Genomic DNA, 60,948 nt, shown 5'->3' on the forward strand with positions numbered 1-60,948 from the left:
GATATAAGTACAATGAATATGAGGTAAGAGGCATGATATGATATATACAGCCGCGGAAAAAATTAAGAGACCACTTCAAAATTATCAGTTTCTCTGGTTTTACTATTTATTGGTTTGTGTTAAAGTAAAATGTACATTTTAGTTTTATTCTATAACCTACTGGCAACATTCCTACCAAATTTCAAATAAAAATATTGTCATTTAGATCATTTATTTGCAGAAAAATGACAATTGGTCAAAATAGCAAAAAAGATGCAGTGTCTTCAGATCTCGAATAATGCAAAGAAAACAAGCTCATATTCATTTTTAAACTACACAATACTAATGCTTTAACTTAGGAAGAGTTCAGAAATCAATATTTGGTGGAATAACCTTATATTAAAATCACAACTTTCATGTGTCTTGGCATGCTCTCCACCAGTCTTTCACATTGCCGTTGGGTGACTTTATGCTACTCCTGGTGCAAGAATTCAAGCAGCTCGGCTTCTTTTCATGGCTTGTGACCATCCATCTTCCTCTTGATCACATTTCAGAGTTTTTTTTATGGGATTCTGGTCTCGAAATTGGGCTGGCCATGACAGGGTCCTGATCTGGTGATACTCCATCCACACCTTTACTGGCCTGGCTGTGTGGCATGGAGCATTGCCCTGCTGGAAAAAACACTTCTCAGAGTTGGGGAACATTGTCAGAGCAAAAGGAAGCAAGTTTTTCTTCCGGGACAACGTTGTACTTTGCCTGGCTGAGGTTTGTAAAAGACCATAAGGATTGAACCAAAGCCGACTGGAGGGTCTCCTAGTACGTCTTCTCTGATGAGTCCAATTTCACAGTAGGTGCAAGACTCTGTGGCTTGTAGGCCTCTCCAGGTCTCCGTCTAACCATCAGACGACCATGTGTTGGGCAAAGCTGAAAATTGGACTCATCAGAGAAGACGAACTAGGAGACCCTCCAGTCCGCTTTGGTTCAATCCTTATGGTCTTTTACAAACCTCAGCCAGGCAAAGTACAACGTTGTCCCGGAAGAAAAACTTGCTTCCTTTTGCTCTGACAATGTTCCCCAACTCTGAGAAGTGTTTTTTTCCAGCAGGGTAATGCTCCATGCCACACAGCCAGGCCAGTAAAGGTGTGGATGGAGTATCACCAGATCAGGACCCGGTCATGGCCAGCCCAATTTCGAGACCTGAATCCCATAAAAAAAACTCTGAAATGTGATCAAGAGGAAGATGGATGGTCACAAGCCATGAAAAGAAGCCGAGCTGCTTGAATTCTTGCGCCAGGAGTAGCATAAAGTCACCCAACGGCAATGTGAAAGACTGGTGGAGAGCATGCCAAGACACATGAAAGTTGTGATTTTAATATAAGGTTATTCCACCAAATATTGATTCCTGAACTCTTCCTAAGTTAAAGCATTAGTATTGTGTAGTTTAAAAATGAATATGAGCTTGTTTTCTTTGCATTATTCGAGATCTGAAGACACTGCATCTTTTTTGCTATTTTGACCAATTGTCATTTTTCTGCAAATAAATGATCTAAATGACAATATTTTTATTTGAAATTTGGTAGGAATGTTGCCAGTAGGTTATAGAATAAAACTAAAATGTACATTTTACTTTAACACATACCAATAAATAGTAAAACCAGAGAAACTGATAATTTTGAAGTGGTCTCTTAATTTTTTCCGCGGCTGTATATATATACAATGAATATGAGGTAGGTCATTAGTGCAGATATGATATAGGTATATGCAAAGTGCTGATGCAGGAGTACATGTGAAGGTAGCAATAGAAGTTATGAATGAGGAAAGAGGTATAATAAGATATAAGTACAATGAATATGAGGTAAGAGGCATAATAAGATATATATATACAATGAATATGAGGTAAGAGGCATGATATGATACAATGAATATGAGGTAAGAGGCATGATAAGATATATGAATATGAGGTAAGAGGCATAATATGATATACAATGAATATGAGGTAAGAGGCATGGTATGATATGAATACAATGAACAGGGACAACAATTTTAAATAAGCAGATATAGATATGAATACACTAGAACAACTCAGCAATAATACAATGGCAGTAAAAGGAAGTGTTTTATTAAAATGAATGAATGAATACTCTGGTCTAGAACACCTCAGCCATAATACAATGGCGGTAAAAAGAATGTAGCCTATTAAAAAGTGTTTTATTAAAATTAAATCTAAAGACACTAAAATTGAATCTTGTTTTAGAGGTGCTCAGACTTTGAACAAAAACACATTGTACATATTTTGGAAGTTTTCTTTTTTACTCTGAACCTTGTAAACAGAGGTGTTGGTCCACATAGGTGAGTTAGCATTCAGAAACGGTTTGTTGTTTCTATACTAATAATAAGTCACATAGAAAGTGACACTATTCTTCACCTAGAGCACTATGCATATTGATGAGAGAGGTGTAAACACATTGGGGCACCTCAGTCAAAGGTGTAAAGACAATGGCCAGACAATGGCCAGGGACAAACCTCAAAGACAATGGACAGGGTGATTTACACGTCTTCGCGTGTTTTTGTGAGTGTGTATTTTCTATTTCTATCAATAACTTTTAAGAAATAAATTACATTGCTTGACCGTGTAGCTATTTGTCTGTTTTGTTACCGACTCTGTTTTGTTACCGACTTTCAACCACGAGAATGAGTAAGAGCTTTAATAAGAGTCTCAACCACGTTTATAGTAGGCTATGTGCTCCGTCTCAACCAAGTTTATAGTATAGGCTATGCGCCTCGAGCGACTCGCTTCGTGCGCTACGCCTCAGATTGCATGCAATGTGCGTCTCATTCACCAGGTGAGGAGACTCGCATCGCGCGCTACTCCTCTTATTGAATACTGGATCTTAGCTCCTGTGGCCCCTCAAACCTGTCAGCTATTATGAGCTCAGCTCAATGTGTTTTGTGAGATAAGGACATAAAAGAAAAGCCACAGTAACTAAAAACACTGCAGGCCTCATCTGTATTTGACCACTGAGTTTGTATGTGTGTGTGTGGGGTGGGGTGTTTTATGTTGGTTAGAGGCCACATCAAGAATGTGTTACTTTTCAAGAGGTCAAAAGTGTAACACATACACTTTCATGTGAGAACAAAAACATATGGTCATAAAATTGTGTGATTGTGTGTGTGTGTGTGTGTGTGTGTGTGTGTGTGTGTGTGTGTGTGTCTGTGTGTGTGTGTGTGTGTGTTTGTGTAGGATGTGGCTTTAATTTCCAGCAAACTAGCAGCAATGCAGGGCAGCCTGACAATGCTGGTGGACACGCCCGACTACAGTGATAAGTGTGTCCAGCTGGAGGCTCTGAAGAACCGTCTGGAGGCACTGGCGAGCCCTCAGATTGTGGCCACTTTCAATTCTCTGTCCATAGGTAAGAGGGCACTACTGTCTTCTCCAGTGTTTTTCATCAGTGTGACACAGAGTTATGGGTGTAGTACTGTGTGCTTATTTGCATATTTCTGTGCCCACACAGACCAAGCCAAACTGTTTGTGAAAGTCTTCAGTGAGATGGACAGAATGCCACAGCTGCTGGCATATTACTACAAGTGTCATAAGGTAAGACACATGCATGCACACACATGCACACACGCACACGCACACGCACACACATACACACACACACGCACACGCACACGCACACGCACACGCACACGCACCCGCGCACACGCACACACACACGCACACGCACACGCACACGCACACCCACACACACGCGCAGACAATTTATGTTCATGTTTTTTTTAGCACTGTTAAAATGAATACGTTCATTTTTGCAATGAATTTGAAATTGAAAAAAGAATGCAACTAATCGAGCACTTCAACTTACAACTAACACAACGTTCCAACTAGCACCCAGCTGACAACAGAAGGATGTGCATAGTGCTCAGATTGTAACGTGTCTTTAATGGGTGTGTGTGTATGTCTTTCAGGTGCAGTTGTTGTCAGTGTGGGAGAGACTGTGTCAGAGTGATGCCCGTCTGAAGCAGCAGCTCTCAGAGTTCTATGATACACTGCTGTCTACATGGCACTCTCAGCTGCAGTGGAGCAGTCAGGTACACACACACACACACACACACACACACACTCTCACTCCTGCTGGCATAGCCTTACTGCTGCTGCCAGGTATGCACATACAGAAGGGTCACTCATGGATACACACACACTCTCACTCTAACCTTGCATGACAACAACAACAACAATATTGTCATCATCACCATCCATTATAGTGGCAGTGAACACAGTGCACAGTAAAGGGACTGAATTTATACAGCATGTTTCTACTCAAAGAGCACTCCAAGCACTTTCAGAGATTCATGCTTCAGACATCTACCCATTCACACACTGATGGCAGAGGCTACTATTTAAGGTTGGGGGTTCAGTGTCTTGCTCAAGGACACTCTGACACCTGGTTAGGGGGAGTCGGGAACAAACTAGCAACCTTCTGATTGCTGAACGATCTCCCGATAGTGGTATACAAACATGTATACACATTGACATACATTTATACACTTTCCATGGAATGAAATGCACAGTGCTAGTACTTGCAGACTTTTGAAATAATACATTGTGTGTATGTGTGAAGGTCTTCAGAAATCCATATGAGGTTGTGACCGTACTGATGATCCAAACTCTCAGCGCTATGGTGCCATCCATCCCAGAGTGCATAGCAGTGGAGCTTAAGGGTTGCCCAGGAGAAGATCGCCTGGACACCCTGTTAGAGCTCCACCAAACCGCAGCGAACTTCAGCCGTAGCCTGGAGACAGCCATGTTGCCTCATCTGGGTAAACACGTGTTGTTGATGTCCTGTGTGTGTGTGTGTGTGTGTGCCTGTGTGTCCTGTGCCTTATCTATGAAGTGTGTTGTTTCCTTTCAAGATGTTATCATCTAACCCATTATCAGATATGTTCACATTTGTGCGTGTGAGGGGGGAGAAATAAATCGGTTGGAATGCAGCCAGCTGGACCACATATTTTATCTGATGGTTGTGTGTGCTTGCATGTTTGTGTGTCATTTTTAGCGGAGTGTAACTTACTGAAGGTGGGGGAGCTGGTGTCTTGTGTGTATGCGCCATACAAAGCCTACCAGCTGCAGTATGGAGAGCTGGAAGAGACTAATCTACTCATTCAGCTCAGTGCTGTACCACTGGTGAGTAACACACACACACACACACATACACACACACACACATTGTGTATATACATACACACACATACATATATAATATTATATATATATATATAGAAATATATATCTATATTCCCAAATGTATTTATGAATAGTACATTAAACTCTGTGTATGTGCGTCCTGTGTGTGTTCACAGGAGAGGGGTGAGGTGCTGGACTGTGTTCTGGAGCTCACACACTCCGTGCAGAAAGTGTTTGGTTTGGCTGCGGCCGCTGCTGACCGCTGTGTGAAGTTCACAGATGGCCTGGGTGTGTGTGGTCTCATTCGGGCCCTGCGAGCGCTTTTTAGCAAGTAAGAACCACATGAAACACACAGGAACCTTGTCCTCCTTCCCTGTCTTCATACTAGGCGCAAGGATTCCATGTTCACAAGTTTTCTCAATGTTTTCTATCCATCCATCCATCCATCCATCTATCTATCTATCTATATATCTATTTATCTTCCCTCTTTCTCTTTTTTCTTTAGGTATGTGTCTGATTTTTCAGTCACTCTGCAGTCAATCAGAAAGAAGTACAAGTTGGAGGACCAACCCACCTCAGAAGTGTTCACTGAAGACTGGACAGCCTTCCAGAACTCTGTCAGGTGTGTATGGCTAGAAACAGCCTCCACACCATAATGTGCATATGCACACACACACACACACACACAAACACAAACACAAACACATATACAGTGTGGTGATTCTACATGTTTATTTGTGGTTTGTTTACTGATGTGTGTTGTGATTTCTATACAGAATTATAGCCACATGTGGAGACCTGTTGAGACAGTGTGGAGCCTTTGAACAGCAACTTTCCAATAAGTAAGAACACACACACACACACACACACACACACACACACACACACATACACCAATGAGCCAAAGCCTTATGGTCACCTGTTGAGCCTTTACATGCTGCTTAAACAGTTCTAACCTGCCAATGCATGGAGTCAACAAGACATCTGAGGGTGTCATGTGGTATCTGGAGCTGGTGGAGTTGCCAAGAAAGAAAGAATAAACGTTAATAATAAACCTTGATTAGATGATTAGGCCTACTGAAGCAAATGTGTTTCTTGATCACTAACTAATTAATGATGATTATTAATAATGATGCGCACCAACAGTAACCTAACCTTGGTTTAACACAAGAATGAAACTCAGCCTACCTTACAGTGCATCAAACTCCCTCAAAACTCTCTACATATCGATTTCAGTCTTTATGAATACTCACTCAAGCCAATCTTGTTATTAGAGCTAACCTCTGTCATACTGTTCCTCAGGTAGGCTATGTCTTAACATCTCAAGAAGCTGAAAGACCTTTCTGCCATCTTCAGTAGAACTTCAATTATATTGTGAATGTTTAGGGTCTCTCTTAGGATGGTGCACAGATCAGAATCAGTTCCCTGCTGCATCGCCGTGTTGCGTCAGCTCGAGTTCTATCGTGACATTTACACCACAGATACTGTTACCAGAATTTACCATGCATTTGCATGTACCACTTTCACTATTAAAATTCAAAATAGTTCCGTACTGACTTTCCTCTGCGACATATCTGACTGATAATGAAGCCCACTTCCATTAGTTAGTGTCCCGAAGTATCGGTTTTTGTGACACCCCTATTGCCAGACCATAGTTTGTCTCTCCTCAGACCACTGCTGATAGTACTATTGACCACGAGCATTCCACAAACCAGCTCATTTGGAGATGATTCAACCCAGTGAACCCAACTACGAAAAAATAGATTGTTCGCTACTGTGTCCCAGACCTTCATGACAGTTGATAAAACTGAATCAGTGTTGTTTGCTTTGTCTCTTAGCGGTCATAATGTTTTTACTTATCTGTGTATACATTCACACACACTCATGCATATATACACAAACACACACACAATTTTATTTATTTTTTAAACTCGTACTCAAAATACTCCTAGCACATACATCAGTTTGGTCTGTGCTCACCATTAACCCAGGGCATTTGCATACTCTTACAGAATCATATCATATGGTCCGTAAAAAGCCTTCTGGGTGAATTTTAGGCTCTGTGAAGCTGAGAGTTGCTTTTAGGCTTAAATTTTTTATTTGTTTTCAGAGAATTATTTTAAGACCTCAGTTACTTTCACACTCTAATGCTGGTCATGTAGGTCGGAACGAAAAAAGTTGGATGCATAATTGAGCAGTTGTGATTATCTCATGCTTTTCCACATTTTTTTTTCAAGACATTCATGCAATACTAGAGGTGTGGACATTATGTGTGGTCCTCATGAGTGTCAAATCAACAGAAGGACTTTCTGTCACATCACCATAACATCTGTCCAGGGGCTCATTCTGAGTGATGTCAGGTTAATCGGGGTTAAACTGGATGTGTTAGAAATCACTGAATGATTTAAAACATGGCAGACATGAAATAAATTGCCCCATCAAGTAAAAGCTGTCACGTAACTGAACAGTGACATTCCCTGCCAATGCACCCCGTTTCAATTATTCACTACGAAGTACAGTGGGGAAATTGGGTCACCCTCATTCAGAAACGCCAGGTCATCAAAAGTGGCAGTATGGCGCCGCCTTCCACCTTGCCATGTGCTCTGAGCTGTGCGAGACAACAGCTGCTTACAGACTTGCTGGAAGATTTTTCAGGGTTTATTTAACATGGCGCCCGGACATTTAGTGGTTCTGCTATGTAACCCCTCCTTTACCTGAGTGTGATTGGTTGTGGTGATGGGTTCTTTTTCATCCGATTGGCAGGATCCTGGCAAGGGCTGGGCACTTCCTGTGGGAGGGGTACAGCCCGCGCAGCCTGACTGGACTGCAGGAGGGCGTGACAGAGAGGAGGGGCCAGAAGAATCCCTGGCAGGAGTTCAACTACCTGCAGCAGAGCAACATGGCTGAGTACAACAACCTGCTGGAGACGCTGTTCTCTCTGAAGGTAAACACACAGTCTGTCCTCTCTGAAGGTAATCACACAGTCTGTCCTCTCTGAAGGTAAACACACAGTCTGTTCTCTCTGATGGTAAACACACAGTCTGTTCTCTCTGATGGTAAACACACAGTCTGTTCTCTCTGATGGTAATCACACAGTCTGTTCTCTCTGAAGGTAAATACACAGTCTGTTCTCTCTGAAGGTAAATACACAGTCCACACTCACTGAGGAGACATTAATGGTTGATGTGATTTGAGAGGCGTCAGTCAGACAACTTTCTAACATCAGTACGTTAGCCTACGCAGAGATGGGCAAAAATACATCAAAATGTATTTTGATACAAAATACAAAATACCCCTCAAATAAATGTATCAAAATAAAATACTAAATACTGTTGCCAGAAAATGTAACAAAATACAATACATGTATTTTGTATTTTTAAAATACAGGAAATACTTTTTTTCTGAATTTTCAGTTTTCTCACAATTTGGTATAGCAGAACATTCAGGTTTGGGCTATTCAGTGGCGTAACGTAGTAACCACCGGGCCAGGTGCAGGCTATTATGACGGGCCCATGTCAGTGGTTCCGTATCCTTTTTTTCATGTTTGTAACCACCGCCACAGGGCTCTCATTGCAATCTCTATGGCTTCCGAGAGGGCTATCCCCACCGTGCTTTCATCATACGTAAATGCCAGGTAAGGACTAGGACGCAATCTGGCACTCCGCGTCCGGGCGAGACGCTCCACTTTGTGAATGAGGTGTGCCTCACCTAGGACGCGATCTGGCACTCCGCGCCGATGAGACTCTTTTTTTAAATCTTAGCATACTATAAACGTTGTTGAGACTCTTACTAAAGATCTTACTCATCGTCACACAGACAAAACAATAAACGTAGCCTACTATAAACATTGTTGAGACTCTTACTAAAGATCTTACTCATTGTCACAGAGACAAAACAATAAACGTAGCCTACTATAAACGTTGTTGAGATTTGTATTAAGTTGAAAGTCGGTAACAAAACAGAGACAAACAGCTACATGTCAAGCAATGTCATTTATTTCCTAAAATACGTTTTACGAATCCAACTTACATTACCACTGCACACTCACAACCTAACAGATAACGTATAGAAGTTGTACTAGCATTTGTATTCAAAGTTAACACTTTAATCTACCAAAGTACTCACCGTTTAACAATACAACTTCCACAAGTTACAGATTATCTTTGACAACATTGGCGCCCACATGTGATTGACAACACTGGCGCGCACATGTGACATCAAACAGATAAATGACCGTGTAGCTATTTGTTTTGTCTCTGTGAGAATGAGTAAGATCTTTAGAAAGAGTCTCAACAACGTTTATAGTAGGCTAAGATCTTTATTTAAGAGTCTCATGTGCGCCCGGGACCCTGCCTCTATGCAATGCGGCGCGGAGTGCCAGATCGCGTCCTAGGTGAGGCGCGCCTCATTCACAAAGTGGAGCGTCTCGCCCAGGCGCGGAGTGCCAGATCGCGTCCCGGACATCACACGGCTTTCATCAAGTCACCTTGTGTCACGATGGCTAACGTGCAACAACTCAATTCGCTCTTTGAAAGAACCTCCTTTAAGTCGGTGTACTAATGAAGATAAATTGACAAGGATCAAGACAGCTTTCTAAGTTTTCGAACACAACCCTTTTTTGTGAAAAAAATAATAATTTAACATGAGAGTCAATGAGAGAGATCTGGGGTGATTTCCTTTTCGCCCCAAAATGGGGCGGGCCATAAGAAGCAACACTTTTGGCAAATTGACTGATTCAACAATGACATTCACAGGCAGATCAGATGGTCTTGTGGTAGAATCCGACAGAAAAAAAATCTCCTTCTGCCTAAACACTGGAGAAAGTAATTTGAGTATTTTAAATACAAAATTACTCCACTCTAAAGTATTTTGTTACAAATTACATTTGATTTTTTATTGGCCCTATCAAATACAAATTACAAAATACTCAAAAGCAAATTAACTAGTATTTCAAATACAAGTAATTGAAATACTGCCCATCTCTGAGCCTACGTAAGTTAGCTACGTAAGCTACGTAAGTAACCTACGTTCTTTCAGCATACTAATGACATAAAAGAACGTTCGTAAACAACGTTTTTTTGAATAATCTCACCCTTAAAAATGACCTCGTGCAAGACAGCTGTCTGACAGCTGTCTGGATTAGACACCAAAGGTTGTAAGACAGCTCTCTTACATTTAAGACTATTCAGACGCAGCCACAGTCTGTTCTCTCTGAAGGTAAACACACAGTCTGTTCTCTCTGAAGGTAAACACACAGTCTGTTCTCTCTGAAGGTAAACACACAGTCTGTTCTCTCTGAAGGTAAACACACAGTCTGTTCTCTCTGAAGGTAAACACACAGTCCACACTCACTGAGGAGACATTATTCGGTTAGATTGGGACATAACCTCTCACACACTCGCAAAAAAATAAATATCAACATGAAAATATTATCCAGATGTCCAGAGGAGTTTCTCCAATAGTTCGTAAATCGCTGATTGTATCCATAATCCGGTGCCTACAGGCAACATTCAGATTTCCAACACAGGTTCACAAGTTTAGTAGAGGTGAAGCAAACTTTGAAACCATGTGTAAATGTTTTGCTGTCCTCCTGTACGGTCAGTGCTTTAGGTGTAGTTCCCGGTAAGACACTAAAGAAAAAAGTCATAACACTCTGATTCCCTTCCTGCTCAAGTGATTGAGGTGGTCAGAAAGAAGATATTTTATCTATAGTGGATCTCTTGACTCACTTATCATGTTTCACTTAGTGCAAAAGGGAGGCTGACTCAGAAACGTAACATGGATACTCTGACAGCAATTCTAATTTCAATCCTCATCCTCAGGCAAATTTTTCTTAAAGTATGTTTAACATTTGAGAAATAGTTTAATACAAGAATGTTATCACAGCTTTACAAGTTCTTGGCATGTTGGGGTGCTGTTGCTTTCATCTTTAGCATTTGTGTACTCTCATCTTAGCAAGTGTACTGTGCCTTGCAGAAATATTCAACCCTCATGAATGTCATCACCATTTTCACAGTTTAAAAACATACTTACACATATTTTCCCACTCAGTATTTTCATTGTGAAGACTTATTCTGCAGTATATTTGTAAAGGTTTAAATATTTATTTGTCTACTAAAATAAAATTTAAAAAAATAAATGACAAACTAATATACTCGGCTTGCGGGATAATCATCCCCTATACATTAATACATGGCAGAGAACCCCTTTGCTGCAATAACAGCCTGAACGTTTTCTGTGGGACAGTACCAGCTTTGCACACTGTTCTGCAGTGTTTCCCCCCCATTTTTCTTCGTATAATATATATATCGATCATCTAGGTTGATGTGGTGGCGGTCCTGGATTGCACTGCCACAGATTCTCAGTAGGAATTTGGAATCAGCGCTTCTGGAATTCACTTTTTGTTTTTTTAGCCACTCCAAGTGTTTCTATAGCCTAGTGCCTTTGGTAATTGTCCTACTGGTTAAGTAATCTGTCTCCCCAAACCTTGGTTTTACAACAGACTGTGACAGGGTTTCTTGTCATATTGTGTAGAATTTATTTCCATTCATTCTCCAATTGTAAAATGTTTCCCAGTTCCTGCAGAGGGGAAATATCCCCACAGCAGCATGATGTTCCCACTGCCATGTTTCACTTTGAGAGCGTTTTCCTGAGGCATTGGCAGCGTGACATTTAAGCCCCTATGTAGCACTTTGAGTGTTGGTCAAAAGCTCTATTTCGGTCTCATATGACTATACAAATCTTTACCCATACCATTAGCAACCTCCATACATGCTTTAATGTGGCTCTTCTAAAAAAAAATGGCTTATTTTTGCGACCCTCCAAAAGAATCTAGTTTTATGAATGTCTTAAATTTGTGGACTTCTACACCTGCACCTGGGGGTGGTTGCTGGACGATGGTGGCCTTTCTTACCAGTTAATATGTTCCTTTGATACTTAGCTTGTGGCAAAGACTTTTCTACAAAGCATCTTGGTGATGTGAGGCAACTTCCGCTTTCCTCTTATGGTTCCAATGGTGCTCAATTGCACATCAAGACACTTTCAGTGTTTACCACTTTTCCACTTAAGAATTTGAAATCTTCATTATGCTGTTATTTCACAACCTGGCTTGATGACTGCTAGACAGAATTATCTCACAGATGGCACTTTATTATGACCAGTTATGGTAACTAGATGGAATCATTTGTGAATAATTTGGCATCTTGTTTTAATCTGGAACTCAAAAGCATGGGAATGCTTATGTAAGCAGTATATTTCATTTTTAAAGATGTTTTTAATGTTAGCAGACATAAGTTAAAAGGCCTTTCTAAATATAGTAGAGAATGGATGAATTTAAAATGTATGTAAGTGTCTTTTGTAAGTGTGAAAATTGTGATGATTTACATGTGTATCTTATTTATAACCTTGTTTAATTGATCTATGTATTACTTTGACATGCTTTTATTTATTTCATTATCTTTATCTTTCTCATTGGTCTCATGCTGTAGTGATCTTTTCCTCTTTGAGTTGTGATTTCTCTGTGTCAGGTGCTCTATAAATGGGCATTGATTTGATCTTATTTAATGTGTGTGTGTGTGTGTGTGTGTGTGTGTGTGTGTGTGTGTGTGTGTGTGTGTGTGTGTGTGTGTCTGTGTGTGTGTGTGTGTGTGTGTGTCTGTGTCTGTGTGTGTAGGAGAAAGGCACTGGTAACTCTAGCCTGCTGGCTGAGACACGCGCATCTCTTACACGCTTGAACCAGCAGGCCAATCAGCTTGCCTTCGACTCTGTCTTCTTACAGATCAAACAGCAGCTCTTCCTCGCCAACAAACCCGAGGTAAGTGTGTCTGTGGCTGAGTGTGTGTGTGTGTGTGTGTGTGTGTGTGTCTGTGGCTGAGTGTGTGTGTGTGTGTCTGTGTGTCTGTGTGTGTCTGTGTGTTGCTGTCTTGTGGTAAACAATGCCGGCTAAATTCCAAAACCACTTGGGAGGATCCAGATTATGAATGCCACTCAGTAAGCACATTAAAGGCTCAAAAATGTCTAGGACGGTGTTTGTACATCTTTAATCGACCATCATTAATCATTCATTAATGTGTTGCCATTTGGGCCGTATAAATACTACTCACCAACAGGAAATTAAAATTACTATAATAATCTATTGTAAAGTGTGTGTGTGCGCGTGCGGCGTGTGTGTGTGTGTTTGTGTGTATGTGTGTGTGTGTGATCGGCACACACCACGCACATTTCACATTCAGAAATCTCTCTGCTCCTTTCCACCTGGTGATGTACATTATCTGTTGTTTGAGTGACTCAAAGACATGTAGGCCATCCAGCTGGCCACAAGAACCCTCTCAGGAGCAGCTTCACCGTATGCATGACCGCACAGGGGATTAAGTGTCTAAACGGAGGCATGTTTAGTGTAGCGACTTCACTTGTGTATTTTAGCCTGATGTCGGTTACACTGTTTCAATGCACATTTCCAGCTCATGTTACAGCAACCCCCCCCCCCCCCGCATCCTCTTAACATTATCGCAAGGAAATTATCATCTTGAGCAGCTAATGTTGCAGATACCTAAGACTTGGCTCTGCGACAGGGGAGAGTGGATATCCTGTGTAGTCATGCATCAGTTGTAAATGATGTTTTATGGGAAATGGAATAATTACTTCAGCTGTTGCAATAACGGTAAACTCCACAGGAAACGGAGATGGCTGACATGATGGAAGGGTCCTTTGGAATGATCCGGGCTGCGAGGGTGCACCCTTTTGCTTGTGATCTTTAAACTTGTGTGTGTGTGTGTGTGTGTGTGTGTGTGTTTCAGGGTAAAGGTTCCAGCTGTTTGGGGGAGTCTCTCTCTGATGACCTCCCCACTTTTAGTCTGTCTCCACAGGAATACATCACCAATGTAAGATCCACACACAAACCTGCTCCTTTTATGTTCCCACCAATTAAGGATGTGTATAAGTATGTCCTACTATGAATTGATCATTGTGTGTGTGTGTGTGTGTGTGTGTGTGTGTGTGTGTGTGTGTGTGTGTGTGTGTGTGTGTGTGTGTGTGTGTGTGTGTGTGTGTGTGTGTGTGTGTGTGTGTGTGTGTGTGTGTGTGTGTGTGTGTGTGTGTGTAGATTGGCCAGTACATTATGTCTCTGCCATTACACCTGGAGCCATTTGTGACTCAAGAGGACCCAGCCCTGGAGCTTGCATTGCACACAGGAAAACTCCCTTATCCACCTGAGCAGGGTAAGACACGCGTAGACAAGCATCTACACACACACACACACACACACACACATACATAAAGGGATGTTTATTTCCACTCTTACTGTCCTGTGTTTGGATGTGCCCTAGGCGATGACGTCCCAGAGCTGGAGAATACAGCTGATTACTGGCTGGGCTCCATTGCCAGGGCAACCATGCAAACTTACTGTGATGTCATTGTTCAAATTCCGGAGCTCACTCCTCATGCCACCAAACAGCTGGCCACAGACATTGGTACAGTAGACATAGCCACCCTAACAGTCAAAATACACACAATTTTTACATTCCTAGCATTAGCATCTTGTAAACAAAATTGTTGTGAATTTGAGCGTTCAATTAGGGTGCTGCGCTGAGCTCATGTATGTATGTGTTTTTTGGCATCACCAGATTACCTTAGCAATGTGATGGATGCGCTGGGCCTGCAAACGTCTAGAAATCTCCAGAACATTGTGAATCTCCTACGAGCCAAGCCAGACCAGTTCCGTCAGATGGCCAAACCCCTCCCCCGCAGGCTGACCTCCACCATCGCGGCCATGAGAGGAATCGAGTGAGGACGAAATTGGAGGAATACGGGCAACCATAGAGGGATCAAAGGAGGAATGGCATGCAGACCACAGGCCGCTATCTCCTCAGTCCAGTCACTCCACGAGACGCATCCCTGTCTAAACGTCTGGTCAACACTACAGAAACTGTACAGGGTTTTCATGCTTCGGTCACCTGGTGTTTCCAGCCTGTGATAATCATGTCTAACTAGATGTCTCTTCATTTGTTTCATGACTCCTATTCCTATTATATCTGTGGTTAAACAAGTTTAATTCTGTGAAAAGAACTGGGATTTTAACCTTCCTTTGCTTGTATGTTTTAAAAAATGAATAAATGTGTCCCCTTCCCTGACTTATTGATGGATCTTCATTCCTCTTCCTGGTGGTTAACTGGTAGAGCAAGGGGCCCATTACCCCAAGGTCACGGGATTGATTCCTAGGGTGTAAATCCACAGTAAATCCATTTGGCCAGTAAAAATGAATACATGTAAAATATACTCAATAATTATTAGTTAAAGAGTAACCTATAAAAAATAAAAAGAAATGGTACACCTTCAGCAGAAAACATGTTGTTCACATGTGGTCAGAGAGAGTGGTTGAATCGTATTTATAAAAGCACTGCATTCATAAGCACCACCCTTTTCTCTCCATGTGGGGCAGTGCTGTCTTACTTTACTGGATTCATGCATGAGTCAAAGAGATAATCCACTGGAACCTTGGACCTTCTTGCTATGGCTGGCTATTTACATCCATTATCCACCCAAACGACCTGCTATTTTACCTGAAGCATGCCTAAGAACCTTTACTTTAAGAACCGTTACTTTAAACATTCCAACAAACATAAGAACATTGAGACTGTTCCCCTCATAATGCCTCTTTGTCAGAAACATGACAAATGAAAACTGGACACTCATGTTTAAAAATATGACATAAATGTATTATTTTATTGGTTCTTAAAAACATTTTACATTTAATCCATTTTAACATATCCATGTTTTTGTATTTTCCGTTGTTCCATGTCTTTTAAAAAGCATTGAGTGATCTGAGTAATGAATACTGTCTTGCTGCTGGGTGCCCCCCCCCCCCCCCCCCTCCCAAGAACCTCAAGTTCAAATCCATTTCAGTTTCAGTACATAACCGCTGTTTTAAGTCTCATTATTCTGAAGGTGACACATCTTAAACTTGATTGATATGTTTTTTTCTCTCTCCTAACCTTTTTTTTGGAAAATATAAAAAGATAAAAACAAACATTACATTGAAATGCACACTTCGCGGTGATTCATGGTTGTGTCTTTAACAACATTTCCAAAATAAAACTCCAGCATCCATCGTATCCCCCATGACCCCTGTCACCTCCGTGAGATGACCTTTCTTCCACCTCAACAGCTCTCTACTGTGCAGGCGTGCCGTGGGGATTGTCTGATCAGGGTTCTGAACAATGGCAGCGATACATCACCGACTCTGTGTGTAATGACATATTGATTATTCTTATTCCGCCTCAGCTAGTCAGTTATTGGTCATACACAACTGGGGTTGCAAGGGCTTTTATTCTGTAAGGTGCAAGAATCCTGCACTGTGTGTCTGTCATACTTGTGTTGCGTTCTATTCTCCATCATCATCATCATCATGATAATCCCTCATTTTGCTTCTCACTGTACTGGGGTCTGTGACTTGGGTCTGACTGATCAGATGGAATAAAGTGTTCCATGCCTGTGTGTGTCTGACCTTCACTAAGCACTTACACATGCATGCTTATTCTACAAACACACACACGCACACACAGTAGGTGCAGTGGACGTACTATAAGGGCACAGGGGGTTTTAAATGGTAATCCATAATCAGAATAATCATATATATATATATAAGCATCACAATTATAGATCATGTCTGTACATGGAATCATAAAGTCTTTCTGTATTTGTGGCAGTGGTCATAGTGGTACAGATTGCATATTCTTAATTCAAGTACATAACTAACAAAAAATAACCTAAGGAACATAAACAAAAAGAACAGCAGGCACATGAATACCACAAAAAAGTGAAACCAAAGCACAGTCACGGACCATTCCCACTCATCAAAATCTAAATGGTATCAGAGCCAGAGAAAGGACTATGCACTGAAGGGAAGGGATGGGGAGAGGGACTTCAACCTTCTTACTACTAACAAGTCGTGAGGTGGTTTTCAGTGGATCTCGTGATGCACAGAAAAAAAGACTCAACATGGTTTACAGGGGAAGCTTTCTCCCAAAGTATTCTTTGTGGGAAATTTCCTTTGAAATATTTATAATACCTCAATTTCATGAACCCTGACTGGGAGGCATAATGTCTTCTAAAATAAGACATGAAATCTTTTCTATTAAAGAGACCGTGGTTGATCATGGAAACCTTCAACATTTATTTTGGTGATTGAACAATTTAATGGAACTTGTGCAAAATTATGAAGTAATATCTTGATATAAAAACAATACAAAATAGAATCAAAAATGACAGACAAATGCACTTGAAAACAGTATCAAATGAATGAGGTGTGTATGGCAAAAAATAATGCATTGTTACTGGCCAGTAAGAGACTCTGGAATCACTGACATATTTCTGCTCCGTGGCAAAACCACAGCACACATCTGCGTTTCTTTTTGTGAGCCTCAATGACAGACAGCTGCTCACATTCCTTTCTATAACAAACAACAGCGATGTGAAGGCTACCTTAGATCACCCGACCTCATTCCTTCTGTTTCACACCACTGACACACCAGCAGCACTCCCTGTGAGATCCCTGTTATATTTGTGCCTTTCCAGAACCACTTGACTAAACTGGACTAGCCTCTCTCTCACTTTCTCTTCTCTCTCTCATTTTCTCTGCTCTCAGTACTAAGGGGAGTTATCATCTGTGGACTGTGCTACAATGGAAGACAGGGGCAGTTCAATGCAAGGAAGGCTAATTCCACTGCAGTCCAGCTAGCTGAAACAATAACAGCAGTACACAAGCTATGTCAGCAGAACCAATTAGGCATTGCTCACATTAGAAAAACAACAACACTAGCTTTAAGGAACATAAAGGCTACTGTGTGTTGGGTGCTTGGGGTCCCTCCACGTGGGCCTCACCAAACCAGATATGAGGTGAGAAGAGAAGAGGAGCCTTAATTCTTTCGAGAAAAACTTCCAGCAACAAAATGTACCATAGTCTCAATCATGCAGTGCAGAGCTGTGACCACTATGTCCGAGGGAAGACTTTTTTATTCCATGTTTAAGCACAGTGATCCCAGGACTTCACTGAAACACACACAGAAAGACGGACATCATATCTTGTCCTCTATATCTTGCAACTGATACAGCTAAATCATATAATGCATGCTGTCAACATTACTGCCTGCTAAACGTTCATCGAAACCCTGCAGAAGGATAACTTTAGGACCATGGGTTACCTGTCACTGATGTGGGAAACAAATAGACAGGTCCCAATAGGAGACCCTGACTCGTCTGACACAAACTGCCTTCCACCTGAGATTAACAGAGGTTTGAGCAGCTCTCCTTGGAGAGGCGCTGCCTTTCCCAAACAAAACTACAACTCCCATACTGCATCTAGGTGACGGAAAAAAACAGGTAGGCATTTTCGTATTTTCTGCCTGCTACAATCATCTCTCCACACGTAGGAATTATTGCCAATGAAAAAAAGCACAGGAGGAAGTAGAAGAACAGTAAGGAAACAAAAGAGGATGACAAAAGGAACACACAATGACCAAAAAAACTAAAACAAAAAACAAGATTCACTTTTGTGTGAGAACACCAGGGCGCTCTGCTCTACATGTGCTAACATTAGTTTCACGGAAGGCTTCAGTTTCAGCACCCACTTCATGGCTACAAAGACACTTGTGCAGTTGCTCGGTCAACAGAGCATCGGGGCAAGAGGACATGACTCTACGGACACAAACAGGGAGAGCTGGGCCTATCGTCGCCGGCAGACAGACAGGTTGGAACATCCTACAGGAAGTCTAGGGGCGCCTAGGGCCCAGCTAGGCAGTGCACACAGGTGGAGACAGCATCGAAGAAGAAGTGCGAAACATGGGGCAGTAACTAGCCAAGGAAATTTGGTGGGCTTCTCATGTTTTTGCTCAACTAATAAAACATAGTTCAGTTTTTATCTTGCAGTCATACAGATTTTTTCCATTATTTATTCACATTTTTTACCATTTAAAAACAAAATATAGCTCTTTTAATATAATCTTTTTTTCCTTAAATATTAATTGCATATCATGTTTTTTTGTTATTTATTTTATTATTTATTAGTATTTTTATTATTTATTTTTTAAGTATTTCTAGCCCCCATATTCCACTACGGGCTTGCAGGAAATACAGTCATGCAGAGTACTCATGCTGGTAAACAAAGTTACAAAAATGCATTTTCTGTTTTCTTTTTTTTTCTTGATAGTGTTTTTTAATCTCTGTTCCTAGTCCTTTCAGTGCGTCCCCTCATGGTGCGTTCCTCCAGTCCTCTCTCTAATCCCTAGAAAGAGCTCTCTGTATCCTCCCTCCATTTCTCCATCCTCTCTCTCTCTCTCTCTCTCTCTCTTTGCTCATGGAAGGTAATGGTAGTGGTTGAGGGGTGGCCAAGGGCCGGGTTGACCAACACGATGTTGAGAGCTTCAATGGACCTGCTTTTCCTCTCGCAGAGACTCTCTTGGTCAACTTATTAAAATATATATTTGTTCTTTTTGGACATTTTCTGTCTTCCTTGACTTGACAAGTTCTTCCTTGACTTGGTCCTTTCATTCTTTCTTTACTTCTCGTTTTTTTTTGGGTGATATGGTGATACCGTTCCCATTTGACGGAGATGAGAAAGTGTTGCTCAGCAGGAGCATAACAGAGAGAGAGAGGGAGTAAAGAGGAGACAGGAGTGGAAGGGTTCGAGAGAGATGTCCAGACTTTCGTTCATTTACCTCCGAGGGGACCTGTACAGGGATGGGGCATGTTTCAGTGCGAGCATATTCTGCTCACAAAAGTGCCTGTGTGGCTCCCCTCTGTTGTGTATATATCTGTGTGTGTGTGTGTGTGTGTGTGTGTGTGTGTGTGTGTGTGTGCGTGTGTGTGTGTGTGTGTGTGTGTGTGTGTGTGTGTGTGTGTTGTGTGTGTGTGTGTAAAAGTCTGGGGAGTGTGGCAGTATTGTCTCTGGAGCCTCACACGTTGACCTTGTCTGTGGTGGGGTGGAGGGACAGGGCAGTCTGTGATTCAGTCAGTTGGAGAGCCCAACACAGGGGGGGCTCGGCAGTGGAGCGCACGTTGCGGGGTATGTGCGTGGTCCGACGGGAAAACGATGTACCGGTAAGCCTCACTAGCCCACACCTAGCAAAGCTGCGGGAAGAGACGTCTCTCTCTACCTCTGTGCTTGGTCATCTTCATCATACAGTCGGCAGCAGAGAGGACAAACTCACTCGAGTGGCAGCAGGTCCTCTCTGGGCTCTGTTAGGAAGTGACATATAAGGGGACAGGCAGAAAATGCTGGAAAATCTCAATCGCTTTTGTCGTCCGAGGACCTTCGAGGGCATAGCACAGAGAGACAGCTTTCGCTTCTTCCTGTGTTTATGTCCTTCTTCATTTGGTCATACCCAAAGGGCTTTGGCAGGTTCGGGCTTTATTGGCTGAGGGTTTCGGCCGGTCGGGCTTTATTGGCTGAGGGTTTTGGCAGGTTGAGCTTGATGGGCTGAGGGCTTTGGCAGGTTGAGCTTGATTTGCTGTTGCCTCTGATGCAAACCAATGGAAGACTTAGTAACTGGTGTGTTAATCCAGTTTCCTTCAATGTGGACCATTAATAGATAAAAGGATTGTTTTCATAAAAATGTGGAATATCTGAGTATTTTACTGACATTGAGTATTCTATTGAATTAATGTTACTGGAGATCACAGGGGATAATTTTTTCTGTAGTTGGCTTTGATTATATTTGTAAGTGTGTGTGTGTCTGTGTTTGTGTGTCTGTGTTTTAAAATGGCAGTGGGGATAACATGTTAAAATGTGTGTTTACCAAGTTCATCTTTAAAGTCAGTCTGTGCAAATGGTCCATGAGACAAAAAACGTCACCTGTCAATATATTTTTTCCAAGCCAACAAATGCTACAGTGTGTTAGCAGAGATGCTACATAGTTTGTTTGTTGTTGTCCCATGTTCTTTGTCGAGTGTCAAATTTTCAACTCAACTGCATTACATAGTGTATTACAGGAGCCAGGAAGTCCACTAAATAACAGACAGGTCATGTGTTTTGGAATGTTTTTTTGATATTTTTTTCCTACTCACATTTTTTCTTGTCTTTTTTTAAAGAGTCTATCTCTCTTTGTAGGTGTCAGTGCAAAGATAAGTTTGTCAAAGTAACCAGTCAGTCCATTGACATAAGAGTGTTCCGGAGTTCCGTGAGGTTGCTTTGGTTACCGTGTGGAGATCCGGCCACGTGGAGATTCAGATATCTTTTTTTTTTGTTTCTCTTTTTGTTTTCCGGGTCACTTCCTCTTGCTACGCCCACCCTTGTCATATGTCACATCTGGTTGATGCACCCCGTCAACTAACACGGGTTAAATTTGCTCGCCGTCTTCTTGCTAGACAACTGCTGAACGCTAGAAACTTAACACTGGAATGAAAGACAGAGAGAGAAAGCATGTGTTAGCAAGTTGTCAGACATCAGACAATCCAAGCTGTTAACTGTAGTTCAAAACTTCATAATCTGATGTTTTGATAATATGAGATTTCAGAACTATGGGTTTACGCATTAGAAATCTGATGAAGCCTCTCTCTCCAAAATGGCTTCAGTAAAGCTAACAGTTGCTAACAGTTATCACAATATAAAATCCAATTGAACCACACATGCAATTAACACATACTAATTTAGACTGAACATCATTAAATCATTTAAACAGTTCTACCATTATTAAGAGAGTGGACTTTGTCGGACAAGCCTGCTGTACTTCATTCCTGCAGTGCCAGTGTGTGCACATAGTTCCATGCCTGGAGAAGCACTAGGCCCCTAGTGTCAATCTCATCAACAATCATGTCAGTCAGTGTAGGATGCAGGATATGGAGCACAGCAGTCCATCTACTGCATGTCCGTACACAGCTGCTTTGACAGTGGGACACTATACATTTGGTATACAGACTCTTAGTGTCAAAGACAAAAGGAAACTTATTAGCTTTAGTTGGTAAAGGAAGAAGGTTAGGAAGGGGCTTTACCTGCAGTTGGCTGCTTAAGTTAAAGCTGTTGACAGATCTGTCATTTTAGTGATAAAAGTCACATTGGCCTTAATACATTATAGCTATTGATGTAATTGATATACCTATTGAAGTATTGATCTTTATGTAAGGGACCAGGATGAGTGAAGAAATTAACCATCATTTTGATTATTAATTACAACTGATTCTATGATGAAATTACATACAATATTTATGTAAGGCACTAAACAAAACACAACTAAACACTTGGCGTCTATGCATGGAGGTAATTGTAAGAAATCAGAGGTTTCAGTGTTTCAGCTCTAAATTGTAACTACCTCATGTATAATATTCCAGTGCATGCATCAAACGCAAAGAGGTGATTGTAAAAAAGAAGCACAAAATGTAAATAAACCTTGAAAATGAAAGTGTGTGAATGAGTGTGTGTGTGTGTGTGTGTGTGTGTGTGTGTGTGTGTGTGTGTGTGTGTGTGTGTGTGTGTGTGTGTGTGTGTGTGTGTGTGTGTGTGTGTGTGTGTGTGTTTCCTTGGGTGTGTCTGTGTACTGAACATGTGTTTGTATTTTGAGTTGAAATGCTTGTAAAGTACAACACAACACAACACAATACAATATCTACAACACGTAACATGCAGAAACAAACCAAACACAACGACCAGCACGGGCACAATGGAACACACACAAACATGAACTGACATTAAAAAATGTCATTCACACAGTTAACTTTACACTATTAACTGCCAAAAAGTTTAAAAAAATGAATTCACAGTAACATCTTTAAAATCAAATTAATACAAATTAACAAATAGAAACAGAAAGAATTAAAGAAATCACAACTTTACCCTCCCAATCCCAACCCCACCTGGGCACCATGAGCGAAAGAAGAGTATTTTAAGTTCTGTTTAATGAATATTCACATGTATAGATACAGTTATGTACATATGAATTGATTAACACTGATTCTACAGTATCAAGCTTGGCTTTGCAGGTTTACAGTAGCTAGGTAAATCTAGCTAGCGTTTCCACTGATTTCTAGAAGTGACACTGTTGCTAGAGTAGCCTCATAGAGGGCAAAACGTTTTTAATTCTCTCAGAGTGTCCTAGCAGACAGGTAATGGATTCCCCTCCATGTTGGGTTGAGTCAACAATCCCCCTACTTTTTAAAACCAAAAATGGTATTTTTTTCCTTTTCATCCAACAGATTTCAACTACAAGTAACAGCACATTTAAGATGTGGACACCTACCACATGTTCACAAATGGGGGAAAAAGATGAAGGAAAAAACACAGATCTAAAGATCTAACTACGTTATTCGTTTTGCAATCAGTGACAGGTGGTACTCACAACTAAGAGGTGAAATTGAACAGAGAGCACGATAGTCAAACAGTGCATTTCACGCACCTTATCACATTATCTACCAAGTCAGGGACATTTCTGCCCAGCTGAATAAAACCTGTTACTCTGGTCTTAGAGTGCACAAGAGACCGTTAATGGGCTCGACAGAGATGCCATGTTTAAAACAAAATGGCTCCTCTTAGTAGGTCTACAGTTTGCTACGATTGCTGATTCTGAAGCAGAATAGACCAAACAAAACAGACCAGATTTATTTCCCCCTTTGTGTCAGATTTGTGATTATTGCAAGCTTTCCTTTATCTTTGTTTTAACTATTATGATATTTCAGCAATTTATTATAATTATTCAGCAATTGAATGGAAGCACGTTTGTCATAAATGGCTCGATGTGAATTGAAACTTTTTCATTATCATTTCTGGAAGCACTTGTCCTTTAAAAAACTAACAGAGTGGAGTCGCATTTATAAAAACAAATCTAAAAAATGGAAACACAGTTTGAACAAACATACGTATATATCATATACAAATGAAACACAAAGTAATGTTTTTAAGAATAAAAACAATAGTTTTCAAAAAACATGTATACCATTGGAAAACAATGAAACATAAACACCAGCAAGGACAAGACATCAAAACAATAAATTATCTTGAGTTCCTACAGGTACAGTCTTAAAATCATCAAGTGATTATTTAACAGAGACGCTGTATAAAGAATATGAGTACAGCTTTCTTTCTTTCTTTTAGATTGAAAATATATATTGCACACATACATTTATATATATACAAACAAAGCATCTGCATATGAGGTGTCTCCATCGTTATATAAATGAAAATATTGCACACAGGTCTGCATATGCTAATGTTAATGATAGTATCAGCATTCGCTAGTCTGCCACTTTGCATAACTCATATTGTTGTCTGAACATTCTTGAAAACATGGTTGGGCAAGTCAATGCTGTTAACCAAGTAGATGAATTAAAACTACAAATCCCAGCCCTGCTCACCTGGGTGACATTGATCTAACTGAAATAAGGTTTCTTTTACGTGAGCAGGTGGAGTATGAGCTTGTGCTGACTAAACGGGCATTTATACATCTGAAAATGGATGGACAAGTACAAATGACAATGAGAAGAAGAGTTTTAAAATACAGTATATACTGTGACTTATACAAATGACATGAGTCTCAACATTAACTTCAAAGTTATGAACAGAGATCATAGTGATGATAGTAATGATGACGATGATCGTGGTGGTGATCGTAATGCTTCAATTGAAGGCTTTAATATTTTGCCATGGCTCTAAAGGTAGTGATAGTAAGTATTGCACAAGTGTGCACTATGCTCCATCTGCACATGCAAGTTTAGTTTAGCATGTTAATAACCTGACCTGAACATTCAATAAAGTGCTCGTATTAGTGACAGATAATAACATATACTGAGCAATATCTATAGCCCAACATCATTCCACACGACATTTTACCAGAGCTTGTTCCTTTTCAAACATTGTAAATATCATGATGGACTTAACGGCTTACATAATGTTAATACTAGCAGGGTGGCAATTGCACACACTTTTCTAACGGAGAGATTGTGTTGTGATGACAATTAGCATGTATAAATAAAGTGCATTTGACTATCACTGATCAAATAAATCTGAAACATACTGATATGTGAGTCATGTGATGAATGCCGACACTATCTCACTCTTCAGTTTTGAACCATTAAAAACTAAAAGCCACAGTCTTTAGTGCAACCTCCTGTGCCAAAGTGGCAAGAAATAGTGTTGTATCTTTTACGAATACAGTGATGCTGTTGAGGCAGATTTCTTTGACAGAAGATAGGTCTCTGGTTGTCAGTAAAGATGTTTCAAATATAATGTGAATATAGCAATACATATCTACCGTGCTTTATTAAACGTTTTTTTTTTCTTTTGCGAGTTCCATAACGCTTACGTTTATCATCTCTAAACTGAAAGCTGAGCATATAGTAAAGGTGACATCAGCACTAGAGTTAGGCATAGATTAAATCCTGAGGAAGGACAGACCCCACTAAATTAAAACACCTTAAAAACTAACACTGATTAACCACTTCCCAAAGATAATTTTCTCAAACCAACTGGCTCTAGCAGTGTTGTGGGATTGTTAAAAGATTGTTCATATTTTAGGCTGTGGCTTTTAGTTAAATTCTACCATTTCAAGAGTGAGAATGCATTACAAATGTAAGCCCTGTTTAATGTTCTTTTTAGTTGTGTTAGAGTGCAAGAATAACTATCAATAAAAAGGTTTTACTTTACTTTACTTTTTAACATTAAAATCTCATGTTCTCTCTTTGGCTGTATGGAAGCGCAATGCTATTCATATGTGTGTGTGACCTCTCTTGAACTAAACCATGAATACATCAAGATGTGGCGAGGTAAGCACAGGGGGTAATACTTCTACTCACAAACAGTAGGGAAACATCTTATTAGTGAAGTGGGCATACATTTGTTTTCAATATTTCTGAATTCAGTATGTTTTAACCTCGACCATGTTATTATCCTTTTCAGCACAGTCTCCCACTTTATCTTTCTCATTGTGTCTCTTAATTGACTATTTTTTCTTCACCCAACCCCAACACCAAAACGCATGCATCTTAATCCATATATTCACAAAATCTAGTGGTCCAATTGCGTCCGTTCAGGATCAGATTGGGTTATTGCTACATGTGAGAGGAGGCGTCGCCTTGCCGATACGCCCTGGCCTTCCTGTGTTATGTCCTAGCGTCCTGCTCCTTGCTGTGTTATGTCCTAGCGTCCTGCTCCTTCGAGTGTTAAGTCTCTTCCTGCTACAAAATGGAGGGGATGGGAGAGCGGCAGCGGCGCAGAGGTCCGGGGGCCTCGTAGGGGTCAAAGGGCGCGCTCGTGATGGGGGCCAGGCGTAAGGAGGACCCCGCCATTCCTGATATGTTGTTCAGGCTGCGAGATTTCTCGTAGCCCGTTGCTAGACAAGAAGGTTGATTGTTTGATTGATTGATTGATTGATAGATTGATCATTTGATCGACCGATTTTGGGGGTGGGAATTAACAACAAGACAGGTTTAGAGTGGGTGAGATTAGTTGTTTTTGTGTAATGGTGATGTAAAGGTGTTGTTTTAAAAATGGGTTTATAATTGATTGATGATGACAGAATGAGTGAAGAGAGTTTAGAGGTTACATGTTGGTTACATTGGAGTTGTAAAGTGATTGTGACAGAAAAAAAACACACACACAGTGTAGATAATGACAAAAGGGGTACATCACACCAAAAAAAGCAAACAAGATGACAAAATGAAATGTCATATGGTGATAAAAGACACAAAAAGGATAGACATAGACAGAGAGACAGAGAGACACACACAGACACAGGACAGGACAAAACAAGAAAATGCGAGTTATGAAATGTCATACATTTTTTCAAATCCTTCACAGAAAACATAGACTCCTCTGTAGTCAGATACTGAGACATCCACACACACATCTCCACTGTTTGAATGAAGCGCCTGGTGTGAGCAGGAAGTCAATGACACTGGTATTAGCAAGTGCCGCTAAGCTAAATGGAAGTGTTCAGGCGGAACTCAGGGGTTTCAGCCAATCAGTGGATGAGCAGCGGTATAGACTGAAACCAGGGCGGAGAGGACAAAAGCAGCGGAAACACAAACAGGTTTACACCTTCCCTCACCAGGGACTGGACCCCTTGAGGTTGTCAGGGATGCCAAAGTTGCCACTTGAGAGTATAATAGTACAATAATAATAATAAGTACAATAATAATAATTAGTATAATGACCCCCAACCCCACCAGATTAATGTTTCTCAAGTAATGCAGAAATGGACTTTTGTTTCAGCTTGTGCCATTCAGATGTGTGCCTTCACACTTCATCAGAAGCTGAAACACAGTTAAATTCCTGACAACCTTAAGGGGCCAAACAACAACAGAAGTGGTACTTTACCAGAACATTCCACCAGTGAGCCTGCATAATCCAGTCACAAGAGGGCTTATCCATGAAACAGGAAGTCTCCTATTTCTCGACATTGCTAATGCATAACTGATTTATTTTCCTGTCAGTGGAAAGCCATGTTCCTGACACTTATACAGACTTTGTGGCAAAATATTCTCGTAAAAGAGGTCAATAGTGGCTTCATTCCTTCCACATGTGAGCCCAAGTCTTCTCTTTTTCCTCTCTTTCTTTTCTCGTGTGAGTAGTACTTTAAGCGGCAGAAAGACCAGACCTGAGACCATGTGCTGGAATAAGCTCTGATTGGAAACGAGAGGTCTCTGTGGGGGAGGATTCGCTTTGTGTCGAGGAACGAACACAGCCGAGCATGCAAACATGGGCTCCTGCTGGTGAGGACTTCATGACAGACACTTCAGGGCTATTTTGCGCTGGGCTGAGTCACAATGGTGGCGATTCACGTCTGGTGTGCATTATTACTACGGCAACAACAGCCCAGCACATTATAAGGAACTTGAAACAAACTGCTAAGAAAACTAGTGACCAGAGAAAAGACACATGAGCAATAAGCCTCCTGGTATAGTTCACCATACATCACTGACTGCACCCAACAACTGGAATCTCACGACACTTGATTTCATATCTAATCGGGCCTCCATCTTTTATACGATTTTACCGTGAGATTGGGAAGTCTCCTGTGTCCACCATTTGATTCCAAGTGTAGTCTACATTCCTCTGCTCCTCAACTATATGTTGCTGTAATTATAATATGAGATGACAGACAGAAGCTTGCGTTCAGATCCATGGAGGGAAAAGCTCCATGAGGAGTTCTCCTGAGGAACATCACCATGTGGCCGCCAGTCACCTACATTCCTTCTTTATCTCTCGATGCTCATTCCCCTGTTACCATCACGACTGTCACTGTGTTAACACGCTGTACCACTTAAGAACTTTTTCACGGCTGCTGTTCTCACTTACAAAAACTTCAGAACTGGAACTCCAGAACTCCAAAAGTCCAGACCCTGATCCACACTGTTCTCACTAACAAAACCTCCAGAAATGATGGAGGCCCTGATCCACACTGGACCACCCCAGCATCAGCTGCTGTCTATGGACTTAACCACAGGTACTGTCGGCCCTCGACCCCATACCCTCTGATCTGTCCTTCCCTTTGCTCCATTCCCGTTTTCCCCCCACCTCTTCCACTCTGGATCTGCCCTGGCTGATGCACGGTCCCTGTACTGGCTAGGTGCGGAGCAGAGTGCTGTGGCTGTCCCCTCCTGGCTCAAGTGCATTAGACAGCAGTCACTCAGGTCATAAATAAAAGCGCCTGGGCCCCACTCCCATCTCCTTTTCCAGGTCTGCACTATCTGCAAACCAGCATCCTGCAATATTAATGAAGCATTTCCGTCCGGCCACTCAGCTTAGCCGGTTGTGTGTGTGCGCATGTGTGTGTGTATGTGTGCGTGTGTGTGTGTGTGTATGTGTGTGTGTGTGTCTGTGTGTGTGTGTGTGTGTGTGTGTGTGTGTGTGTGTGTGTGTGTGTGTGTGTGTGTGTGTGTGTGTGTGCGAGTGTGCGCGTGTGTATGTGTGTGTGTGTGTGTGTGTGTGTGTGCGTGTGTGTGAGTGCGAATGTTTGTGTTTGTGTGTGTGAGTATGTGAGTATGTGAGTATGTCAGTGTGTGTGTACACACATGTATGTGCCCACAATGAACAAAAAACCTAAAACATACACAATGTAAAACACCGTAAATGGATACAATATGGTCAAAGCCGCAAACCACATGCCAAGAATCACCAAAGGTTGTCTTTTTTACACCCTGCTCTCTACAGTAACCTAGAGTTTAATCCACTATTCTTACACCCTACTCTCTACATTAACCTAGAGTTTAATCCATTATTCTTACATTCACCTTTTTGCATCTGGTGTTGTGTAAGTTTTGCCGCTGTTTTAAATAAATACATTTACAAAGTTCCCTGAGTTTTAGTGAGGTATTTTTAATGCAGAATGTCTGCATGGGGGAATAAGTAAACAAAGCAAAAAGCAAAAGAGGTTAAGAGAGAAAGACTTGCACTTCCACACACATACACACATTTAAAAAAAGATAAATAAGGAATGACTCTATGTGACTGACATTAGGGCAACTGACTAAGATACTTCAATCTTTACAACGGTCATATGCAGAACCGTGGGTACACTGGATACATCTAGCTATACCCTTTAATCACAGGGACTAAAACAGGGATATGTCTCATAGGGAAACAACATACAAAACAATCCTGATAGTGACTACACAAAAGATTCCAATGCAAGGGAGCTAACGTCTTATTGTTTTCTTAGTGTTCTGTATGCAATAAAGAGATACTGCACTTATGAGTTAGTGCACCTCTTCTGCTCTCGATATGACTGTCCCCATAAACTCCACCTCTTCACTTTACATTCATCTCACGCTAACTGCTTTTTAAAATGGAGTCACTCTCGTGCCTGTTCCCCCGCTCATAAATCATGCCATTAGGCCTTGCACTCTGCTCAGGTGCATTTGAAACAAATCTCGTGTTTTGTCTCTCTCAGCATTACAATGAACATTTGATGCTCAAAAATTTAGAGCGACCCAAGAGATCTAAAAGAGCAAAGTTGGACTGACAAGGTTTTCACTGCCTCTCGCCAATGAGGTCACAGTTTGCTGTTTTGAGATGATTAGTTTGAGTCAATAGCCTACGTGCTTTGGAACTGAATTAATTAGAACGCTCACATTCTGCCAAGTCTCGCCATGCAATCTATGGGGTTTTAAGCAGATTGCTCTTTGTTACTCGGATGCATACAATAAAAAATTAGCCTAAATATCCGCAGAGACAAGTCAGTGCTCGTGTCTGCAGCTGTTCTCACACTATCGGAATGACTGATATCTGAGGACTACAATGCTTTATGAGAGTCTTCCAGTAAACCTTTCTAAGGCTAAAAGCTATTCATCACTGAGCAAAATGGCAGGCCACTGACAGAGACGTGCTGGAAAAGAGAGAGGGGTTGGGCCAAAAAAGAAGAGAGATAGAGAGATAGGATGTCACAGAGTTGGAAATACATGGGCTACATGTTACCTGCGTTGTGTGCGTTATAAAGCTGGCCATACTGCCAGTAAAATGTGTGGAATGACTCTATCCGACTGAATAAGATAAAAAAGATCACTCCTCCAATAACGGAAGTCAAAACTAAAAATGTGAGTGTAGTGTCTGATAATTCCGGCTTTACTGCTTGCGCTGACAAGTTGATCCATGTTATGACAACTGGGGCCACAGACGGAACTGTGAGAGTTAAATATGTCCGTGGCAGATCAAACAGCTTGCCACTCTTAGGTATGGCATCTGTTACATTTCAACACAAGGGAATTACCTACAATGCAAGGACAAAGAGTAATCGCTTCACTGCTTTAAATGTACAGTATTATTCTGTGACACTCTCTGACTGCTAATTACTGTCTGTCTGTAGACTTTTTGTCAGATTCAGTCCACATTAAACACAACAAAATGTATTTATTAAATTACAGTTGCAAATAGGATAGATACCACCAGGCCAGGAATCCAGCTAGTTAATACCGTAATATGTTCTCTGTGAGGGAGAGCGCTGCGAAGGCTTCCCTTACCATAAATGGATCTAGTGCCCACAAGTTTTAGTGTATAAAAGTTCAAGGTCATTTCTCAAGCCTACTCCCCATCTCTCTCTCCCACAGATTTCCTACCTTATCTTCACTGTCCTATCAATAAAGGCCAGAAAAGTCCAAACAAATAAATAAAGTTCTCTGTCCTCTTCTTTGCTCCCTTCGCCTTGATGGTAATGAGATGAGTCCAGGATGACAAGTGAAGTGCTTTGGGAATCTAATTGCAATCATTAATTAATTCGCTCAACCCTACTTTATACCAAATTAGCTTGACACCCCCTTTATCCAAACACAATATAGTATAAGTAAATATACTGAAAGACAAAACGACGTTGTCATGCCAATACATGTCAGAGGGCTGAAGGGCACCACAAAACTAGATGTGCAGGACTCTAAACTTTGGTGACATATTATTCAACCCCAACAGTAAATCTTCACACAAACTAAATATGATGCATTCCACACGCCGCAACTGTTTAGGCACCATGTAATGCTTCCATAATTTGGACCTAAATGTGTAAAATTATCCACCCTTACCAACAATAGCAAATAGTTTGACCTGGAGCCCTTTTTGTAGCCGGTTAATGAACACCTAAAATCCAAGGTCATGTTCAGTTGTTCAGTACATTGAATGCCTTGAATGAATTAACATTTTAGTTAAACTACAAATGTTCATTCTCATCTATGAAAAGAGGTTCTGGGATCAAGCTCCAACCCACAGTCAGATTATACACTACTGATACGATACTGACACACAACAACACTACAAAAAAGGAAATAACACTCACACCTTAGAACCACCATGGAAATAAACATGGACCTACAGACAAACAGCACATAGACTTTATAAAATAATTACCTACCTACAAACACATTGGGCGCTATGAGATTAAGTACCTACCTACAGTCACACATTAGAAACGCTTGCACTGCAGTGGCGGCCTGAGGAATGGGATGGAGAGTGAGTGTTAGTTACACACAGAGGTGAGGAGGACAAAACATGGAGATGGACAGCAGAGACAAAGAGAGAGAGACAGACAGAGAGACTGGGTGTAAAAGGCAAATATTCCGACCAGGATTTTTAAGAGGGACATTGCCTCAGAACTACACATAGATAGATACTTCACTGCACTAACACAAGCTATTAAAACCATCCTTTCCTTCAAAAGCCCAGACATTAGCATGTAAAGCCACTGGTAACTGTGTTAAAGACAAATTGCTCATGAAAGCACTGCAGAATGTCTGTGTCCATAGTTGTGTCCTACTTCTGTCAACGCTATGGAAGATACATGTGTACATCCGCTGGGTGAGGCTCTATTCCCGACCCTTGACAAAAGCCTCATACTGTTGCATATTCCTGCGTGGGATCAATTGGCTATTAAAGTTGGACCCAGCTTGTATTACCCACAATTAAGTCTATTGATTTGGTGTTGACCATCACACAAATCAGCCGTTGCTCGTCAGTTCAATAGGGCCTCTTTGGTGACAGATCCATAAGCTTTGAGACCTATACGTTGGCCCGCTATCCCAAATTTAGCCCAGAGGACAAATGTCTCCTCTAACACATGTGAAATGCATAAATCCTGGTGCAAATATTTGCAGTGCTGGTTGCCATGGAGATCATTGAATGGTTTTAAGACACATACAGGTGGCCCATAATTTCAATGACGGGCAACGAGCAAAGCAACGAGCAGAGAGCAATGAGCAAAATCCGCCGCACATGACCTAAAGCTTATTTAATAACTTGGAAAAATAATTTTGCTATTTTAATACCATGAGCTAAATATCCTAAGTGCCTACATGAGTGGGTCAGCGCAATGCTCCCAAAAACCACATGATCGCTTAAGTTAATGTGTGACGGACTTTGCCCATTGCTTTGCTTGTTGCCCGTCAATGTAATTAGAGCCTATGAAAACACACACACACACACACACACACACACAGACAAAACCCACGGAGACAAACACACATACACAAACTGTGAGGTTAAAAGGTCATGCCAGTAAGACAAATGCCAAGAAATGAAGAAAAATGGGCGAGGTAACCAGAGACCTTAGAGGTCACGCCAGGAAGGCGCAGCACAAACAAGAACATGGAGGAAAACAGAGACACTCAGACTGCAGAAGTTTGTCCATCAGAGAAAACAAGCACTAAAGCCTACTGCTGAAGCACTTGTCCTTCCATAGACCATGACACAGCATTCAAATGCAATGCTTGTGTTAATGGAGCCTATGGCTGTATTGATGTTTTGTCTTATGGTAACCTCTGATGATGATCAGAAGGGACAGAATAGAGAGTGATATAAAAGAAAACTGGATGTGAGTGATGATAGTTGATGAATTCTCAACTGTACTTATTGATTTGTTCTTCTCACTGTTACAAATGTAAAATGACTGGGGTAAAGGGAGGGAGAGAGAATCAGCACTCTTAAACTGACTTTACAAGTAAGCTGCATTAGCGGTGCTGGCTAAAGGAACTAAAAGCCACACAGGTGCATTAAATACATTTAGCGCATTACTGACTGTACAGAGAGGACAGGATGCTACAGCGCATAAGATACACAGATAGCATTAGTGCCAGAAATTAAGAAGAAGAAAAAAACTACTACAGAAACTACTTTAGCGAAAGCTATTAGCCATTCAAGCCACATTAGCTTCAGACTGATATGCACTCTATACTGCATATCTTTATAGGGTTTGCCAGGGAACAGACTTTTCCTAAGTTGAGTCTTTGGTCTTGAGCTGAACAGAGGGGGTTAGCAAATGATATAAAGAAAAGAAGACTGACATCAGACACTCACAAACATATATACTACAGTTGGGTCAGATGTGCTCTGTCAGATAACAGTAATCTCATTACTATCTTAAAATGGACACAAAAGGTAACATATAACATGGAAAGTATAAATACTGTACATACATAAAGACAAATGAAAGAAACACACACAGAGACACAGACACAGACACAGACACACACACACACACACACACACACACACACACACACACACACACACAGTAGACATACTAACATAACTAAACTACTACTGAAAGAAACTATCAATTGCCATGTTTCCACTTTTCACTCTTTTGTGTTCAAATAAGTGCACATCTGTCCACAAACACGCACAAAAAAGACAGATTAAAAACCAAACACGAAGGAAACAGAAAATCGAAACTTCACACAGCCAAAAGAGAAATTGACGTAGAGGGTGACAGAAACAAATACAAAGGGCAAAAATAACAAAGCAAAGAGTCAGAGAGAGAAGACAGAGACAGAGAGAGAGAAGAAAATCATAAGGAGTATATCGGTAAATAACTTTGAACCCTTTTGACCTTAGACTCTTACTAACCCATGCAGACACTGCACTAGGACAGGAGAGGCCACACAGAAAAGAGCTAGTGAGGGAACAGGGAAAGAGCGGCGGCCACAGAAACCAGCGAAATAGACTTTCCTCGAACAGAACACAAACAGACAGCTAAAGCACAGAGGTAAAAGGTGTAACCAGGAGCCGGAGGAGGAAGGGGCTGGCAGGTTGGGTGTCCCACTTTAAAACTCACAAAGGGGTCAGCTAAACTGTGCCCTTCAGCTCTGCCCACACACACGCGGGCATCAGTCGGCTTTTGCGCCTGGGGGTGATGAGTTCAGCCCCTCAACACACCACCACTGGGGCATCAAACTGACTGACACACGGGCAGGACCCTGCCCTCTGAGGGTGGGAAGGGGGGAGGGGGGGTGGGGGGGGGGGGGGGGGGGCAGATGAAGCCATTAGTTAGTGCTGCCCTTTTTACCCCCTTTTTCCTCTTGGCAGGTCCAGGGCCTCAGACGGATGAAATCACTATCAAAGGGCCGAGTGTGCCAGGCGGGGTGGGTGACTGCAAGCCTGAGGTTAGCGGAAGGCCAGGGCTGGGGCACAGTGTGGGCAAGGGCCCAAATCTCTGACAGGAAATACCCTCAAGTGGCTCACAGCGAGCCATGATCAGATTTGATAGGGAGCTTTTTTTGGACTTTTTTTGACTAACACCCTCGTTTTTTGTTTTGAAGCAGGACAGGGCAGAGCGATTTTATTCCAAAGGACCTTGGTAAGGGCAAACCAAAGCCGTTCCGGGCATCCTTGGGGACGGATACCTCTGTGCATGGCTGGCTTACCTTCCCCCTGCCAGAGGTTGTCTGTCAATCAGTCAGTGAGTACGTCCAATGGTCTGTCGACGTGTCAGTCAGTGTGTCAGAGTTTTGCTCACATACAGAAATATATAGATATATACACACACAAAGACAAATACAGGATACCCATAGCCTTTGGGCTACAGTAAGCACAGAAAGCTCATTGTTTGGAGGTCGGGCGAATAGTACTTCGTAATTATGCCACACAAAGACATACACAATGTAAGATAGTTTTCATGTAAGGAGTTGTGCACAGGAAAATTATTCATGTGCTTTGCAAGGCAGCCTCTCGCTCTCGCTCGCTCACTCTCGCCCCGCGGGTCATTGCCTAATGGAGTGAGGAGTTCGGAGCGTCGCTGAGTGCGTCGGAGCAGGCGTTACGCTCACGCTCGGCGAGCCCCCGGCAGGACAGAAACATACGGGCGGCTCAACTCGGAGATGTCAGCTTGGCAACAGATCAGGGAGTACTATTCGCACAATCTCGAGGGCTTCACTGACCCTGCTGAAGTTTGACCCGGGAGTGACAGTCAAACGCACAACATCGCACCCACCACCGTACACTTTCCAGGGAGCACAGAACTGGTGTACATACAGACATCTAGGGACGTGTAAACCACAACAGTAATTTGGCTAGGGGTTTTTCGCTAATGTGCACAGTGCAACAAAGTGCGATGCGTGTGCTCAACTGCCCTTCAGGGTCAAATATCACCGGGACAGAGAAAAAGAGAAAGAGAGAGAGAGATAGTAAGTGAGATAGTTGGAGATTGAGAGATAACCACACGAGGAGAAAACACAGTAAGCAACGTCACGGCACCACGAACACAACACTCGCGTACAGCTTTGAGAGGACAGAGACAGACACAGTGTAATAGGTAGGAATGAAGAAGCCCACATACAAACGCGTGATATGACACAACCTGAAGAGAGAGACAACATAGAGCGCGTGAGACAACACCCCATCTCACTCAAACACACATACACTTGCACTCGTCATCTCCTCACACACACACACACACACACACACACACACACACACACACACACACACACACAGATTCACACATCCCTTACAGATCAGCGCTTCTACATTATTTCATGGAAAGCTGTGTCTATAGTGGACTTTTGTGTGGGTTTTGGGGTGAACACAGAACATGTCATAGTTTGATTGATTGTACAGGACTTTAGGAATTCAAGGAACACCGTTGGGTTCAATACAGAAATTGTGGCACACTGAGTTTAGGCTGAGTTGACCAGAGAACGTCAAAAATGACATGAAGCTACAAGCAGACCTCTTACGGGCCAAACTAGGCTAAATCTCATACGTGTGGTGATGGATACTATGAAGGCTCAACTCAGCCTGAACTGAATAGACCAATCGGTGAGCGAAAGCCCACATAAAAGAACACTCAGTCATATGCACTCTTCAACGCTATCTAGAACAGTATACAACATACAAACAGTGGAATACACCTGTGACCAACGACACACATCAGGACATTGACAACTGTAACTGTGTTTCATTTGCGTGTGTATTTGAGTGTTTGTGTGTGTGTGTGTGTGTGTGTGTGTGTGTGTGTGTATGTAGAGGGGTGGATTTTAACCCAGCACAGAGCCCCGGGGCTTGCTGGCTGCTGCCATGGCGACGTTACCTCTCAGGGCTTATGGTTTGATCCAGGAGGAGGCGGAGTTTGCATTGAGGTCCTGCTGTAGCAGTGACCCATCCAGCTTATACCATTCCTCAGCCAGGGAGGGGTCGGGGGCTGCTGCCAGGGCGGATGCCTCTGGGGTGGTGGGGTGGGAGGTTTGGGGTGTGGTTGGGTTAATTTGGGGGTTTGTGGTGGTGGTGGTGTTGGGGAAGGGAGTTGAGGAGTGTTGGGGTGTTTGGGAGGGGGTCGGCGTAAGGGGGGCGGGCAGATGTTTGATGGTAGGTGACAGGGGGTTGGTTTGTTGTAGGGGTAACATTATGGATCAGTGGGTTTTAGTTTGGGATGGAAATTCCGTGGGGGACATGAGAGTCAAAGGATGGGGAAGGGGATGAAAAAGCACGGACGCAATGGGAGATGATGACAAGCACAAGCAAGACGACAACAAAGAGATGGAGGGAAGGAGGGATTAAGCAAGAGTTATAAAAGGCACGAGTGAGGTGGAAAAAAGAGTGAAGAGAAGAAAAGAGAAAAAGAGGTAGAGAGACATAAAAGAGAAGCAGATGAATGCATGGTTAAATATCCAAGAAACAGACAGAAAGATAAAGAAAGACAGATAGATAGACAGAAAGAATGAATGAAGAGAGAAATAAACATATTAAAAGAAAGACAGAGTCAGAGGACAGGACAAACAACCAAATAAAAGAAAAAGAAGCAAAGAAAGAGTGAGAGATAGATTCTTGGCCACACAGACAGACAGAATAGAGAGAAAGAGTCACAGAGATAGAGAGAGAGAGAAAGGCAGGAATCAAAGCAGTGACAGAAGCGAGGAGAGGATGGATGCTACTAGACAAGTTACTGTGGCTTGGTCTAGAGGTTGAGAGACTGGATGTATGGCTGTGTCTTGGGTCATGGGTGTAGATCTATATTCCCAGCTGTGCCGCGTGGTTGTTATGTCCGTGTGTGCTTGTGTGAGGAATCAGTGCACACAAATATAGATCTCCATCTAGTAGATGGCCAGCTTGGTCCGCTGTGGTGTAATGGCATTCTGAAGTGAATGTAGACATGAGGTATTTGAGTGATTGCTATGACTGATATTCGCAGGTTTTTTTTAGGAGCACAGCTCTGCATGAGCAGATTGAAAGGAAACACAGATCCATAACATTTAAGATCAGGAGCCCAGATCTCTGGAGTGGGTTGTTATTTTTAGTTTTGAAAGGGAGGGGAGGGGGGATGGGGGGATTTGGTCGGGCAGTGCAGATGGAGGATCCTTACCTTTCCTCACGTTCGTGTCAGTGTTGCGGAACTCGCGCGTGTTGAGCAGGAAGCAGGCGCGATCCTGTGGGTAGCGATCGCGGGTGCGGCCTGCCGGACTGCACTCGTCGGGGCTCAGCACATGGTCGATGGTGGGGCAGTCCTCGTTGGCCAGCGCCGCATTCGCCGCGTCGCCATTCTGCTTCGAGTCTGAGAGGAAGAGGGATGGAGAGAGACAAGTGCAGTGGAGGGGGAAAGGGGAAGGACATGGTATAGAACAGGGAAGAAGAAAGCGACAGGGAGAGAGGAGGATGAAGATTGAGAGCGAGAGAAGGAGAGTGACAGACAGGGATGGAGAGTGAGGAGTGACAAGAGAGGCAAAGGAGCAGAGCTGTGAGATAAGTACTACAGCGGAGGGAAAAACAGAGAAACTGAGATTCAGAAGGAGAGGAGACAGGAGAGATCTCCATAAGCTGGGCTTCACCAGTAAGTACAAAGCGTCATGAAAGGACACACACACAGTCACACAGACACACACATACACACACACACACACACACACACACACTTCACGTACACACACACACACACACACACACACACACACATACCGACCCAACCACATGCGCACACACATACACACACACACACACATATGCATGCATCTGTAATCCAGACTGACGCATCCTCTTAGAGCTCTGCAGGTCTGCGCCAGAGGAGCTGAATGTGCGCGCATTGAGTAAACTCTGTTTGTGCAGAGCAACATTCATGCAAGACAGACAGGGAAAGAGAGAGAGATGGAGGGAGATAGAGAGAAAGAGAAAAAGAGAGATGAAGAAGAAATGAGAGAGAGGAAGAAAGGTAAAAGGAGAGAAACTGAGAGAGAGAAAAAGAAAGAGAGAGAGTGTGAGAGAGAAAGAGAGAATATATGCAGGGCGAGTGGTGTTCATCTCCTCAGACACAGCTGTCAGGACTAATCTCACTATTTACTGACATACCCACAGCAAACTGGGATGGGGGAAGTGCAGGCTGAATAAGTGCTTCCAATTACTCTGTATTAAAAAATCAAAACTAATGACAGTAACATAAGTAGGACATCATGCGGAAGGATTTAGTAAGTCTCACTATTCACTCCCCCATATGGTGTTCAAAATATTATTCCTAATAAAATATTCCATCTTTACACAGTGTCTTCTCCAACCACCACAAAAGAGCTTTTTTTAATGGCTGTGGTGATATGAGAGACAAAGGAATGTGTGCCTGAAAGTAAACACGATGTCAACAAATCATCTCACAACCGTCTCACAAATAATGCATGAGTTAGGTTTCCATTTCATCAACAAAAAAAAGAGGAGAATCTGCCACTTCTATGAGACGAGCTCTGTCTCTGTTTCTGGTTTTGCTCCAACAGTGTTGATATTTGCGGTTGCACATAGACTGATGACGCCTAATGTATTTAGAGGTGAGAGAATTATTTTGGGAGCTCGTCTGACAAATTCATGTCTCGTGTTGAACACGGGACGGTTTGTGGACTGACACTTGACCCTTGGCACTAAATCAGCAGCATGGCATCCTGAAACCTCCGCCCCGGACTGCAGTCAGGCCCTGAGCAGCCTGGGAAGCATTGCTGCCTGCCTGTGTGTTTATGTGTAAAAACAACACATTAAGTCATTAGAGTCTGTGGGCCACAGACAGATGGAGCGCTCAGGGCGGCCGTGTGGACTTACCAGTTGATCATAAATTAGAGATCAGATCTGATGGTGCCTCAACGCTCCAGAGCGGAAGTTGAGAATGAAAAACAAAAACACCCTTCCCAACTCTAAATTAACAATACGTAAACATTAAATAAGTTCATATCAAACTGAAGAAATTAGAAATGGTTATTGACTATTCTACCAATCTACCAATAGCTAATGACAGACTGACTAGCTTGTTTTCTCTTAATCCCTCTGTCTATAGCTCACTGCAAACTGCAGTATGCCCCAAACATTCTGAATTAAGACATCTACTGAGGTATTAACTATTAACTGCATAATAACCACATGAAAGTATTTTATGTCATTTTATAAAACAAACCCATGTATTGACTGCACCTGTGTATTAACTTGGGGATTTTTTTTCCCAATATTACATCATCCTGTTGCTGACCATGCCGGAAGAGCCAGGTAATGGTGAAATGATGAGAACCATCTAGACTCAATTGGGATATCTCCCACTTTAAAATCAATCTTAAGACAACACTCTGTATAGGCCTATCTAAACCTCGGTTTAACAAAGACATTGTCTTTTCTGACAAACAGCGAGGTTCACATGAAATGAGTATTAACCACTTGGCTGCAGAAAGTTTACAAAATCAATGCATAAACTGCATTCATAGTCAGGAAATGACAGCAATACAGAGATGGGAATGTGAAGATAAAACACTTATTCTCATGAGAGTTGAAGCACATCTGAAGTACATGCTGTAAACCACTGTTTGGCTGGATTCTAATTTATCTGTGACAGGTTCCCAATTTTCTCCAACCAATTTCTTATAGGTTTAATGGTCTCTCATTTATGATAATCTCTACAGCTCAGTTTTGGTTCTCTGCTCTCTAAAATTAATGTCTCCCAGCTCTTGCTTACTCTAACTCATGCATGGGCTGTCTGCACACTCCTAACTCAATTGTATCAAACTATTCCTAATTACATCTGATAAGCTTATTATTGTCCTTCTGATAAGAAACCCACCTGCAACTTATTTCTCCAGCTTATTATGCAATGACAGACTACCTGCTTGCTTAACTTACCTCGATTTATCTCGATGATCTCCTCCTGCGCGAGTGGACAGTCCCGTCCGATCTCCCCTGAGCCCATCACGCCGCCCAGCACATTACCCAAGATTCTCGAGGGGGAGGCAGTTGCCATGGCGAGTGCGTCTGGCTTACAGTAATTGGGGGATCCGGGTTGGGGCGCCCGTGGAATGTGTTTGTTCTTCTTCTTGGGCAGCTTCTGCTTGGCCATGGCCAGGGAGTAATACATGCCGAAGTTGTTGACGATAACGGGCACAGGCATGGCGATGGTCAGCACACCAGCCAGGGCACACAGGGCACCCACCAGCATCCCAGACCACGTCTCTGGGTACATGTCCCCATAGCCGAGCGTGGTCATGGTCACCACGGCCCACCAGAAGCCGATTGGAATGTTCTTGAAGTTAGTGTGGGCGGCGGCCGTCGGGTCGGCGGGATCAGCCCCGATGCGCTCGGCGTAGTAGATCATCGTGGCGAAGATGAGGACTCCCAGCGCGAGGAAGATGATGAGCAGTAGGAACTCGTTGGTGCTGGCGCGGAGCGTGTGGCCCAACACGCGCAGCCCGACAAAGTGGCGGGTCAGCTTGAAGATACGCAGGATCCGGACAAAGCGAACCACACGCAGGAAGCCCAGCACGTCCTTGGCGGCCTTGGATGAGAGCCCGCTCAGACCAACCTCCAGGTAGAAGGGCAGGATGGCGATAAAGTCGATGATGTTCAGTGCGCTCTTGAAGAACTCCTTCTTGTCTGGGCAGAAAACCACGCGTGCGAAGACCTCGATGGTGAACCAGACGACGCACACACCCTCCACGTAGGTCAACCACCTGTCCGTCACCACCTCGTACACAATCTCCTCCGTTGTGATGTTGCCATTGGTCACATTCTCTGTGTGGTTGTAGATGGTATTGAAGGCCTCGTGCGTCTCCATGCAGAAGGTGGAAATGGAGATAAGAATGAAGAAGAGAGACAGGAACGCCACATACTGCAGGAAAATACAGGAATGAGAAAACAGAGATAAGAATGCCATGAGTTACATGCCTGCAGAACATACAGTTGAAAATCTGATGGTTAATGATCATGTCTTTCAAACTAAACAACCAGCAGCATCAGTAAAGATTTTATACTGTACTGTCTGAAAGAGAGAGGAAAACAATAGAGCAACAACAACAATTGTTTGAATAATGCTCACTGGACTAAAAGGACAAATACCCATTTGGATATTTGGACCATAACGTGCAGTAGCGCAACTTTCTGAAAGTCCCCATGTAGCATGTCAGTGGTGAGAGGATCGATATAAAAATGATTTGTGACATTAAGTCACAGTGGAGATGTGAAATGCTCCAGAGAATGTGCTAGGATCATTTTCAGACTCTTTAAATAGCATGAACAAATTCAACAAATCTGTTAGCAAATGTCCTAAATGTACAGCAGTAACTTTACCTAGCTAATTATCACATTTACAGTATCTAATGACTGACACTCACATTCTTCCAAATGCTTGGACAAAAGTAAACTAAATGAATTCCAGTAGGACATCAGCATGATTTCAGACAATATCTGAAAAGCACCAAACCCATAACAACTGCCCTTCTATTTCTCGTTCATCTTATGTATTATAATATTTATACTATTTATAGATTTTATGTCTTGTTCAGGATTCAAAATTTGAACTATTTTTTTTTTTAGGTTGCCAGTAACTGCATTCTGGCCTGTTTTACCAAATATACATACAGTATCACTCACAATATATATATATATATATATATATATATACTATTTTATTACATAGTTTCTAACTATAACTGTTTAAACCCTCTTTGCCAAAAAAAAAAGACCTGACAGCAGTTATTCACCTGGGAATTTATAGTAGCCTAGCCGAGGACGGTTTTGTATTCAAGCCAAAGTTTCCACAAGCTCTCCGGGACCCATTTTGCTGATGTGTCTGAAGCGCAGACAAACCATTTCCAGGCTGAGGTAAATGCTGATGCTAACTTTACTACTGTTTTGGACACCTTCCCTAATTGGCCCTGTCCCTGGGGGTCTGGGGAGGCCAATCCCTGTGGATAGAGAGTCCAATTCCCATATGCGTCTCTGTCTGCACACTACACAGCTGGTCCTCCAGGCACCAGGTCCTGTCTCTGAGCCAGGAGGAAGTGTGCCGTCTGAGAGGCCCGGCTGATGCAACTGCCCTACTTAAAGCTTTGATGTGTTTATCATTTCCTTACTGCTGACAAAAGAGGCCCGCCCAATATATATATATTTTTTCACACCGAACATCTGAAGATTAATAGAATAGGATCTCCCAGAATCTCTTTGGGTGAGCCACTTAGGGGAGAATTCCTTTGGAGCAGATGCTCTGATTTGTTGTGGTAAGAGCGAATGGGGCCAGGAGGGTCTGGTTGATAGCGTTAAAAACACCGGGACTTGTGCCACAGTTCGTGTCATCCCTTCCTCCTCCCCTTGTGCCTCCATGGACTGAACCTTCATTAAGATTCTGTGTGTGTGTTCTGCACTCCACTCTTAATGCATTCCTATGAATTATAAAACACACGGGCCGAGAGAAGACACTCATCCATACTGTAACGCCAGCGTTGAGGGCTTGTGTGTGTATTCCGCCTTAGCGTCTGACTCACACAACACACACACACATTCACACACAAACATCCCAGCCTATGCACACACACATATAGGTAAGTACATCTCCCATACAGCAACACATGCGAATACGATCTACAGGCACTGAAATGGGGTTGAGTGCTTTTTTTAACCAATCGAGTCGCTTCTCCCCTCCCTCCTTGCCTCCATATTGGTTTCATAACCACCCCAGTATCTGTCTCCTTTTTTTCAATCCACCTGCACCTCCCTCTACACACACACAAGTTCCTGTGTGTGAGTGCATGTATCTGTGCCTGTGCATACATACACATGTATGTGTGTGTGTGTGTGTGTGTGTGTGTGTGTGTGTGTGTGTGTGTGTGTGTGTGTGTGTGTTTGTGTGTGTGTGTGTGTGTGTGTGTGTGCACTACTCTTGTAATCAATTCTGAATAGTTCTCCTCAGATCCACCTCTCCCCCTCCCCCTCTCCATTTCTCTATTCTTCCTTTAAACTACCAAAGTGTATCTATTTCACATTTAGTGCTTGAGTGTGAGACAAAGGCCCTGTGAGTGCGAGATACAGAGAGGAGCAGTAATGCCTGTCAGGTTATTCCCCACGGTCTAATACTGACTGTCCCCCCCCCTCTCTCTTTTTTTCCCCCTCACAACATCCTGCTTCCTTGCCCTCTCCCTCCATCTTCGCCTCTCCCCCTCTCTCCCTCTCTCCCTCCATCTTTCCCTCTCCCCCTCTCTCCCTCCATCTTTCCTGCTCTCCCTTCCATGTTTCCTGCTCTCCCTTCTTCTCCCCCTCTCTCCCTCCATCTTCCCCTCTCTCCCTCCGTCTTCCCCTCTCTCCCTCTCTCCCCCTCTCTCCCTCCATCTTCCCCTCTCCCCCTCTCTCCCTCCATCTTCCCCTCTCTCCCTTTGTCTTTCCCTCTCTCCCTCCATCTTTCCTGCTCTCCCTCCCATGTTTCTCACCAGCCCAGGCATGACCTACTTTGCTGCCGCTGCAGTGCTCCCTCTTCTTCCCTCGCCATCTCCCTCTCACCAGCCAGGTTCTCCGTCACTCCTTTACTCCTTGCCCACTCCACTAGCTATACACCTGCTCGCCCCTTCCTCCACTCCACTCCCTTCTTCCCAAATCCCTTCTTTTTTTCTATATTTATCCCTACTCTCTTGTCACCCCCCATACCCCCCGTCCCCCCCGTCCCCCCGGTCCCCCCATCTCCTCTTTCTCCCCAACCCCCATCGCTTGTTCTGTGCCTGCTCCCCCCATTTTCTCTGAGGTTTGCACAAACCTGCCACTTTGTTGGCTCATACACATGAGTGATGACATGCAGAGAGAAACAGACCAAAATGAGAGAAAGGCACACACACACACACACACAGAGAGGGAGGGAGAGAGAGAGGGGGAGAGAGAGACAGGAAAGAGAGAGGGAGGGAGACAGAGAGAACCTCTGGTATATCGATGTGCATCAGGCATTTCCCCTGATTCCTAAAGACCCCACCACTTAGTCCGAGCAGTCATTCAAATTCCCTTCCGGCTCTAAATTCCTCTCCCTCTGCTTCATTGTCTAAAGCAAATGCATCACTTTCCCTTAGCGTCTCGTTTGCTCTTCCAGTCATTTCCTCTCTCTCCCTCTCTCTCTCTCTCTCTCTCTCTCTCTCTCTCTCTCTCTCTCTCTCTCTCTCTCCCTCTCTCGCTCTTCCTCTCTCTAGGAAGACAGAAGAGTGGGATGCATCAAGGAAATGTTAAGGGACGTACAGATAGCATAGGTTAAAGAGGGCAAAAACAAGGCTAGAAAAAGAGAAAGAATGCATGTAGAAAAGGACAAGGGGCTGCGTCTGCTTTACTAGCTCAGGGATACAGAGTGTGTATCATGGCAGTGACTAACAGTGCTTATGTCCCTGTGTAAACGCCAGGGTAAAGACGAGGTGAGACCATCACACCAACAATACAAAGATGACTGGATGAGACAAAACGAGTTGAGTCAGAATGTGTGTGTGTGTGTGTGTGTGTGTGTGTGTGTGTGTGTGTGTGTGTGTGTGTCTGTGTGTGTGTGTGTGTCTGTGTGTGTGTGTGTGTGTGTGCGCACACACATGTATGACTGCAACCGTTAGTGTGTGTGTGTGTGTGTGTGTTACAGGTCAGTCTTGCTGAACAGTGAGTTCATGACCACAATAATATAAACAAAAATGTTTTTAAAGGTTTGTGTGAGTGCGTAAGTGCATATGTGTGTGTGTGTGTGTGTGTGTGTGTGTGTGTGTGTGTGTGTGTGTGTGTGTGTGTGTGTGTGTGTGTGTGTGTGGGGGGGGGGGGGGGGGTGTGAGTGTGAGTGTGTGTGTGTGTGTGGCCGTTCAAAGAGAATCATGTCTTTTAAAAGCAATGAAAACATACTGTAGGCAGGCAAGAGAGATGATGAAAGAGGAGGTAAAGTGCTGTGACGAAATCATAAAATGCTCATTAAATCAGATACATGCAAGTTTGGTTATGTAAAAGGTAGTTTACTGTAAGTGGTGCACCGATAGCACAAGTGTAGTCATAGCATTTGAGAGCAGTTTTTGAGAAAATGAAATCCGTTGTGTATTTTATTGTGTGCATATTATGCAATGCCAGAAAGGCTGGGATAGGGAGTGGGGTGTTGTGCATCTTAATTTGGAGGTCTGACCTTGCCAACTTCCCATAAACTGGGGAGAACAGAACATCAGTAGTATGTTGCAAAACACTTGCAGAAATGTAATACTGTTATTTTCAGCTGGTCTTAGCAGAGCAGGACACTACAGTAGGTTATCCTAATTCGTAGTGTTAGCATCAAACTACAGTAGGGAAACCTTATTGCTATTGTTAGCATCAAACTACAGTATACAACATGCTCACAACAGAAACTGACAAAACAAGGATAGTCAAAATCTAGTTTGCAACTCACTGAATAGATTCCATCGCATAAATGTTGTTATTACCCAGTGCTCCCTGGCACAGGCAGCCTTAGCCGTAGGGTATTTAAATGACATTTGTACTGGTCTGCCATTTCTGAGCACAGTTGCGTGCACTGGCCTACCTGTAACAGTAGCAGTTATGAGAGTATTAGCCCTGAGCTCTCCCCTCAGGAACCCTGCACAAAGAAAGGCAAGTAGGCCTGCACAGCCAGATCAATAGAAGCATCCATCACAGAATCATTCACTTACACACGCGGCACGAGCCATGCCCCTCACACACGGCCCACCACTCCACCACTAATTAAATCTCTTTTGCAAGGGTGTGTGCTCGCGTGTGCCCACATGCCCAGGAATTTATGTGTGTGTGTGTGTGTGTGTGTGAGAGAGAGTGTGTGTGAGAGTGTGTGTGAGAGTGTGTGTGTTTTTGTACATGTGCACCACAGCACAGCGTCTCAGAAGGAGGAGCTGGTCGACTTACTTTACCCAATATGAACGGTAATGGAAGCTGGGTGTTTAACTCAAGGTCACAGGCGGTTTGAATGACAAACCTGTGTGTGAGAGACACTGTTTTCATCAGGCTAGCCTGTGACCACTATTTGGCAAGGTGCTGCTCCTGAGCAGACCCCAGGCAGCAGGGGGGGAAGCCGTATTTGGCGGGCCTCTGTCCTTGGTGATGGAAGGGGAAGCTAGCGCAGTGGTCGTCATGGAGACGGTGATGAGGCAGTGCCGCAGTAAACACACTTGCACACACACGGATACACGCACACACACGCAAATACACCAGTCGCCAGAGTCCTGTTAAAGAGCGCCGCACATTCTGCATGCAAAACACACCTCTGCTAATATCCATCCATCACTATCTCTCCGTCCCTGTTGCACTCGCTCGCTTGCTTTCATCCTCTCTGCATCACTCTGCTCTCCCCATCTCTCACGCATTCAATCTCACATGCTCTGTCTGTCGCTCCCTTCTCTCCTCTCCTCTCCTCTCCTCTCCCATCCCATCCTGCCCTCTCCCTATCTCCATCAGTCTCTCCTCTCCTCCCCTCCCTTCTACTCTCCTCTCCTCTCCTACCCTTCTTCTCTCCTCTTTATCTCCCTCTCTCCATCAGTCTCTCACACTTACTGGTGGACCATTCCACCAGCTCAAGTGTTGATGTGGCATCACATAAACACTACCACTAAGGGTGATCTATCTCTCCTCCCGCGTCCCTTTCTCTTGTTCCTGTGGGTCGCCTCTGTCCGTCCCAGCCCCCTAGCCGGCTCCTCAATCATCCCCTGACATTATGATGCGGAGTAGAGACGGATGAAGAGGAGAGGGAGCAAGAAAAAACTCCTGCGGATAAATTAGCGCAACATGACAGGGAGTTACACCCCCTTAAGCGGCCCTCCCACCTCTGCTTGTCCTCTGCATCGCCATCATGTCAGAAACTTCACCAGCGCTGGCCAGGCAACCCTGGATGTTATTTCATTACCACAGGCAACACTCTAATTTCATTACGATGGCCACCGGCAGCCATACTAACCAAATCATGACCAAAGGCATTTGAGGAAATATCTTACTTTTGAATGTTGACTGTGGTGAAAGGCATCTTTTTTGAAAAATATATTTGAATGCTGAACTGCTGTACTGAGGTAACGCGTGGAAAAACCAGTAAGACCCAGGCCATTCAGAAAAAGAGAGAAAAATAGAAGAAATACAGAGAGGGGGGGAGAGACACAAACAGAGAGATGAGAAAAAAGAGGGGGGGAAGAAAATATGGGGCAGAAAGGAAAAGATGAAAAGAGTGAGGGGTGCAAATGGGAAAATAGAACTGTTAACCAGAGTGAAAACAGTGACTGGCAGTGCACCAAGTCCAGAGGAAGACAGGGGGATCTGGTAAGAACCAATCAGCACTAAGGAAAGCGGGGCATCATCTTACTTTGGTGGGGGTGGGGTGTATGGGTATGGGCAGTTACACCTGAAGAGACATAAAAACGTCAGCACCCCAGAGGGAAGGAGATGGGTGGAGAAAGAAAGATGGTGTCAGAGAGAGAGAGAGAGAGAAAGAGAAAGAGAGAGAGAGAGAGAGAGAGAGAGAGAGAGAGAGAGACCACCTGCAGAGTTACCTGATGCAGCACAGGACACTGCGGGAGCCTGAAGGTCAGTGGGGGAATGGTCAGGTGTGTGCACATGTGTGTGTGTGTATGTGTGTGTGTGTGTGTGTGTGTGTGCACATGTGCGTGTGTTTGTGTGTCTGTGTGTGTGTGTGTGTATAGAAGAATGAAGCCCAGTGGGATGGGGGGGAGAGAGGAAACTAAAGAAGAGATGGTCCGATGCCAAGACTTGAGGGTATCTATTAGTGTGTGTGTAGACAATGAAAAGGGTGTGTGTGTGTGTGTGTGTGTGTGTGTGTGTGTGTGTGGGTGGGTGGGTGTGGGTGTAGGTCTGGGTGTGTGTGTGTACATGCATTGGAAGTGTCCACGTGCCTAGTTTCCCAAGCTCTTATAAAATATCTATAAAATGTGGTTCTGTTTCGTGTTTAAGGTTTTGTCGGGAGATATTTCAGTTAGAGGCCAGTATGTTTTCCTTCAGTTTCCTTCAGTGGATGTTTGAGGTAAAAGTCCAGTTGTCTTTACAACTGTCATGGGCAGCGATGCAAATTAAATCTGTGGAATACCTGGCACTTTGACAGTAAATGCACTCTTATTTACGAACACACCCACACACCATACGCACACAGCAAGACACTACAGAGGGGATTATTTTGCAGTAAGGACCAGGATCCTAGGACACAAGCAACAGGAACAGTAGGCAGAATACGAGGAAGAGAACATGCATGTGCTTGAAAGACAGCATCTGAGAGAAAAAGGACACAAACAATGCATGAGAGTGCAGAAGAAGAGGGATGAGGGGGGGAGTGTGGCTCATATAGAGATAGATTGAGTGTGTATGTGTGTGTGTCTGTGTGTGTGTGTGTCTGTGTGTGTCTGTGTGTGTGTGTGTCTGAAAGAGAGAGAGGGAGGTACATCTACCTCTCCATCCTGTCTGTTTTGTATGCGCTCCAGACCACTGCAGCGTTACCATGTGCGTTTGTCCTTGCGACACAACCCCCTACCAGACACACACACTATTCCTGTCTTTCTCCCTGTCGCTTCCAAACAAACACACACATTCGCACGCACGCGCACACACACACACACACACACACACACACACACACACAAACACACACACACACCCACACACACACACAGACAGAGCCCCCAAGCCATCTTCCTGCCTCCACTGTCTCAAAGGGTGACAGGCTGTTTAGGAGAGTGGCTCTCCTATTCTATTAGTTCTGTTGACCATGTGCCTCTCTCTTTCTCTCTCTCGTTCTCATTCTCTGATTCCCTTACCTCAGTTTATGTCCTTTCATTTTGTCTCTCCAGTCTTTCATGTCCCTCCCACCCTGTCTCTCTCTCCCTCTCTGGCTTTATATCCCTCTCTCTTATGCCTCTCTCTTCCTCCCTCTTTCTTCCTCCCTCGCTTAATCCATCCAGACCTCTCTGTCCGTCTATCTTTCTGTCCTTAATCTAACTGAGAGCTTCGTGACAAAAAATGCTTTTGTAAGAGGAAAAGGAAAAGTCATGGGGCTCAGAAGAGCACCCACACACGCTCCCTCTAGCTCTTTCTCTCTCTCCCTCTCTAGCTCTTTCTCTCTCTCTCTGTTTCTGGCTCTCACTGTGTATGCATATGTCTTTACACTCACTCAAATTCACAAAACAAACACAACCTGCGGGTGGAGGTCCCAAACCAATGACCAATGGCTAAAAAATGCTTAATAGAGAATTTTGTGCTATGGTGGCTATAGATGGGGGGCATCCTGACTGACCAGATGGTGAGACACACAGACACACACACACACACACAGACAGACACACACACACACAACATGTTTTGTGCCTTCCAGCTCAGCACACTCAATAATATTTTCGATGCCTTATCAGGCTAGCCCAACAGGTTACCAAGAAGCCACCTGATGACCCCTTGTGGATGAGGTGTGTTTGTGAAAGTAGAGTCTAACTGTCTCAGTTCATGAGATGTCTGAGTAGTAGAGCACCAAGGTGTGTGTGTGTTTCTATGTGTGTGTATGTGTGTGTGTGTGTGTGTGTGTGTGTGTGTGTGTGTGTGTGTGTGTGTGTGTGTGTGTGTGTGTGTGTGTGTGTGTGTGTGTGTGTGTGTGTGGGAGTGAGTGACTGAGAGAAAAGGAGACAGAAAGTGAGTAAGAGAGTAAGTAAGAGAGAGAGAGAGGGAGAGAAAGAAAGAACAAGGGCGCCTACTTGCTCCACATAGTGATGTAGCAGAGTCTGGTATTGGAAGTCCTGACTCAGCATTCAGAGAGAGAAACAGGAGGAGAGGAGAGGAGAGGAGAGGAGAGGAGAGGAGAGGAGAGGAGAGGAGAGAAAGAAATGGGAGGGAAGGCTGATAAAGGAAAAGAACAGAGGAGTAGTGGGGAACAGAATAGGAGACATCCAGCATATGTGAAAAGGAGACGAGCATTGGAAAGAAGAGAGAACAGAGAGCAGATGGAAAAAAGGAGAATAACCTTAAAAAGAGAAGAGAAAAGGAAAAGAGAATGAAAGAGAAGAAATGGAGAGCAGAATAAGAACATAGGAAGCTAATTATTTAAAACAATAAGCCTAATAAAGAGGAAGGCTGAAGAGGACGGGACACAAGAGGAGAAAAGTGAAAGATGGAAGAAGAAACGGATGAATGGCAAAAGACAACGGAAAAGTACCCTTCTCTTCACTTCTTTCACATTTTGTTATGTTGCAGCCTTATGCTAAAATTGTTTAAATTCGTCCCCCCCCCCCCCCCCCCCCCATCAACAAGTGAATACATGATTCAAGTCTTTTCAGAAATTTGGCAAATCTGGATTTGGGGATTCTCTGAAGATCTGCTAAAACTCTTTTAAGTTGGAAGGGGACTGTCTGGGCACAGCTATTTCCAGGTCTCTCCAGAGATGTTCGATATGGTTCAACCTTCAAACCTTTGGTTTCTTGGTCACCTTTCTTACCAAGGCCCTTCTCCCCCGATTGCTCAGTTTTGACTCAGTTCAGCTCTAGGAAGAGGCCTGGTTGACACAATCCTATCGCTGAGACATTTTCCCCTCGACCTCATGGTTTTGTTTTTGCTCTGTTATGTATTGTCAGCTGTGAGACCTTGAAGACGGTGTGTGTCTTTCCAAACCATGTCCAATCAATTGAATTTACCACAGGTGGACTCCAATCAAAGTGTAGGAATATATCAAAGATGATCAAGATGAAAGGCACCTGAGCTCAATTTTAAGTGTCATAGCAAAGGGTCTGAATCCATATGTCAATGTGATATTTCAGTTTTTCTTTTAAAGAATATTTCTAAAATCTTGTTTTTTGCTAGGATATTGAGTGTAGATTGATGAGGGAAAGAATGAATTTACATGATTTTAGCATTAGCCTACTACATAACAAAATGTGAATTAAAGTGAAGGGGTCTGGATACTTTATATGTATAAAGTATGTTCTTGAGAAAGATCTACATGACGTGAGGCACTCAGGAACTTGGCCACAGTCCTGTGGATGATGTTACCCATCAGGACAAGGAGCACAGTGCAGCTTCGGTTTCCAGAGCAACCAACCCCACATCCTGGCATGCCGACACTGTGCCTGGGTACAAAACCTTGTCAGGGAAAAATGAAACACAAGACGGTGTGTTTCCCAAGGCCAGGCGCCAACCTCACACACACACACAGAGACACACACACACACACACACACACACAGACACACACACAGAGACACACACAGAGACACACACACAGAGACACACACACACACACACAAACACAGAGACACACACAGAGACACACACACTGTCATTAATTTCCATACCCTCCCATGTTGAAATGCATTACTTTTCCTCCATACATCTGTATACAATGTGTGTGTATGTACACATGTGTGTGTCTGTGGGTGTGGGTGTTTATGTGTGTTTTTACATGGCATTTAAGTCAGACACATGAATTAAAGCCACTTGGCAATCTACTGTGATGAGGGTCTGGAGGAGGGTGGAGTAGAGGTCGTTTAGTATTGTGAAGTCTCTGACCTTTCAAACTAATTTCACTGACACTGCTATTTCTTGGCGCCTGAAAGGCAGTATATAGTGAAAGAGTGCCAGGAGGGAGAGATAGAGATGGATAAGAACTAGCAGTAAAGAAAGAGGCTGAGAGTGAGAGTGAGAGCGAGAGCTTAAGTGTTTGGACTGTTTAGCGTGAGTCACAACAAAGAGCACTGATCCGCGATGACTAAGCCTTGGCACTTTAAACGTGCGAGCGGTGGATAGGATCCATGTGTTTGTCTGTCTGCATGTGTCCCCCATCGGTACACGTGATTTGATGCGTGACCACCTTCTCTAAGAGGAGCCCACAAATGCCTTCTGAAATGTTCAGTTCGAACCACACAAAAAAAAAACGCACAGCACCACGCAAGCCGAGAAAAAGCTGCTCATGACATTCATGGCATTATTTCTTGGTCTCTGATGGGCAGAATGGGTGAAGGAAGCGGGCATCTTCCTTGGCGATAAGATGAGAGCGTGACCAGAGGGCATCACAACCCCCCACCCACCCCCAACCCCACCCCCCACAGACTCTCTGAGGCTTCACTGCTGGGAATGCTCACTAAACGAAACGCCCGAGATGATGTCACAAAGGCCAGAGCTTTTTTTCTGAGGGACGGCCAAGTCAATCGGCAAAGGCAGGGATGTGGAACCAAACCCCCGCTTGCGTGACGGCATCCGGCGCAGTCACCTTCAAACATATTTCCCCTCACCGACTGACAAGAAATGAAGCTGGACCCTCCATGCTTTCCTCAGGGCACAAAACTAGTGCACAAATAATCTCACAAGACTATGCAAAATTAGAGATGACCCAGTAATGAAAGGGGAACAGCGTATCAGTAACAGATTTGGTGGGGGTTGGAGGAGCTCCTATCTCCACACAGCACACACTAGTTCCTGCAGCAACAGCAGGGACTTGTTCAGAAGGGTTTTATTTATTTTCCTTCTAAGACATTTCCAAAATGTTGCAGAAACCAAGGTGACTCACAAAAGATGTGACCGTTTATAATGATGCGATTTTTGCAACTGAGGAGTGCTTCATTTCTTTAAACAGTTGCCGTGTGCTGAATTGTCCATAATGGAGTGAAGGAATTGGTTCCAGTCCTAGAAAATGTCTGTCTTTTAAATCACTTGGTTTTGAGCAGTAATGCTCCTTTAACCATTAAGAACTGCTAAACAAACAGCTTCTCCTTACCTTTTTGTCACGCCAGAGAAGTGACTAAGATAAAGAGGTTTCTGTGGTTTAAAATGACCTCTTACTACAGCTATTTAAATACATTTTAAGTGTTTACTAACATGTGAAGCATTTGTGGGATTTAGATTTTGGTTTTATCTCATGACGCTCAAGGAGTTTCACTTACAAATAAGGTTTAGGAATGTCTTTGTTTGTTTGCTTTGCCAAGTAGAGAATTGGGGACTCATTCATTTGACCATGTAGGACAGTACAAACAGGACTGGAATGGTGCGTTCACAGCTCAGCATTACTAAAATGCAGTGGCATGCATCACCCCTCAACCTGATGGACCCGGTGTGTGTATGTGCCTGTGTCTCTCTCTCTCTGTGTGTGTGTGTGGGTGTGTGTGTGTGTGTGTGTGCGCGTGCATGCTCCCAATGACCGCCTGTCAATTTCCACCGGGTGAGCGGAGCGGAACCTGTATCCAGCATCAGCGGCTTGTGAAGGCGAGGCGAGGCGAGCAGTAGAGTTGCATTGTCCCCACCGTAAACACCAAATGTCACCCAAAACCTGTCCCCCTGCCCTCGCCTTCGAACACCGACTGCTATATATAGGCCCCCCGCCCCCTCCGTCCACAGTGCTGCTGCTGCTTCAGGGGCCCATGGGTGCCCGTCCCGTCCCAACCGTGCCGGGTCAGGTTAGTGTCGAGCGCAGCAGACAGGAGCCTTGAACTCAGTGGAAAAGCATCTCTTCTGACAAAGGTGCGCGACTCCAGAGGAGTCCGGAGAAATCCCTGACGGCAAACTGAGGGCCGTGCGAAGTGACCTTCACAGACACACACACACACACACACACACACACACACACACACACACACACACAAACACACAGACGTTTACATGTGGAAAGGCTCATGTGGAGGCATGCCCTGTATGATCTATTAAGATTTATATGCACACTCATGAAGATTGAGCACTGACAAGTATACAGACAACCTTCCTGAAGTCAATGAAATATTCCAATCATGACCTGGAATTTTCAGGGATGGAGACGACATTCCGATGCAGAGTGACATGAGAGTCTTCTTTTTACATGACAGCCGACTAAGGGTCATATAGCCTTTAACTCCATCAATAGTTATTAGTTCTAAGAGACCCTTCCAGAACCTAATGATATTACCGACACACACGTAGCTCTTCTCCTTCACACACCATCAGTCATCATGACCATTACATTACACTATGGCTCATGACATGTCCTTCATCACCAGCAGAGAACATAAAACATGCCCTAGCCCCTACACTTACGGTATCTAACCATCTAATACACACACACACACACACACACACACACACACACACACACACACACACACACACACACACACACACACACACACATACACACACACATGCACATAGACACATGCACACACACATTCATACAACATATTCCTACACACGTGCATGTCCACTTGCATCCACACATGTCTTCACATGCACTCAAGCATGTCCGCTTGATTACTCCACACACACGCACACACTCACACACACACACAAACACATACATACACACACGCAGATGACACCAATGAGGCAAGACATCTCAGGCAACCCGCTTATCTCATGATCACGACCATGAACTAAAATAGGAAATGCAGTTGCTAGGACAGCTTTAGTGCACCAACTGCCACATGGAAAAAAAAACCTGAATTTTGACCATACGCACAGAGTACATGCGCCGAGGTCCATATTTATGGATATATTTTTAGATTGGCTCTCTTATCTCTGAATTAAACATTAATCTTTCTGGTGCAGGCCACACAAAGTGTGACTTTTTGGATATGAGCACATCAGGTCGGCAAATCCAGGTCGGCCATGCTGGATGACCAAATACAACAGAAGTGGGGAGGATCAGTGATTCTAGAGCAGTAAATGGTTTTGAAACTCAATAGCCCAACAAACACACCACTCCCCCTTCAGTCCACGGCACTTATTTGCTCGGATGGATGACGGACAGGCGGATCAATGTCCTTATTGGCTGCTTCACTCACTGTGTTTGTTGTTGATTTCCCCCTCTATTATTCCCTATTATAGACCATAGGGGTGCTCACAGAAATCACAGATTTGTCTTACAGATTTGTATATACAATTGAGTTTTAGGGTATATATTATAGTATTGGGGCATATACAATAGAGTCTTAGGGTATATTATAGAGTTCTTTATTGCCCCCCAAAAAATTAAACCAACTGTGACTAATGTCAGTTCATGAGACTGATGTGTTGGTAATCTGCATATTTAAACAGTGATTCATTGGCTCTAAATAGGCATGCAAATAAGGTAATGGGCATAGGCCTGTAACAGATTATTGTAGCGGTTCTGCTTTAAATATATTAGGAGCAAAGACTTTAGGTGTACATTATGATGAGTCAAGAACAGAAGAGCAGTAGTTGTGGTTGTTTCCCTATCTGGGCATATTTTCTTACATCTGGAGAGCCAAAGCTGAGCTCATTTATTGGGAAAAAATGTGGGGAGGGGGTTAATTAGCGGGGGGAGATTAACAGAGGGCCTGTATTCTGAGTAATTATCCGTCGGTCAAGACGCTATCTAAACAACCTAAAGAGGCAGCTTCATTTATTCCATCCAATTCAATCCCAAAATTGCCAGTTTGATCTGAAATACAATTAAGTGCTGTCCCTGCCAAAGTATATATATATATTTTTAAATAAGATTTTTTCAAAGACAACAAACAAATACATTTTGTTTGCACACCCTCTGAGTGTCAATACATCTTACAGAACCACCATGCTGAAGTTACATGTTATTAACGTCATCACATCATTCTTAGACTACCATTCATATGACGACATGCTGTGGCAATGAAGAGGACTATAGGCTCTGGAAAAGTGAAGTGAGATTTTGGTGTTTGATAAAAAACATTGTATTAAATATGTTCTCTTGTGCTTGATTCTCATTTACTCTGAGTCAATGGCAGCACTCTGAGTTGTACATACATTTGCATGCTTGCATGCTTGTGTGTCCGTGAGTATCTGTGTGTGTGTGGGTGTGTGTTTGTGTGTGTCTGTGTGTTGGCATGAAAGGAAGCTGGAAAAATGACAAGGCAGTGTGACCCCAAAGTAAGCTGAAAGACAAACACTGCGCAGATAATCGATAAATGATCAATCAATATCCAGCAGACATGGAGGCAAGCAGATTGGATTTCTGGTGCCTTTAGTCATGATCGAAGACGTAACGGCAAGACCCCTGCCCCCACCTCTCCTCTCCTCTCCTCTCCTCTCCTCTCCTCTCCTCTCCTCTCCTCTCCTCTCCTCTCCTCTCCTCTCCTCTCCTCCCCTCTCATCTTCTCTCTCCTCTCCATATGTCTGTCTATAAACCCTCTGTCTGCAGCTCTCTCTCTCTCCCTCTATCTATTCTCACTCTTTTTCACCTTTGTCTTTTTATGTTTGCTCATTCATGCTTTGTCCTTCGTTCTCTATATCTCATTCTCACACACGTTTCATCTTCCCCTTCTCCCTCTATCTCAGTCTCACTCTGTGGTGATACGCTCTCTCTCTCTCTCTCTCTTTTCTCTCTCTCTCCATCTCTCTGTCTCTCCATCTCTCCGCCTCGCTTTCTCTCTCTCTTCACTGCAGCAGAACGGCAACCGATACTCTCCTGTGTTGCGTGGTGGTGTGAGCGCACATCTCGTGGGAGCGTGTGACGGCGCGTGTGTGAGAATTTGCTTATTTGTTGTGTTTGAGTGTTGTGTGTGTACACGGGCGCATGTTTTTTGTGGGAGAGTGTGTGTGTGTGTGTGTGTGTGTGTGTGTGTGTGTGTGTGACGATCTGCGGTCAGATCGGAGCATGAGAAATGGTCTTTGATTAAAACACACATCATAAATGCTTTACAGTCCAGACCGTGTGCTAAATCATAACCGTGTTCCTTTAAATCGAGGCAATAATCTCCTCCCTCCCCTCCACTGCTCTCTCTCTCTTTTTCTCCCCCTCTCTCTCTCTCTTTCCTCCCCTCCCCCTGGTCCCCCTCTTCCACCCCCACAGCAATCTGAGTTGTGCCGTTTCTCCTGCTCTCAGATCCTTGACTCCGGGTTTCAGGGGAAAACAGGGAAAAGCAGCCCCTGCATGGAGCAAGTACAGTACATGGCAACCTGTACATGTATAGACACACATGCTCCCCCCCCACACACACACACACATACACTTCACTGTCACACACACACACACACACACGTTCATTAAGGACAACACACAAGGAATAGTAAGCAGGTCTCAATGACAAAGAAAGTACACACACACACACACAAACACTGCTATCCAGACTTCGAAAACCACAAACCGATTGCCAGTATATCAATCCATCATCCCTCAGTTGAGACACATGTCGCCCCAGTCCCGGACAGGTTATTGACCTGTTATTGACATGTTATTGCCACAAACAACGATAAAAGCACTGGCAAGGACTGAGTGGTGCTCAATAACGATCCTTCACACTCCTTATAAGCCTTGCATTATCTAAGGACGTATGGGCGCACCTCTCCTCCTACAAGTGTTTACTGGCACACATACACACATTCACACACAAACACACACACAAACACACGGCTAGAGCCCTGAGCTGTCTTGTTAACTGAAGAACAGCTGTTGTATGATGCATTGGAGTGACAGGTCATCCAGGCATCCGCACTGCCAACCACTGCGCTGCTTGGGCATGGGACCATGGTCCTCTCATACGTCTGGACAGCAGTGTGGAGGTACGCTCCACAGAGTAACGGAAGGGGGAAAGCATTGGACCTTTCTTATTCCAATGTGTCAGGATCAAGTCAGATTGGTGCCTCCCCCCCATTTATGGAGCCGGCTCAGGGCTGTATTGATCGCCTATTGAGCTTACTGGCCTAGGGTTCACATTCTGAACACCAGCACCATAAAAACAAATTAAGGAACCAATTGACAGCATGCAGAAATCATCTATTGTTTGAGTCAGTGCGTGGATGGTTCTGAGACAGTCAATATAGTTGTGGTAAACTGTGGTAGTAATTTCTTAGATAGACAATTCCACATACAAATGCAGTCACCTGACTTACAATATATATGTGTGTGTGTGTATTTATGTATCTGTGACTTGATGTTTACCTGTGGAGATAGCCCTCATGTGCAAGGTGAAAACTGGTTTACACACACACACACACACACAAAACCATTAGCATCCACGAAACACATTCTCTCTCATCAATGGTAGGCATAACGACGCTTTTTTCAAAGGTCTCATTATATAACCTCTATATGGGAATATGACACCTCCTTCTATTGCTCTTTGCGTTTTAAAAAGCGTCAACACTCATCGGATCAGATTGCATCAACCGATAATATTCTGCAAACTAAGTAGACAGCAAGCAAACAAACGAAAACGCGAAGGATGGAGCCAAAGGACATCATGGAGATGCACAGACCCAGCTGGGTATGAGGGCGCACGCACCGAAGCATTACAGGAATGTGCTTGTGTAGTAAAGAGGGTTGTAGTGCATCATATCTAAGCAGACACCAGACGAAGACTTTATAGACGGAGAAGACTGAATAACTATCACTGTTTGGTGTCATGGACCAAACTGAATCTATCCGAATAATGAACCACATATAGAGCAATAACACAGACATTCATAAGAGAAAGAGCTTTTTTATTTATAATGCGCATTATCTGATCTTAATTGTAAACAAAAGCGCTTGTTTTTGTTAGTTTAAGAATTACCTGCGTGGTTCTTACATAAAGTTGCTTAAATTTTCATTAGACCACTTCGGCTAATTGAGAAATTACAGTCCCCTCTTCATATTTAAACAATTACGCATGGATCATCAATCAACTTCATGATCATGTCGATAAACTTTACAAAACTTTGAGAGGTGTCTGGTCATAAATAACTTTCGGGGATTTAGGTACAGACTAAAGAGGTATAAACGTCTCTCGAATTGAGGGGTACTCACCCGGGCATATTTGGACGAGTAGGGGTCCTCAAACAGGTTCCAGAATCTGGGCCGCCACACGTGCCACCAGCTCCGCTTCACCCCGTCCTCTTGGAGGCAAAGTCTCTTCAGATCCCCGTCCGCGCCTCCCAGGAGCGCTGGGTCATCCTCCTCCTCTGGCTCGGGGTTCTCGAAGCTGTCCAACGCCTCCTCTGCATCCCGATGTTGTCGGTAGTTCATCCAGCAACAAGCCTCCACGTCCGTCTCATCAATGCCCCAGAAAGCGAGCTCCTCCTCGAACAGCGGACCGCAAACATCGTTGGGACAGTGCAACTTTCCCGTCCGGTAATAGTTAAGGATGAAGGAGAAGACGGAAGGGTGGCGATCGAAAAAGAACTCGTCTATTTTGGGGTCGTAATCGAAGTTGTTAAATGCGTCCGGTTCCGTCAACCACGACAGGCGGGTGCCGGGCAGCGTCTTCAGGGTACTGCGGTAAGTCTCGTGTCGAACCCCCCCGCAGTTTATCACAATTTTCTCGCTTTCCGACGGACAAGGCATGTCTGCGCTGTAACATGCTTTGCTGGCCGACTTGTTCCCACCCTTGCGCCCTTTGAAAGAGGAGACACACACCGAACTGAGCATAGAGGAACGGGGGAGGGAGAGGAGGGGAAAAACGGAGGGGGGAGGAGGGAGGAGGAGTCTGCGGAGAGAAAGAGAGAAGAGGTAGATAGTTATAAAGAGGGGAAAGACAGATGTTTTACTCATAGGTTTATAATTAAAGAGTTGTGAGATAATATTCTATTGCATAGCACTACTTCAATAACGTTGACAATTCAGTCACGAAATCTCTAGTGCACATTGATCACATTTGAGGATATACACTGCAGGTATATGTGTCTGTGTGTGTAAGAATGACAGAAATACATGTGTGTAATCACACGTGGGAATGTAATCATATCAATGACAACACAGTCTCATTCCGAATAATATCACTAAAGAACACATTAAGATACCAGTGCTTATAACAAGAAGAGTCTGTAATGCTATGTTCAACAAATACTGGTGACAGGATGTATAGCCAATGGATCAATATGAGAAAAATCTATGGAATCTAAAGGGCTGCTAATGATCAAATGAGACCTGAAAGAGTATAGCTTGGCAGTGGACTGTACTAGGCACTGGGACGTCTACTGAA

The 60,948-nt window shown here is 43.5% G+C and overlaps 2 protein-coding genes across 6 annotated transcripts in view; one reads left to right on the forward strand and one right to left on the reverse strand.

The window, feature by feature from the left end:
- The window catches only part of cog7 (component of oligomeric golgi complex 7), a 17,818-nt gene extending 2,580 nt beyond the window's left edge, over nt 1–15,238 (forward strand). Inside the window, exons 5-18 of the mRNA XM_080834852.1 lie at nt 3,221–3,389; nt 3,492–3,574; nt 3,949–4,071; nt 4,602–4,800; nt 5,037–5,164; nt 5,341–5,495; nt 5,670–5,786; nt 5,941–6,006; nt 7,928–8,108; nt 12,837–12,977; nt 13,960–14,043; nt 14,265–14,379; nt 14,488–14,631; nt 14,785–15,238. Of these exons, the coding sequence (XP_080690978.1) occupies nt 3,221–3,389; nt 3,492–3,574; nt 3,949–4,071; nt 4,602–4,800; nt 5,037–5,164; nt 5,341–5,495; nt 5,670–5,786; nt 5,941–6,006; nt 7,928–8,108; nt 12,837–12,977; nt 13,960–14,043; nt 14,265–14,379; nt 14,488–14,631; nt 14,785–14,948 (1,869 nt within the window). The 3' untranslated portion in view covers nt 14,949–15,238. The remainder of the gene's footprint in view (nt 1–3,220; nt 3,390–3,491; nt 3,575–3,948; nt 4,072–4,601; nt 4,801–5,036; nt 5,165–5,340; nt 5,496–5,669; nt 5,787–5,940; nt 6,007–7,927; nt 8,109–12,836; nt 12,978–13,959; nt 14,044–14,264; nt 14,380–14,487; nt 14,632–14,784) is intronic.
- An 11,076-nt stretch (nt 15,239–26,314) lies between these two features.
- kcnc3b (potassium voltage-gated channel, Shaw-related subfamily, member 3b) lies at nt 26,315–60,453 on the reverse strand (the record flags this gene model as incomplete). 5 transcript variants are annotated; one of them, XM_080834855.1, is made up of 5 exons in its annotated part: nt 26,315–26,469; nt 36,172–36,192; nt 38,194–38,382; nt 40,962–41,943; nt 59,775–60,453. In XM_080834855.1, the coding sequence occupies 5 exons, from the start codon at nt 60,393–60,395 to the stop codon at nt 26,315–26,317; spliced, it is 1,968 nt and encodes a 655-aa protein (XP_080690981.1). The 5 variants fall into 5 exon arrangements, with proteins under 5 accessions (XP_080690981.1, XP_080690979.1, XP_080690982.1 ...); XM_080834853.1 differs by having other exon boundaries at nt 38,194–38,371; nt 40,945–41,943; nt 59,775–60,395; XM_080834856.1 differs by lacking the exon at nt 36,172–36,192.
- Nucleotides 60,454–60,948: the final 495 nt, after the last annotated feature.

Source organism: Sprattus sprattus, assembly GCF_963457725.1.
Source record: "Sprattus sprattus genome assembly, chromosome: 3".
NCBI classification, from domain to species: Eukaryota; Metazoa; Chordata; class Actinopteri; order Clupeiformes; family Clupeidae; genus Sprattus; species Sprattus sprattus.